The sequence below is a fragment of the Dufourea novaeangliae genome, unplaced genomic scaffold, assembly GCF_001272555.1.
Source record: "Dufourea novaeangliae isolate 0120121106 unplaced genomic scaffold, ASM127255v1 scaffold54, whole genome shotgun sequence".
NCBI lineage: Eukaryota > Metazoa > Arthropoda > Insecta > Hymenoptera > Halictidae > Dufourea > Dufourea novaeangliae.
The window spans coordinates 133,530-205,618 of NW_015373944.1; the positions used below are offsets into that span (position 1 = coordinate 133,530).

The following is a 72,089-nucleotide window of genomic DNA, read 5'->3' on the forward strand; positions in this document are numbered from 1 at the left end:
ATGATCTTCATTATCCGATAATGTCGTCGTCTCAGCCAAAAATGTTGCCAATTCCCGTGCACTTTCGTTCGCGAGTAACGCAAAAATCCCCTTCGTTATCGTAACTACAGACATATCGATTCGGAATACATCTCTATCCGGTTCTCGCGCGTCTTGTCCACCAGATGCTGTTCGAGCATATGGCGTTCTACTTTCCAGAAATCCTGTTGAACCGCTATGCAACGCGTCCTCCAACGACGTCATCGACCTCCAACGTGAATCGTTATGTCCTGTTTGTTCCCCGGTATAGTCTCCGACCTTCGCTTTGTCTATTTGAACAATTAAGGAGAGTTTGTCGACGATTCCTCTGCACCTTGACCCTGCAGTATACGCTATACGTGTCTTTGTCTTCCGTGTAGATCATTATTAGACTGTGGATGCTTATGTATTTATAGCGATCCCTGACATGCAAAACGTAGGAAAGTTAACATTCCAGTAAAATTTAATATTATTCGTGCATTATTATTAACAAATTAATCCGCTAACTTCATTTGACCACTAGAGTACCTACTTTATCATTGAAGTGACAATATTCGGAACATTTCTTTGAAATTTTATTTTTTTCTATATTAGTGTCAATAATTGTAAATTTGCATAGACATGGACATAATCGTTATGTACAGATGTAAGGAAACATATTTTCCATTTTATTTCCCATAAGTACATGTGGTTGCTCGAAACTTCCTGAGGTTCATTCTTTCTTAATACTCTTGCTGCTTCGAGATCATCTTAATCATTTTGTGAAATTTAACGAAGTACATATCCTTTATCGATGAACGTGGCGAAAGGGATGCACGCGTATATATTCGTCGTTTCAGGAGTGAAATATCTATTTTCCGTATATCTTCGCAACGTTCGCGACGACGACGATAATATCGCGATTGAGTGATCTTGTTGTTCAGAATTGAATGGTAATATCAAAGAAAATAGAGGGACGTGTTCGATATAGGAAACACGCTGCGAAGAAAAATGTCGAGCACACAACGGAGCACCGTTAGAAGATTATTATGTATTAATATTAATGATGTCAGCGATACGTTCGAGCATTGCGATACAAGGTTCCCCCCCCCCTTTCTGTAATCTATTCATCGGCGGTGTCCGTTTCTCAGAAAAACGAGCAACCACGTATCGGCATGCGAGCAATAATGCAATGCAATTGATCGTTGCGAAACGTCGCTCGGCGGCCCGCCGATACTGTTCCTAAGCGCGATCGACGCGAAATCTCAGTTGTAACGATCGCCCGTTAGATCTGGAATTTGTATTCCGAACGCGGGTCGTAACTTATGTTTTTGCCACTCCCTTTAATAAACACTAATAACACAATAACAGTGGCCAGAATCGGACAGTAAAAGGGTCTAATGATACGGTGTAAATTGTGAAATTGGAAACTCTGAGCTCCGACTAGAATTACCCTGTTATAAAGTAAAATTTTCTACTGGAAATCAGTGTCTACAACTGACATCCGTGGAATAAGCTAATTAGAGATTGTTATCGATAATCTTGCACAGAATACAATTCTCTTTTTGTGAATAGACAGAGAAGTGCGGATTAAGATCGGATAAGTTTATATATCACACTCATTTGTTAAGTGTAATAAATAAACTAAGTAATGTTATTGTTTGATAATTAGACTGTGAATTTTATGCAGTCTGTAGCGAACCGAAGCACGTGAAACACAGTAAAGTGCACAAACGAATTTTAATAAATTCTTTTATTTCACTTTACAACGTTAAAAGTCCTTAAGAGAGAGAGGCGAAAGAATTTTTTATTTTCACCCCTGCCTTTGGAAATTACATCGTAACACGAGATTTTACATACAAATCCACAGGTTAGAGATAATATTCTGGGATATTCAGGGGCAGCGTACGCAACGTGGTGGGAGAGCGAATTTGTGTGCTCGAAAATACATGTGAAGGGAAAGTGCCTCGTGTGGCAATATGTTGAGTGGCAATATAATTAGAGTCCATTGAATTTTTTTTCGATACCGAGTATATATCGCAGCCGAAAGTATCGATACTAAAAATACTCGGTATCGAAACGAAAGTATCGATTATTTACTTGTATTTACTTGGATTGGTTTATCCCTATGTGTGTGTGTGTGTGTGTGTGTGTGTGTACCTGTGCGTGCCCGCATTCGGAACCCTGCGAACGCTTTCACGTGCCCCTACCTGGCGTCGGCTAATTACTCTGGAACGCGAGAAATATTGATGGCAGTGTTTAAACGAGAAATTGTTACGTGATCGTCATTGTCCCCCAACTCCGTAATTGTTGTTCGCGGAATGATTATTGACTCGCGCACCGCGCGGCGTTGATTACACCGGCGATACCTACGTTCATTGTGCCTCCCTCCTCTCCCCACTCCCTCCCCTCTCCCTTTCGTCCGGCCTATTAATACGTTTCTTTGCACCGTCGTTGACGGGGGTCAGGGATTGAAGAGAAATGCCGTCGGCCCGTCTATCCTATGAGATCCTCGTCGCGAATTATGCCTCATTGTGCGACGTACACTCTTGTTCATAAGTACGAGGACACGTATCGAATATGCAGTAAATGTTAGAAGACGTTATGAAATTGCTGAAAGTCTGAAATAGATCATTCTTTAGGGGATATTAAAGCTTGATAGTCAACGATTAGAGTAAATTAATTTACCACCGAAAAGACAGTAGACTGGACCAATTGCTGCTCATGCTAGAAATGGTTCCATGAGTCTTGCACAATATATGAGCTACAATGGAAGAACTGTGGGAGAGAAAATATAAGAGAAAGAAATAGATATCAGAAAGAGAAATTAGTGTATGTAACATTTCACCTCATGAGTGTGGCATCTCTAATACAAAATTTCTGAGAGTCGTCACATTGCCGACCTGTCATTTAAAAAAAATTTTGTCGATTTTGCATAAGAAAAGTTTAAGAAATATTCATATTGACCCCTTGCCACACGATTTTTTTTACGACTACACACTCAAGAATTACTTTATCGTTAATATTTCCCTAGATACAAAAGGAATTCTACTCTTATGGCAAGTGTTTTATTTACTCCAAACCTTAAATGTTAATATACATGTTCACTAAATTCAGTTTGAAATCGTTATCACGTGTCTGACTCGATGTTGTAAGGCAAATGGTTAATTAGTACAAATTCGAAAAAGTTATTGGCTCTCAACCGAAAAGGGTAGCGTCTTTCCTAAATTTACTCTACGCTACTATAAAGTATTAAAAATGGCGCAAAATGTGCCATAATTTTCACGAGACATCATATTTTCCGCGTACAAATCAGATATCCGAATATTATGAGTAAACTGCGGAAGATTATGTAAATTTACAGTATCAGATACAAACGTCTGAAAATTAAAATGATGCAGAATTTTGAATTTTGTATCAGAGACGTTACTACGTTAATAATAATACATAAATGGTGTGAAAGTATTTTAAAACCTTTACTTTATTGCATTTTCGAAGTTAAGAGATGCTATAAATGCATAAACATCCGCAGTCTACTTATGAGAGATAGTGTACGCGCCGGCGCGCATTGTGCCCGAGGTACACGCGGACCGCGATTGTTTGACTATGAATCGAGTCACACCCCGAAGGAATTCTTTCTTTTCTAACGAGCGAACGCGTTGCGAAAATATACCGTTTCTCTTGGGTGTCTATGTACATAGTATTATTTCCCGACGTACGTTCAGCCAGTTCCTCGCGTGATTGCCGTTTATTCTCTTGATTGATTAATTGCCACGCGACGCACGGGAGAATCTCGCGAGGTACCTGTATCGACTGGGTGGCTCGCGAGTGAATAAGCGGAATTCTATTGGTAACGAAACGATTGATTTCCCCATGGTAATCTTGATGCATTTTGGAAAGTGAGTTGAGCAGCGTCTACCCTATATAACAGAACAGTGTTATGTAACAAATTGTTGTATAACCTTGCTGTACAACATATTTTTCTAACATGTCACAAGATTATACTTTTTGGACAAATCTATAACAAATTTGTATAACACTTTGCAATCTCTTTATTAATAACGACGTCACATTTGATGGATACCATATAACTTGCTATATAACACGAATAATGTTATCTAACATCATGTTGCATAACCCCAACAGTCTTAAGATGTAGATAAAAGTCAAAGTTTTTCACTTCCAAACCCTTTAATAAAAGCGTTGGACTTCCTTTTAACTTTTACTTTTTAAAGTGTTAAGTACATTCTATCCATTTCTAATGAAAAATTATCTAAAAACGATTAATTGACGTTAGCTCAGGTATAACCGTAATAATAAAACATGAAATCAGTTTAATTGAATGATTGTTTACGTTCATAAAGACGAAGTTAATGAGACTGTGATTAAGTACTCTTGTGAAAAGCTCGTTGAAGATTTTTCACCAGCACGCTCGTTTCGTACCGTAAAATTATTAATTAAGTATGGTCAGGTATTCGCGGCTGGAATGGTATGTAAATTGGAAATTTTTCAGGCTGGAAAAACGTAACGTTACGCGATGAGATTAATCAAATACCGCAACGCTCATGCAATCGGTGTATCAGATGAAACGTATTGAGATTATTAAAACGTATACCTCGTTCGTTTCAAACCCAAGGAATTTATGCGAGCTATATAGACACTACGTAGCTCTCCCGGTTTCATCGTGAAACACGAAATTACGATGTAATAAGCTATGTTAATTATATAGACAGGTTATATAATACGTGATTTGTTAATTAGACCGCGAACGTAGCAGTTAAATATCGTGGTATGTATCTGGTTTCGGTTAGATAAACAAGGCGGTACATATTTCATATTTAATATACCTTAAACGGATAATGAATCTTGTATAACTATTCGATACGAAAAATTCTTGAATATGCGGATTTACATACATATGTATCGTACTTTAGTTTCAAGAAATATTAAAAATATAGGGATACACTGACGACTTGTTTGCAAGGCGTGGATATTTTTTTACAGTCAGTTTATTTATTATTTATTCAATTTATAAATTATAGTACACTCCAGAACAATTTTTATTTATTAGAACGGCCATATACTCGACACACATTCTGCGCCAGTAGAAAAAGAATTCAATGTACGAACTTTTTGTCCACGCCACGTTGTCGTGGAATACGCTTCGACAAAACATATATGACTTACAAAAGAAATGTTACATATTGCGCAGAATACATGGTTTTTCTATACAACAGTAGGATTGTTCGATTCCGATTCGATTCTTTTGGTTAAAAAGTTGATCTTTTGAATTGATTCGCTGCTGGTCCATTTCTTCTGAAAATCGATTCTTTACCCGGAGAATCGGTTGTTCTTTTTTCAATTTTTTGTTCGTTAGTAAGGAAGGTTTCTCAACGCAACTATGTGTATTCGATTAAGCGTCGAAAAGATGAGGGCTGTTTGATTGGTCCATCTATTTAAGGATTAATTCCTTAAGAACCAATCAAACGATTATTTATAATCAATAAAACCTTCTTTGTTAATACGTTTATTGTTTCTTATTAATTTCCGAATTTTTAAGCATTACAGATCGGAACAATAAATTCGTAGCTTTTAGGGAAAATGAATCGAACATAGCGATGTCTAACTAGGGAGCTGGCAGTGGAAAATCGACGGCAGAACGGTCGGCAAAAGTTCACCGACGGGAAAATCTCGCGCGGAACCGGAAGCAGCGTTTCCCGGTGAAAAAGAAGAATCCCCTCCCTCCCACCCTCGGTTCTCTTCGCTCCCCTCCGCCCGGAAGTCGAATAGAAAGGGAGTGGATAAAGAAAAGGCCAGGTCGATGAGGGAATCCTCGCGTGCCCCTGAGTCTGCGCGATACAGTAGTCCGAAGCGTCGGGGCCTCCGCTCCACGTCGCGCGCTCGAGGACTTGGGATCGATCGATCGATCGATCGATCGACGGATTGCCACGTCGTTAACCGGTGGGATAGATAGTCTGATCCACGGGCTGATCGATCGATACACCGTGGGCACTGTCTGGTCCCGACTCCGGGGGACACACCTTTCGGGGGCTCGGGGGGGTGGGGGAGGTTCCGATCCTCTTCGACAGTGAAAGTTTCTCGACGAAAGCCTTCGATCGCGCCATGGTTACCGCGAGTTCGGTGCTGGTGAAACGGGTTGCGTGTTTCTCACAGATTCGGCGGATCTCGTGGATGATTCTTCTTCGTCGTTTTCGTCACGAGTACAGGAGAGAGGATCAGTGAGAAAGGTGGGTGCTAGGAGAGTGCGCGCAGGTGTGTGTGTACGAGTATATTGTATAGCTGGGACGATGAGTAATAACGTCCCGCGATCTATTGGGTTACATGATTCGTAGAAGGAGAGAGGGAGCGAGGGACAGGCTGTGATGATCTGGACACATGTTTTTTAACTCTCGGGAAGAGGGGGTGTTATAAGTTTGACGGCTATGTTTGTATGCGTGTCTGTTTGTCTGTGGCTCTGTAGCTTATCGACGAGTAATCCTGCTGTAAAGGGTATATTACTGGGAAGGTTAATAGCCATGTTTGGTCAAAATCGGTTCAATAGTTTTTGGTCTACAATGTTCCAATGATTCTAACGAATCTGAAAGAGAAGATTTCAAATTCCTTCCTTTATATTAGACTTTTTGTTATTTTCCATTAATATAATTTGCTACTGTGATTAAACTGTTTAATAATAGTTTCTTGACTGTTGATCGTTGGATCTACGGAACCTATAACAGTAAATCCTCGATGAGTGCTCGAAGGCTCCTCAACACTGCCAAGGAGATTTCCCCAGTTGTAATGCTGATGTTGTACTGCGGTTTAGCACAGTGAAACAGTTTGGAATTCTGAACCCAAATGATATTTGTTTCAACCGTATATGGCCATTAGTTTATGAAATATTTAATGTTCAGTGCCGAGGAGCTTTCGAACACTCATCGAGGATTTACTGTAAATAGCCACCGATAGACAATGTGTTGATATTTATCTTCGAGACACAATCGCTTAGGGGTATTTTAAGTATCGTTCGTGTCGTTTCTAAGTGTGTTACGGATAAACGGTTCGGAGAGCGATCTTCACATTGTATTCCCGCACGAACGGACCGGTAAACGAGTTCTCCGAGCGTTGGCGAAGTATCCGCGTTAGATTTAAAGAGTTCGCTGGAAACGTGGGTTGCACACACGTCGCAACCGGAGGAAATGTATAGATGATCCCTCTGAGTCGAGGTGCAACGGGGAAACTACTTATTGCTATCATGGGATGGTAGAGAGGAGCCTTCGTTCTCGTTCGAATGTTACGTCGTTACTATTGTATCGTGACAATTGTCCGTGTCGCGACAATAAGAATATTTCGAGTACAGTAGCATCGTGTCACGACGAAAACCATTGTTCCGAGGGAAACACGTCGACACACCTCGGTTCATACGGGTCATGTTGTTCGTGATCGGAGCAACACGTTGAGATCGACAGAAATTACATTCGAATTCGTGATGGTTAATAATGGATCACTCGAGTCGCTTTATTGGATTCATTTATTTATTTATTTATTAAACGAGTATGAACCCAGTATACATACATAACAATTTAATTGAAATAAAATTGGAAACAGTTGCAGGAACATAGTCCATGAGAATTTTGAATTAATCATTAATTTAATTTATACATTTCTTAGTGTCCTATGTAAGGATTTCTTAAAGTAATCAATAGAACCACTGAAACAGTCAATCATATCCATAAATTTATTGGCTGATTTCAGCATTCGATAAATTGGATCACTTGAAACATATTTAATTTTTATGGCAGTATGATAAAATATATGAGTGCTTCTAATACCTTGAGGGAGCAACAAAATGAACAAGCTGCAACAATTGAGGACATGATATCTGCTCATTTATAAGCTTGATCAAAAAAGAAAGATCGTTGGCAACTCTGCGATCAGCCAAAGAAGTCAAATTGTGTTCAAAAACCGTTTTAAATGTCAATTGTTATTCGAGCCGATCCTTTCGGGCACAACAAGGAAAAATTGCATTTTCCTGAATTCGCGTGTAAATCAACGATTCTAAAATAGTTACGACATATAAAAGTGAAGAAAATTCAGTAGTTTCCACCTCGATTTGAATTCGCCTACAGGTATGGATTGGATGTTATATGGTTAGAGTGATAGATCGAACGTAAGGAAATTATACATATTTGTTGAATCGAAGTAACTCGCAGTCTATTCGCGGCTGAAACCGATTTCCAGACGGTGATTGTACCGATTCACGGTGGGGCACAAAGTGAATACACGGGCTAAGCAGGAAAATTGGAGCGACCCTCGCGGTTGTTTACATAAGGTTCTGTACGAGCCAAGTTTCGCGAGGGATTCGAGGTTGAGGGAATTATCTGGTGCAAGTAGCTGTTGAAGACAGGTCTCCTGATGGCCACCCATGGGACCGCAGACAAAATTGGTGCAGCTCCCGACTGAAAAGGAAATTGGTGGTGATGCTTCGTGGTTGGGCTGGGATTCCTGCGGCTTTTTCGAAAAACCGCGGCAATTCCGTGGTCACGGAGAACTTAGTGATTCATTGTTCGTAGAGAGAGAGAAAGAGAAAAAAAGAATTCGTTTCAAGGTTTCGAAAGGAACGGGACGAATAGTGATTCTAGATGTGGCTACTGGAAATTGGAGAAAGAATTAAATTGCATGTATAACAGGACATAATAGAAGATTATTAGTACGAGTCGGTGATAGTAGTTGTTAAAAGACATTTATTATGGTGCGCTGAAAAATTAGCAACTCTCGCTGGTTGAAGAAAGGTAAATAAGTAGCTGCATGTACATATGTGTGTTCATGGCACACACACGCAGTAAAAATGTTGTAGGACGGCTTTTGAATTCTCAACCGGGTAGACGGAGTGGACTCGTCCTTTACGACAAACCGCTTTTACAGTCAGGCGTTTGCACTTTTATGAGGATAACACTTTATCAGAGCCGGTTGACGAGTTTATTTGGAATTTTCTGGACTCGTGGAGCGAGGTCGAGATGGTCTGGAAAAATACCTGGTGTTAGGTTGGAAAAAAAACAGTATCCGCCAGGGATATTTCGCTTTTTCTTTGGGCACGAGTGTGCAAATTACGGGATTGTTTATTGTATATCAGCGTTATTTTACGTTGGATCATGGGCGTAGCCAGGTTATCAAAGGATTAACACATGGTAAAATATTAACACATCGACTGCCACAGTGAAAAAGGCTGTACGTAGCCAGACACACTTTATTTTGTTTTTAAAAATCACTAAAAAAAGGTGCTTTCCCTTAATTTCTTTAATTGGACCAGTGTCATTTTATTTTTTAAGGTAAATAATTTTTTGTGGTTTCTGCGATAGCAATACTCGTGATAATGAAGAATCTTCTTGAATTTTCTGTTTCACATGAATCTGAGCTGAGAAATTACCTGCGCCACGGTGACATTTTTTTTTTGAAATGTCACTTTTATGCTGAGAAAACACTTGCAAAAATTACTACTTTCAACTTACTTGTCTTTAGAGGATTGGAATTTACAAGTTTTCCAGGTATATTTTCTAATAATAAATAAATATTATCTGAAAAGTATATGACTTGTTTCCATGTCAATACTTTGAATTTTAATTTAAATAAAATAATTTCTCTACGCAGAAACTTTTATTTTAGAATATTCTTCTTAATCCAAAATGATATACACTTACTTTTTAATTGATAAATCTATAGGATCTTCCTCTTCATATTATGAACATCGATGCTTTTTTAATATACATATATAGATAAGCATTATCGATATTGGGACCAATATCGCACATCTCTAGCGAGCCGCGGTCGACTAAATGTCGATCCGATTTATTGAAGATCGTGCAAAATCGCGGACGGCGCGGCGGCTTCGTTCTCACGGAACTCCGTTGCGAAACATCAAACGCATCGCAATCATAAATTCAGATAGGGCCGGCCGGCTTTAAAACGGAACGTACCGTTTTCTTTCGCCAGGCCCCCGCCACTCGTTAATTACAATCGCGACCCGCGCAAGAAAGTAAGACACCGAGCGTTACCCTGCCCCGCTTTAATTAAATCCCCCGCTCGGTCTGTGCGTTCCGCGCGTGTGTACTCCCGCGAGACGCTGTTCCGCGTCAAATTACGTCAGGGGACGCGCGCGCACGCGGCGGGAATACCGTCACGCGGAAAGCATCGACCATTTCCAGGTCTCTCGTGTGCGCTGGTAACGGGCAAATTGCTAAATCCGAAACTTTCACTCGTCTCTCGACGTTATATCGCGTGTACCAGCTGCGAAAAAGCTTCGTTCTCTCTCTCTCTTTCTCTCTCCCTGTGCGTGTGTGTGTCTCCTTTCGTCGCTCGATAGGGTTAGTCTAGAAGAGATGGACCGGAATTATATTTCTCTAACTACAGTAATGTCTCGATGAGTGCGGCGTACTTGGGTCTACTTTGGAGCATTCGTGGCAAGGCGGAAAGATTTTCAGCCCCTCATAAATTTCTTTTTTTACACGAAGTCCTGGCTCTGCTTAGCTTCCGTTTAATCTGTTTTGATTGATTCCGCAAGGGGACTCCCCCAGTGGTGGGAATAACGCCGTCGCTCGTGTCGCTTTCATCGAGGAATCACTGTATACGTCAAAGACGCCACCTGTTAATATTGTTTTGTTTTAATGGAAGTTATTTAGGACGTCCGTAAACCTGGTATCGAAGTTTCAGCAAATTTGGAAGAAATTTATCATTTTAATTTGTGGTAGGGGCAAGAATTTCCTTACCTAGTCATAAACAATAGAATCACTTTGTTGTATGAGCAGATGGTTGCGCAATCTTCATGAACTAAGTTACAATGACATGTAGGTTTAATTTTAACCTTAAACAATGGGGTTAAAAACAACCACAATGGCGTAAATACAGACGCCTCTCGATTATCGTCTGGCTTGTTCTACACGATTATTGTCCACGCGTTATCCCCACTACTGGAAGGGGGGTGCGTGGAACCTGTAAAGTGCATACTTTGTTGACCCTCCGTTTTTGTTGCCGAGGCTCTGGTTTCGAGAAAAAAAAACGAATTTTCAAGGGTCTGAAGAATTTCTCCCCTATATGATTATTGTCCTGGCGCGGACCCGAGTTCGGGACGATAATCGAGAGGAGTCTGTGCATAGTCTATCTATACCATACGTCCCGGGACAGATGGACCACATACAGGGTGTCTCAGCTAACTTGATCACCTCGAATAATAACTTAACGGTACACTTTATGAAAATTAAGCGTACTTAAGCGTTCATTCATTCTTAGCCCGTTTACACTAGGCTCCTTCCTTAAACCTCCGTTCTTCCAGTGATAATGTCACGAAAATCGCTTCGAGCGGTATGTACACATTCCAACCACCCGCCATTTGGATCGACGATTCTTCGAGTATGTCCGAACGTACAATTATAATTTCAAAATGTTCGCTTACTGGTAGCGCGGTTGCCATTTTTCCGACCTTTAACAGATGGAAAAGCACGCTCCGCATCACAATCGTGGTCGGTTGGGGTGCGTTTAATTGGTCCGTGGAACGTGACGTCCTCGTGGTAATTAATTTCTTTCGCGCTCGATGGCAATTTCGCCCCGGCGATTACGCGTGTTACAGATGACAGACGCCGCGCGCCGCGCTGTACCGATTACACACACCGGTCCCAGCGATACCAAAAAAGGGAACGTGCTGGAAAGTGAAATGGCTCGCGGGCCCGATTTCGCGAGAACGAAAGCGTTTCGAAAGTTTCGCCGATCGGACACGCTAGCTGCTCCCCCCTCTCCTTCCGCTGTAGAAAAGATCCCCCTTGTGAACAATAAATTTTGAGAAACACGCAGCGAACGTGCGCTCGTGTTTATGAAATATTCGCCCATGATTTTCGACTGTTTTTATGGAACGATGAACGGAAAGGCAATAGATTGTACCAATTCGACATAAAATGGTAATTATTAAATGATATGTATTCCTCGATAATATTCATGAATACGTAATTGGCATTTGAGGACCGTTCCTGGGTTGTTGGCCGCTCGAGAGTAAAAACAGTGTCGCCGCCCTTATTAATTTAATATTGTTTAATTAAGAATTTGACGTGGAGTGTTTACTTTTATATCTATATATACACGCAGTTTTTTAAAACATTTATCATGTGAAAGGGATATCTTTTAATTTTTATTTCATATAATGAAATTTATGTCATTTACACATTTATTTTGGGTAATCACGAACACCAAGGGTATCGTTTTCTGACTAAAAAGTTGATTTTTATAATAATTTTTCCACAATTGGATAATATAGTTTGTAGATGAACAGTTTAAGTATGATTATAAGTAATAAGCAAATTCGAGTCTGTTTTTTTTTGCTTAGGTATTCGTAATTACTCCACTCTCCCCTACTTACTTTTTATACAGTAGATATATTTCTGTTCGTTTCGATGAATTTAAAATCCGAAATTAAAAAAAAATAGTAGTACCTAATTGAACACGCGTGCTCTAATTCTCGTTCGGGGAACAAACGTCGAAGCGGAGAAGATCCCGTAGACGAATAAACGCTCTCCCATATAGCAGGGTCGCAGTTTCCGAAACAAAGGATCGTGTATGCGAGGACAGAAGCCTAACCCGAGGTCCCCGTGACAGAATACAAAACGTTTGAGCGAACCCAATCGGCATACCGAATCACGCGACACGGTACGAACAAAGAGTCCAACGCGGAGACTCGCGGTAAGTTCAAATGACGCGTCCGTCCACCTGTACGATTCTTGTCTCTGTTTTTAAACGATAGCAAAATTTTCCAGCAACATTTGTTCTTATCTATGCTAACTCCATTTTTCAAAAGAATCTAATTAATCAGTCTACGTTCGTCTCATTGGCCCAACGAAGACAAATTCACCATAAAATAAAGAAAATTCAACCGAGAACACAAGAAATATTCTTTCAAGTCCTAACTTCGAAACTTTGAAAGCTTTTTTTCTTAATGATTGTATCTCCAAATACTAACAACAGTTAACAATGTAACCGCGTTAGCTCGTGAGTGTATACACACTTTACATATACACTTTCTGTCTAAAAAAATTGGGGTCACCCAATAATTTTCTAAACTTTTTCGCGGCAATCGTAGAATTAGTATTGTCAATTTTGCAAGAAAAAAAAAGAATCCACGAACATTTAAAATTAGATATAGGACCGTGGTAGAACAGGTTCCCCTACTGTCCGCCCTAGAAGTTATGGATCAGTTTTTTCGTATCACCCTGTATACATATTTGCGGCCACCGTGGCGGCGGCTGCAGGACAATTAAACGGTCGTTACGCGGCGATTACACGAGTTCTTCCCGGGCGAAATGATCGAGGGGATTCGAAGACTGGCGAGGCTTTACCTCGTCAGTTCCACGGGGGAAAGGAGGAAAGAATAAAACAAAAAAAAAAAGAAACACAAAAACTGGTGGCCGTGTACCCATGCGTATTCATGACCGGAACCGTGGATAATGCCCTCGAGTCTCCGCACATCATATCTTACACAGCTGGAATATTAATTTCTGTCATTCGTATGCGTTGCGAGGCCGATGTTGCAGGCGGACGGGAGCCGCTGAGGAATGGTACAGGTGGCAAGTCACCTGGGGAGAACTGCACAGTCGTCTGGCTGCGGTTCTCGCGGGGCCGTTACGTACGAATGTGGATTATTAGAATTCAATTTGGATCGATTAGATGACGACGGACCCGAGTCGTGACTCGGTGAAATCCGTGGTTGATGGTTTGGAATCCTTTGTGAAGTCGTCGGGGTGTGTGATGTTGAAGTTGGGTCGAGTCGCCGCGGAAGAACTTCTTTTTTGGTTGATTCTCCGGGTGAACAGGTGTGAAACGGGTAATTTCATCCGGCTGCTGCAGAAGGATTAAGTATTAAGTCACATACGCGATCTTCATATTGTGCTTTTGTCGATTCATCGTTTTTCTGTCACTGTCGTCATTCTTGTATTGTACAATTCGAGTTTATACGTAAACGTGTTATAGCCACCCTGTGATTAATGAGTGGACAATGATTTCTGAAAAAAAAGGAAAAGGAAAGGTGTCACGCGGAATTTTTGAAAATGCAAATTTACGAATTCAAGTAACTTCCAAGAGGAATTACAAAATAGTCAGTGTACTTTGACAGATTTTAGGTACAACATATGGCACTCTTCTTGTTTCTATTCTCACGGTTTCGGTCTTGCTTGTACCGTTAACCGTCTATTTTTGTCACATAAACACTGTTGAAAAGTCTCAGAGAGACTTTGTTTGAATAATTTTACTCTTTGTTGCATATTCTTAGAGACGTTTATGAAGGTGGTGTCTAAAATCACTAAAAGTTGTCTTCATGATGCAATATGTATATTGTAAAACATGGTTGAGTGGAAAAATGGAAGATATAGGTGCTTGAATTTTTTTTATTTTATGAGGTCTTCAACAAAATATCGACATTGTTCAAGGAGTTTGACGTGGAGTCTCGCAGACTGCCAAATTCACCAAAAACCACTTATAAGATACCAGTTAACTTTAACAGTTTTAAGTCTGCTATGAGCGTGAACGTTCTTTTCCTTCACTTTATTCGACGAATTTCCCAAACTTTTTCTTAAAAATCCCCCAAAAAATTAAATTTCTTTTACAACCGGGAACAGAAATTTTTCTTCTCTTTTCCACTTATTTGTAAATGTTCTTTCCATTTCAGTGCTTTGAAGTAATTTAAAATATTAATCATTCAAATGAAATTGGTAAAATTGATAAAAAGCATAAAGCGCCATATGGAGCCCCAGTTAGATACGACACCAAACGCTTGAGCTACCTTAACGCAAAACTATCTTGTTTCGCGTAGATCGGTACACCTTCGGTCGTTTTTGGGATCGATTCTCGGGGCGGTTCCGTATATCAGTTAGTCCTGATTTACGATAGGTGTGTGCCGTCGTCGCGTGTCAACCACCGTGTTCCCAAGAACAATCCTTAACCGACCGCGGAACCAGACTCATTCCATCGCTTCGTGGCCGTTTCTTTACTTCTTCCTTTTTTTTCCCGCGCGCGCGCGCAGGGCCGCCTCCTCGTCTGAAAGACAAACACCGGTGGCGACACAGCGGTACGCCACGGGAGATAATCATCGTCATAAATTCATCATCATCACCATCATCGTCAAGCCGCTCTATGGAGTATAATCACTCGTTAACGGAGAGGCGCAGACTATGCCGCCGCCGGCGAATCACTGTCAAGGCTGCCACGCTTCGCGGAATAACGAATTCCTGCCGCAGAAAAGGGCCGCCCGACAATTCCACACCTCCCCCCCCACCCTTCGTCTCTGATACCATTTCGGCCTGTGGACCGATATTTCTTTTTATCGAGTGGGAATGAATTCACTGTTAACCGTTTACAGTAAATCCTCGATGAGTGTTCGAAGGCTTCTCGGCATTGAACATTAAATATTTCATAAACTAAGGGCCATATGCGGCTGAAACAGATATCATTGTCTTCGGAATTCCTAGCTCTATCACTGTGCTAAATCTCATTCAAAAAAAAGCGTTACACCTGAGAACCTTTCCTTGTCAATTCCAAGGAGCCTTGGAATACTCATCGAGGATTTACTGCAACGTTCAGCGTGGCGTATTCGCGACATCTAGAAAATCATATTTTCAGGGGTATTGTCGTGGAAATACAGATGTGGCGCACGTGTCGGGAGCATATTTGAGCTAACTAATCGCAAGAAATCATTATTTTTCCCAGGAGAGGGGTAAACAACTTTCGTTACCCACGCAAATGTTTATCAGAACAATGTTCCTGGATTTCTGGAATATCAAGTTTGGTAGAATATCGAAAAATGAGGTGTTTCCTTCATAAGTATTATAAAATGTTACGATGTCCTTGATACAATTTATATATTCGCCTAAATGTAAAGTAAAACAGAATTACCTCCACGTTTAACGTGTCCAACGTGTGTGTTGTAGATTAAATGTAACTAACCCCGTTCTTTCCTCTGTTTCAGGCACGGAACCTATACAACCGGGCCGGTGTAACGCGTGAAAATCTCGTCCATCCTCGTTGTTCGTCGTCGAAGTCCGCGACAAATCCAGGGTGTCTATATGAGACCGTGAAAAGGCTCCTAGACGAGACGGCGGTCTTGCGACGATGTCGTCGAGTGGTGAATTCTCGACGTTGTCGAGCGGTGAGGTGACCGGTACAGGGGATGATTCGTTGCCGAGTTCCCGCGAGGCGACCGCGGAGGCGGCGAGCTCTGGGGGCGGTTTCATGCCACTGCGTGAGTTCCTGGACAGATTCTCGTTGCCCAGGGTGGTCAGGGTGGAAGGAGCCGGTGGACGACCGATACTGTTGTACAAGCAACAGCAACGATCGCTCAGAGTCACGGCCACCCTGCTGATGCACCGTTATCGTCACGACGTTAAAGTTGGACCGGAGATCGTGATCCCGGAAGGGTACCCCGGTGAGTTCCTCTGTCTGTTCGCAATTTCGAATTTTCGTCGCCTAGAACGGTAAAAAGATGTGTTTTCGCGTTTCAGGCAGATTCGATTGATCGATTTGTTTGTTTCTTGCATAGACATAGAAATATAGACTGCAGGTTTCTTTCATAGACATAGAAATATATATTGCGCATCTCTCTGAAATGGGCATCAACAGTTTAGAAAGAGGTAGATATCTTTCGGGGGATTGGGCATCTCTTTTTAAATCTAAGTAGTGGGGGGTGAGGTTTTGGGGGTCTGGGTTTTTATTGGTTGACTCAGCTATGTTAGAAGAAGATAGCATGTCCTTTTAAAGTAATCCATCTACTTTTAAAGTTGGAACGCTGCGCCGACCCACCATTACGCGCAGTCTATATTTCTGTCTATGGTATCTTGCTAAAAAAAAAGAAACGAGAGCGATCTTAACCGTTAAAACGCCGACAGCGATCGGTTATGGATCTTCGAAATTTGTTTCATTCAATTATACAAATAGAAAACAGTTTTTGATCACAGACCATGGTTTCTTCGTGTATATACCACCGGACGTGGTTATTGCTTTTGAAAAAGGTCTTTCGTTTTTGGTACACGAGGATACCGTGCTGGCAAAAATTTCACGCGTATTTAAACGAATGTCACGTACTCTTTTTAAAGAAAGGATATTTTTCCTTGAATTAGTACAAAAGAGTGCAGATCGACGAAGGACACCGGCGTCTTTTGGTTCTCGCTTACGATAATAAGTGTTTTGTGCCACCAGAAGAACGGTGTTCGCCTGTGTATATGCCGTCGCGCTTGTCATTCACGAGTCCAGCTCTTGCTCCCAGCATTGAAGTCTCTCCGGACCGACTTGGAGACTTCAACGCTTGGAGGAGTAGCGAACGGATGCTTCATGAATGAAACCAAGTTTAAAATGTTCGACTCTATACACATCTTGGTGCCAGCAGCAATTACTCCTGAGCTATTATTACACAAAACAGTTTCGATTTTATTTAAATAATTTTAATCGTATTGATAGTATCTTATATTATCGGAGACTGTTTCCTTTCTGGATACAGTTGGAACGGAATATCTGTGCAGGCTGTATAATCAACTATTTTCTTATTCTGTTTTTATTCTATTTTTATTCTATATTTATGCAAGTAATTTCAATTACATAGATAGTGTCTTACTTTATGGGATACTGCTTCCTTTCTGGACTTCCTTTCTGACTATTTTCTTATTCTATTGCAAAAGGTGCCTCCGCACCGGATAGGCCAAACCCACATACATATACCTCCTTTTCTGTTACAATAAAGAAAATCGTTAAATACTTAATAATTGAAGAGAAAACAATTTTTAATTAGAAAACATGACAACTATCCTCGGTCTTCCGTAATGAAATTACGGATTTCAGATTTTTTATTTTACAATTACTAAAATTCTACAGACATTTCCGTCGGAATTTATGTTAACTTAATTGCTTATGTACTTTATATTACACTGTACTAAGCTATATTGTATTATATATTACACGTATTAATATAATTACACAATTTAACTTAGCATACATTCAACGCTGGTAGTTCTAGTTTTAAGATCGCCCAGAACGGGGATTACAAAATTCATTCGCGTCAATTTCCGTGGGCCTCGTAATCTCAATCGTCTATCGACAACGAAAGACTTCTCGTTATCCGCGCGGGATCTGTAAACAGAGAGAAAGAGCCGATACGAGATTTCTATCGTTCGCGAATCGCAATGTCGTTCAGTTATTCGGGACAGCTGGAACGTTTCCCTTCCCGCCGGGGCCGATAAATCAAGTCAAGGAGAACCGTCAAAACCAGGCCTGGGTAGAGAAAAAGCGAAAGCCAATAGCCATGCGGCGCGGTCCAGAAATTCATTAAATCGCGGCGCGGCGAGCCGGTGGCGCTTAATGGACCGCGAGGTATCCATAACTGCATAGAATTGACCGTGCCTTGGCGTGTGTATGTGTGTGTATGCAGTGTCGATATATCGATCACGTCGACGGCGATGATCGATCGAGCGCGCGCGCGTAATCCTATCGGGAATTCGATCTTGGATTAAAGGGAACTCTGCAGCTGCTGGCACAAGATCGCGGCCACGAAAGCCGGCCGATTAATAAACTGTTCCTTTGATCGATGAAAAGGTTCGGGGTTTCCATCCTTTTACATTTTTTGTTTGTTCTTTATCTTTCGACTGGTCGGCGGGCTTCGTTTTTTTTTTTTTGGGTATATTTGACGGTGACTACGAGAGATAGTTTTGCACGAGTGTTATTCTTTCGTTCACTTTGTTACCGATCGCGATAAGGAAGGATAGTTTAAATAACCGATAATTTCAATTGTTCAAGTAGTTCACTGGTGTGTTACGTTCGTATGATTTTGTCGACACTGCGTATGTGGTTAACCCTTTTCACTCTAAGACTGTTTTATTGTGAATTACTCCAGTCGAAATCTTAAGGTATGTACCTAGGTTTAAACTCAAATTCCTAAGTGTACTTTTGAGTTAAACGTAGTATTAACAGTAATTTTTATTTATTTTTTGGATTTAGCGAACAAATTAATCAAATTTCCATAAAAATCTAGTCGATGATTGGATAACGAACATTTTATTAGAACGGATTATGTTCGTTAACCGATCACTCACTGCACAGGGTATTAATTAAATTTTGGAACACTTTCACATGGGTGGATTCTATGTGCCGACCCTAAGATGGAAATAAAAAAATTGTACCAAATGAATTGTTAAATTGTAGAAAAATTCTTTTAACACTTTGACTGCACGTCACCCAAATGTGGGTGATACGTACATTGCAAAGAATCTGGATTATCTAAATATTGTTATAAAAATGTTGCGTAAAATTAAGATCGCAGTATAATTTAAAACAAGACCAACAGCATCTATTAACTATACGCATATATTTTCGATGATTTACGACTTAAAAATCGAGATAAAGTGTGTCTGGCTACGTACGACCATTTCCACTGTGGCAGTCAATGTGTTAATGTTAGAGGTGACAGTTACAGGGACATTAGGATCGCTCGCAGATTCTAATTAATCATCAAGTACTTCGTCATATTTAATTTAAAGAACTATTTTTTTTTTAAGGAAGGAGAATGTTAAATAGTATTATGCTCCAAACTCTGATGATTGTTACGTTAAACAACACGTAAATTCATTAAACGAGGTTCCGCTACAATCTTTAGGTAATAGTAATTGGGACATTTATCCTCCCCCCGTTTTACTAACAGATACAGCAATTCCTCGATGAATGCGTCACGAACAACAGCGTTATTCCTACCACTGGGAGGATCCCCTTCTGGAATCAATCAGAGCAGAATAATCAGAAGCTAAACCAAGCCTCTGCCTAGCTTTTGTTTATTCTGTTTTGATTGGATTCAGAAGGGAACTTTTCTACCCCAGTGGTGGGAATAACGCCGTAGTTCGTGTCGCACTCATCGAGGAATCACTGTAGTTGATCCTTCCCGAATACACGACCAACGAACAGCGACAAGAAGGCCGTCTATTATTCAGTTGAAGGTGCCGGTCGGCGGAGGTGGTCAGTGACATACGGCCAGCCGAGTAACGGCCCCCGTGCCTATCGTATTAGCATAACGCCCGGCGATACTTCTATTTTTCTTCTTTTCAATGAAAACGGTATGAATTACGTATTGCGCGAGGCCGGGTGCGCAGCGTGGGCTGAAATTACGCTGATGCCGTAACTCCGTTTGGAACGGTGCAACATTTTTGCCAGAGAACCCGAAGGGGGGGGGGAGACGACGACCAGTCTTCCTCGATCTATCTCTCTTCCGTCCCGACTTCCTTCTTAAGAAACTATTATGTACTCACAGATATGAACAAACACATGAGATATTACCATTTTATTTCGTAATTTTAAATATCCAGCTGTATGGCGACAGTAGGAACGAAAGGGTTAACGGGTTAATTCCGTCGAATAAACATTCGTCAGGTAGTTTGTCACACACTGGCCCTTGGCACGTGAATAATCGGAACCGGTTGACAGTATCGAACATTCTCGCAACCCATAGTCTCTTCATTTCCTTCTATCTGGCCGTCAATTCTGTCCTCCTTTTAATCTGCTTCTATCTGCCCTGGTCCGCTTCTACCTGGCTGTCTACCGCTTTCTTTATCCACTTCTTCATCCCCGACCCCCATACTCCCACCTAGAACTTATGCAAAGTGGACGCATAATGATCACATCTGTTCACAATGGGTCGCTAACGAAGTCCCGACTGTCTCCAATCTGGCCACAAAGATCAGCCCGCAGTGTAACAATCGCCAAGAGCGACTGGGGACCCAGACCGTCTTGCGTATAACTTCGCGAGATGGTGCACACGACTTGTTCGTTCGCCTCCACGGTCTCTGTTCCGATTCCGTGTCAAGCCGAGGCGATCGATACACCTTGAGGATTTAATTACACAAGTCGAAAGGGAGGGCTGGACGGGGAACGTCCTTAGAAAAATTGCAGATCGTCGTCGTGTTCGCCGGTGACGTACACCGAGGCGCGCAACAACCCTTAAGCGGTCAATTATGCCGGTCGGTGCGCGCGGGCATAAATCTCTTGCCGCCGCCCATTACATCCTCGTCGACAGAATAATCTTTCTGGTAATGTTAATTGATGACGAGCGGCCCCATCGACGCCCCAAAGATCGCGTTGAACAGAGTTTCAAGGGCTGCCTGGGGGTCCAGACTCAGTGAACATATCCGGGTCATTCCACGCCGAGCAGATCACTTTTGTACAGGATGTCTGGGTTCTTGCTGAAATCGAAATGTGTTAGGCTTGATCTGAAAATAGCGCGGGGTTAAGTCATCATTTTGCTGGTTTCGAGATTGTTTGCAAAATACAGTAATTACGTATTTGACGAAAACTACCATCACAACAGAACTTTTATGTCTGTAGATGTTAAAGATACGAACTTGATTCTGTTTCTATTTTGATCGTAAAGGATCGTTCCTTGGAACTGATGTTTTGTTTTTATGTGAAGTTATTTTAACGATGGAAAAATATATTGAAAATATCTTTGTGGAATACACATTTGTATAGAAATAAGTTTTTAAAAATAGTTTATCGAAATTTCGATTTTCGTTGTTTCGAAGTGTTGCTTTCCAAAGAATTTCATTTCTATCGATAAGAATTTTTAAAAACGCGTGTACTGAAAAATGATCGGTCAGTTAAATTACAGTGGATAAGGTATACGAATACTTCTGTGACTCGGTGTGAGTACTTTCTACCACCAAATAATATTCTGAGTTGTATACATGAATTCCCAAGAAAATAGTGATTCCCGTTGAGTATACGCATACTCTCATGGGGGGCACTAAAAGGATCTCCGCGTCCAAACTGCCCATAACTATCGGCCATAAATCCGAATAAAATATCGCGTAAGGAACCAGGAACCGAAAGTTGTTCACACGCCGCAATCGAATAATAAAAGCTACACTTGTAATCTCGCCGTAGAGAATTATTTATACGAATAAACGAGGGTTTCCGTTTAAAGTCATACAATCTCGGGTTTTCGCTAGGAATGGGATCAAGTTCAATATCTAGACCACAATGCCAGAGTGTATTATGACCAGTTTAACAAAAAATGACATTTTACATGTTTCCTGCATCAAATATTTCGCTCTTTCCGATGGTAAAAATTATTTCGTTCCAAGTCTAACTAAGTTTGTAATATAAGTACATAATCGTCTGAAAACAATATTAATTAAGTTCACATTTTTAAAACAGTGTAAGGTTCATCACACAGGGGGATCAATGCAATGTTCAAAATTTCTACATGTACTCAATAGTTCAAAGGTAGCGATTGTTTATAAAAATAACTCATAACTAGACTGCGAATTTTATGCATTTATAGTCTACAGGGCTCTGTGAAATACAATAAAAAACAACACTGTCATCGGATGCAACGAGCTTTCTATTTTATTCTGAACTCAATAAGATACTTAAGAGGGAAAATACATTTCTACGATTGCTCCTGTCTTTATAAAATACTTTAGAAACTTTTATTTTGCATAAAAATCCGCAGTCCTCATACTCATAACCCATTGGTTCCATCTATAATGTTTTCATGAATTATATAGCATTTTAAGGAACGCATTGGATGGATACAGATTGATTTTCTTATATCATATTATTTTTCGAAATATCAAGGTAACCTTAAGTTTTTTCAAGGTCAATGCATGATTTTTTCGTCCTTCCATCGACAATAACGTGGTACTAAAAAAAAAACAGATGCATTAACCTTGAAAAAACACAAGGTCTCCTTGATATCTAAAAAAGAAAAAAACAAAAATATATTGAACCGAGATGCGTCCCTTAAAATGATACATAATTTATTAAAACGTTTTTTGATACAACCAATAAGTAACGAGTTATTTTAGATAGTAGTTCTTATCGACTCACCCTGTATGTATCGTCAAGCGTAGCTCGTTGTCGGGCGGAAGTGCGCCCTCGCTACCATCCCAGCCGACATAACCCGTTGATTTACAACCAGAAGTACACCGAGTCGTCGTCGTCGTCGTTGCACACGGGGATTTTCCAATGCGGCTCCTTGGTCGGCAGCGAGCGTGTTCGGATTTGCATAAATCACGGAAACGCGGGGGAGCTGCGAAATCGAAAGTTTCAAGCATCGCTGTTGGCCGATAGGTATTAAGGGGGTGTATATTCCCGTACACTTGTATATGTATACTGTTTACGATCGAAAAAGTCGAGGCTGGTGGAGCAGGGGAAGAGTTTCTTGGTTCCTCAGAGACCATCGAACGCAGCGGCGGCGAACCGGCGATTTATGGTGGACCAACCGGTGGAATTTCTTGTTTTATTTATGGCTACAATGCTCGGCCAGAGGATCGTCAGGAAAATATTTTTATTCCCGCCCGCCTTGGTTCTTCACACCTGGTCCATCTCTACCGTGGAATCAAATCCTCGCCTTCAGGGGTTGATCCGCGCGAACCTTGCGTTCGATGGTGTTCTTCGATTAAGATGTAGATTGATTAACTAAATTTTTTTGGAAAATGGAGTTAGGACTGTTAGGAACTCGGTCGACGAACTGGTAGGAGGCTCTTCCCCTACGCCGTAATGTCGTTCTTGCGTGGGTTGAATTTTGCGGTTCAATACATCGTATCATCGATGTTTAAAAACTTGATCAAGGTAAAATATGTTATATCTGTTTTCTGAGTTCGATAGTTTTATTATTGTAAAGGGTAAAGTAGAATACTCTTTGGCGTGCAGCTAATGGAATAAAATGGCAGCAGTACACTTTGTGAGGTTTTACGAGATTGGGAACTATTCTTCGGCATTCTGGCAATGAATAGTAACTATTCTGTTTTACTGGCTTTAAATATTCCGTGAGATTAGAAGCAGAGAAAGTGGCAGTATCTCTCGAAGAAAAATTTTACAGATACTGCCAGGTCCATTAAGATCTACTTAACGCCCTCAGTTTATAAGGTTCCTAACACAGAAAAGGATCGGAGAGTAGACCTTATAATCGTTCAGGATCGCGTTAATTGCTGTTTACTTACGATTCGCATTAGTTGCTTTCCCGACTATCTGTGAGACCCTAAGTACGTTTGCGTTTCTTCGATTTCCGTGCAGGGGAATGGAAGGATAGACGTGGAAGAGGAGGAGAGGCTTAATGCCATGAGGTATGAAGCTTTCAGGGACTATCTGAACTCTCGATAGGTTTGAATTATGATACAGTCGATTTCTTTCGCATCCACGCATTAGAACATTGCTTTGCAATCATCGCCTATTATTTAATGTTTTTTTTTCCATAATATCGAAATTCCAATCCCTCGACCAATTAATTTCCATTCATTTAACTCTCGAACAGACAATACATAGTGGGAATAATACATATAATTCACAAAGCAGTAATATTCTCTAAATCCAGGATTCTCTGCTCCTATATTCTTGCGAAACGTGATCAAGGTATTTTTATACAAATTGTATGCACCAGAAAGATGTCATATATCACCAGAATCTGTTCTTACCTAATCAGTGAATGTTTAAAAAAATGTTGCACTTCTACGGGCCAAGTTTCAAGGTTAACGATTAAATAAACATTTATTTTCTTCCATAACTGCTTGAAACGATTGAAGACAAGAGGGTCTTTATTAAAATTCTTACTTTACCGTCTTTACCATGCTATACCGATGAACTCACGGAGTTCTCCAACGTTCGAAGCTATTTCTGGCTCTTCCAGAAGTGGTATTTCGTATTTTTTTCTTTCAAGATTCCAATCGCCATCTACCAACACGGTAGCTTAACCGTCGTTGAACGCGTAATAGGGAGGAACGTGGGCCGTGAAAAAAAAAATCCCGAACACCACACATAATCCACGAGCGAAATACGGGGCGAGAGATCGAGAGTTGTATAGCGATTACAGTCCAAGTGTACCCCACGTGCATATTCCGTGTTTTCCAAATCAGCCGTTTCCGCGCTGGATCCGTCTCGAGAGGGTAGCAATTTGGAGGTTAACAGGATACCTGGCTGGGATTCCTGGTTCCGCCACGGGAAGAAAATCGCCTCCGATTCTTTACTCGGCGGAACACGTGATATTAGATCGGTAGCGAGCGGCTCTCGCGTCCCTGGCAGCCGGTGCTTAATCGCTCGAGGAGACCGTTTGGCGAATTCATTTCTGCAACGAGCAAGCAAATTTCCTATTACGCGAAGGATGCCTGTTATTACCAGACTGGCAGGCGTCTATGCGTCTACGCGGAAATATCTCGACTCTACGAATTCAGTCAAAAATTCGATTTTCCATACTGGAAGTCTGAGATTTTTTTATCATTGTCTTGTCTACATTGTGCCACGCTTCAATAATTGCGTACTCTAGTTCTACAAGTTTCTGATACTTTTGATATTTTTAATAAATCCGTCGAATTAATACACCCCACATATTTTCGAGGGCATTTACGTCAGTAGACCGTGCAGGCCACTCCAAAAGAGGACTTATACACGGGTGCATTATCATGCATAAAAACTATAATAATTCCTGAACACTGTTTTCGGCCCAAAGGGTGTCAAATAATTTTCTAACATGTTAGTGAATGAATGCTGTTGATTTTGCTTGAAACGAAGGCAATTGAACTTTTGCAATTGACGTTTTTTTTACAGAGCTAGAATTTTATACTTGTTTTTCGTTGAAACCACGGTTTTTCACAGGGAAACTATTTACGCAATCAGTTGCGTTAGTGCGAAAGCAGTCGAATTACTGTCACTCCGGATAGATCGGTTGTTGCATTGTACACGACTTTCCTTGATATTCTGTTCTTCGTTGTAGTCTCGAGTACCTATACTTAATACGAAGACACGATCAGAGTCTTTATCCGTAATAGAACCGCGTGTTTCCGTCGAAAGCACTCTTTCTTGGAAAGTGAAACTGCGGCCGCGGAATGTCACATGGCGGAAACACTCGGTTGATCTTTTGAAGGGAACACTACCACTCTGATTCGTAAGTTATATATTTTTTCTCAGAAAGAATGTTTTACAAAGTAGGGTAAGGAGTCCAAATTTCGTCATTCAGAACATCATTCTATAGCACGTTAATGAATTCGTCTTTTGACACTTTTTCATGTGACATAAACAACTATACAGGATTCTGTGCAACAAATTAATGGTCACATTCGTTTCTCGAGAAACATACAAAATTAATATACGATACTATGTTGGTCATAGAAAGCTGTAAAATCGTTTCTTGTTTCATTTTTCTATAACACTTACTATTTGCGACAAAACAGTGGCTAGTGATAGTGTGAATACCCTGTGTATGTATTGTAAAAATGGCGGCTGTGTCTAGTTTGAAAGAAGGCCTTTGTGACCGTTCAAGGTTGCACGGATAAAGGAACACAGAGGGCTCGCTGACGATCCGTCGGTCTCTTCGACGATATTCTTGTAATTAGTACCTTTGCTCGCATCCAGCTGCGCAGAATGGGGTCCATTCACGTAGTACATACATATGTATATCTATACAGAGTGTCCCAAAATAGTTGTAAGTCCTTGAAAGGGATGATTCCTGGGGTGATTTAAAGCAACTTTTTACTTAGCGAAAAAATTCTCCGAGGGTTTGTTAATGAGATATTAACGAAATACCCCAACCAATCAGAGCGCGAGTCTTCCGACTGAGTTTTCTCGCGCTCTGATTGGTCGGGGTTTTCCGTTAATATTTCGTTAACAAAGCCTCGGAGAATTTTTTCGCTAAGGAAAAAGTTGTTTCAAATCACCTCACGAATCACTCCTTTCAAGGAGTTACACCTATTTTGGGACACCTTGTATATAATTTCCATTCGCATGAATTCCGTCGATCGTCATATTTGCACGTGTATAATAGCATATGGGGACGAGTTTCCCCTCTCGGAACATTGAGTTCCTTGTAACGAAAAACGGTCTTGGGGTAATGACGGACCATTTAAAAAAATTTTTTTTTTCTTTAACAGGCTATCGAAGGTACTTTAACAAATCCCACGGCGTTAAGGGGGGATTAAGGAGGGGGGGTAGAGCGACGGCGTCATTTGCGACTATAGAGGAATTAAAATAAAGTCCGCGGCGAAGAAATTTAAATTGAAAATTTAATGCAAGATCGTGCCGCGGCTGGTTGGTTTATGGGGGTAAAAATAAAACAGACTGGTTTTGTGGAATCCTAAGTGTCTTCGACGGTATCCTGTAATTAACTCGTGATGGATGCTTTGCATGCAGAAAGAACCCATCGCTGGATCTGATTTGCATAAGTATGAATTTTAATCTTTATTAAGGGTTGGCATTTAAATGGGAACACACGCGTCTGTAGGTCTCTGTCTCTCTCTATTTTTTTTGTTCTCCATGAACGTTTCACGACAACGTGGTTTTACCTGTGTAATTAAAAACCGATCGAATGTGTAGCCGTTTCGTAGTATCGTGACATCATGAATGGTGATTATTTTTGTAATAATTCAACGAATCAGGGAAATGCGCCTCGATAATTGTCACCGACACGATTGCTTCGTGGAAGTCGTTAACCCTCGAATAGTAAGGTGGGTTTTAAGGTCGTATGTACTTGTTAAGGTGGGGTCGAATCCGAATCGAGCTCTTTTTTGGTATTCTCAGACGGATAAAGAAAAGTTATTATCTTGATCTTCTGTTTTTGTTTATTTATATACTAAGGAATAATAATTGAGGGCATTGAGACGACCATATAATTAAGGGTGTTCCTTTCACGCCGCTCTTCAACTTTCACTTGTATCAAACTCGTATAAGTCCATGGGTTTCCTCAGACGTTGTACGCCGAAAATCCTTTGCACTCGGAATTTTCCAATTTTCCATTATTTTGTCCCTTCAAAGGGGACAGTATTACTGCATTTAAAATCACGAAGTCGTATAAACTATCTCTCTCTCTTCATCTCTGTCTCTATCGAGCATGCGAAATGTTGACTGAAACAGCCAGTAGAAGTGTCTGCTAATTTGAAAATCTTGGGTGGAATCGGACAACCGTCGTGACGTGGTTTCGCCGAGGGGCTTTGAGGCAGCTCCAAGGTTTTCACTCTCGACAGACATTAATGCGTGTGTATTTATCAGCAAGCCATTTAGAATAATTAGTCGTAGTTGCGGCCTGTTATATTGCGCTTGTCATGTCTACGAAGATTTACGCCTCATTATATGCGTCGTGGGGAGAGGGGGAGGGGGAGGAGGGAGAGATAATCTGTCAGTTTATCGATATACATGATACACATTCGATTAATGAAACTGATGTCTGAGTTCAAGGTCGCGACGTTGTACTCTCGGCCCCCTCCCTCCCCCGAAGCCTGCTTTAAATCACTCGATTGAAATCAGTTTCACTAAATGAACGACGAAGTGTAGGTTTCACGTAGTTACGAAGTTCATTCATAAGAAATATTAAGGGGCTGACAATTCTGGTGTGCATACTTTACGTGTATTTCTGCTTCAATAGTGTGATTTATGGAGTCAGTCTGACACTGGTATAGAATAATTTCATCTTACCGTTTCAAGAAACCATACGGCAAGAGTAGACACCCCAAGAATCCAACCGAATCCCAATAATCAGCGAGATCCTGCCGGATCACAGTTGATCCAGGCGAGGACACCGGCCCAGTACAGAGCAGGACACGGCCAGGGGCCTAAGTAATCCCCGAGATAATTCCTCGACGTCCCTCATTACGTCCATGGTATTCGCTACAGATGTAAATACCCGTGGGCCTATAGAGGCCTGGCGGCTATTAAATATACGCATCACCCCCTTTTCCCTCGTACCTCTGGACAAATTGCTCGCATGAACCAGAATAATTAGCATCGGCCGGCCCTCCGGTGTGGTGGCTTCTCTGGCCTGGAACAACGACTCCCGAGGCGGTCTCGAAATGGTCAGTCCAGAGAAAGAGAGAAGTGATTGCCCCAGGTGAGTCGCGAGCCGGTGTGGTTCTCATGTCCGATTCCCCTTTCGCTCTATCTCACCGTTTTCCAACCCCCCAGCCCGTTTGTCCCTTCGCGGTGGAAACCCCTTCTGCTCAGCTCGGTTGCGTTTAATCAGGGCCCCAGCTGACCGTGATACCGGGGCTCTCTGGTACGCGGTCGGCTGCTGCTGCTGCTTAAGAATGTAATTTAATATGCAACGTTACCGCGGGCCCCGGCGTGTCATATTTATAGGTACTTATGCATCAGCTTCGTGAGCACGTTTACGCCGAGCCGGTGTGCCCAGGGATCATTGAAATTACCCACGAACAGAGAGAGAAAAAGAGAGGGAGTTAGAGACCCGGGCGCGCGTTACGTGGGAGGAATTTATCGTTGTTTATCACACTCGTTAGTCGCACCTACGAGATTCGATACATATACAGTTATTAGTGTTGAGGGTTTTCGGGTATAAAGGTCGATTCACATCATCCGCACAGACATGGAACGTATTCGATCAGATAAGTATTCTTCAATGCATTTGAATAGAGGTTTTTGTACGTTCCATATCTCATCCGGACAGACACGTACCGGCATAACACAATGGAAAATGTTTGTAATTAAAGTGTGGCGTCATTGCCTACTGTATTTGCCACTAGAGGTCTGCCGAGTTAATACCTTTCCCCCGAGAGTTCGTATCTGTTGTCGTTGGTATTAGTTTGATATGAGAAATTTTGGGAGCTGTGGTAGCCAAAGGGAGCAATCAGTTTTAACCCCTTGCCCTATAACATCGAGTCAGACTCGATACAGTTAAGTATTCGATCAGTGGTATATATAGGTTCGTTTTATTGTAACTTTTTGTACCGGTGTTTTTGCCTTTGGTGATTCTATTAATTAGTTCCTAGGAATAGCAGGCGCGACACGCAAGTCTACCTCTTTTTGTATGAAATGAATATTAATCGCAAAAAAAACTGGATATTTTCAGCGAAATTCCTTTTAGACGCCGACCATCGGATGACACGCAATCTACCTTCTCAGGTATAAATATTCATTATACCAATGAATGCTACAAGGTATTCTTGTTCGTTTCTTTGACTGTTCCGTGACGTATGGCTGATTTTTTTGTCTGACCCCTTAACTTTAATATTAAGTTTTTTCTTACACAGAATAGGATTGCAAATTAGATTTACAATTCCTTTGCAACCTTGATCGTTGTTCAGACACAACTTATGAGACATGAAAAACGCTTTTAATTCGGTGTTATTAGATTGTAGAGACATTTCATGCGATGTTCACTCTGCTGTAAATTAATCTCGACGAACAAGAACTGTGGATAAGAATTAATTTATTGAAATAAATTTCATCGAATGTCCGCTTGCTCTTTCAGCATTTATGGGACGAATTCGAGAACGAAACGATTGAAATTCCTTTGTATTTTAAAGAACGATCCCGATGGATCATCCTGTCCACTTAAAGGTTCGAGGGAAGTGTATTTGGCACACAGTGCTCACATAAATTCTCCCGTACGCCATCGGTGGTCCTCTGCCAGTGGTATTCGGTATTCACGGTGTGGCGTGTATCGACAGCGCGTGCCCCGTCACGCTGACATCGATCACAAAGGTGGATACCGATTAATCGAGGAGCTGAATTATACGATACTCGGTGTATGTATGTTATATGTGCCTCGGTCACGCCCTTCCCGTCCCGGAAAAGGGAGTGGTTGTGTGCGCTTTGCGATCCTCTTCGTGCTGTTACCTTCGATTCACTGTACCACAATAAAGAAATAAAAATATATACCGTTTGGGACCCAGTTCCTGATCAGAACCCAATTCCTGATCAGTTTAGTCTACAGATACCGTATAATAAGTTTATTATAAAAACGTTATTTTCTAAAAAAAAATGCTAAACAATTACTAACTATTTTGGAATTTATTCGTGAAATTTGATACAGATAAGATACAGATATATGATTTAGGTGATCAGAAATTGATCCCCTCGCACTTCTTACTTTAAAAGTTAAATAATAATGTAATTGTATTACTATTTTTGCACTTTTGTTAATATCAAATTAAAGATAAAACACAGACTTATTTGAATAATAATAATTCTCTTGGATTTACATGGAAGACATCAAATTGTGTATCATCGGTTGAAATCTGTGGTGACTTTCAGTCGAACCAGCTGCAAGTTGTGATTGTCAAGCATATTTTGTTGCAAAATAATACAAATAAAATAGGGGAAACCTGATCCATTGGTATATGTTTTGCGTACTGTAACGTCTCCCATTGGCTGATATGGGGCGGGAGGGGGGCGGGGGCAAGAAGACGTAGCGAGAAGAGATGAAACGCAAAGTCCGCGTCCGATGGGGCACGTTCAATACGAGATCGAGATCACGGAGTCTTGAGGTGTGACCGTAATTCACAATTGATGATCAGAGCCGGGGATCTGGATCTCTCTATCAAAGAATAAAAAAAAGTTGCTTGTCGAGAATATTAAGATGCGGCGGCGGAACGATAACTTCATATTACTGCAGGCGAGGCGTTCCCCGTTTGACGCCATTTTGCCGCGTTGCTTTGCAGTGGTAAAGCTTGTACCCTGGATGGATGATTGAAATGGATAGGGCTTTATTAATTAAAATTAATTTCAATGGGACAAGAATGGACGAATTAGTAACTGGCTAACGTTCGAGTTTGTTAAACGGTTACCCTTTATTTAGTTCAATTTATACACACAGTGGGTAAAAAAAAGTATGTATTCGCACACTTATAAAAAAGAACAATTTTTTTCAAATTCGATCACCTAACTTTAGTTGTTTTTTTGTTGTGAAGTTAGAGAGATTAGCTTAGTAAATGATATCTAAAAAAAAAAATTTCGAGAACCAGTCTCTCCCTCTCTGTTCCCCTCCGTTCCCGTGGGACTTCGGAAAAAAAAGAACGAAGACAAAACGGGGGGAGGAGAAATATACGTGTATATAAACGTTGGGTTCGGCTCTCTCGAAACTTATTTCCGTGCGTCTGTATGGAAATGAAACCAGTTTGCAACGTTTTGCGGGGCATTTTTATCCGAACCGTGACACGCCTCTCTCTGCCGCCGCGTATCCATACATTCGGACTGTTGTAAGATAGGCGGGACCCCCGTTCCAAGAAATGACATATCTTTCGAAATTGTTGCTCGCGCGTATACGTAACTTCGTCTCGTCATTTGTGCGACCGGCTTGTTGCACACGGCGACGGCTCCCGCCGCGCGCGTGTGTATGTATATACAGGGTGTCCCAAAAAAATGGGACAATCCGCAACATGGATATTCTTCATGCAAATACACAACGAAAAGTGCTTTACAGTTTTGTAATCTGAAGCTCCACTTCCGAGATATTAGCAGTTAAACAAACTCGACTTAGCAGTTAACGATCAGCTGACCGGTGGGTTCACGTACCCACAGACGCAGTCAAGAAGCGGACGACCCAAGTCATTGGTCTTTGCTCCTTGACTGCGCCTGCGTGTACGTGTGACCCACCGCTCAGCTGATTGGAATTCATTTAACTGCTAATATCTCGGAAATGGAGCTTCAGACTGCAAAACGGTAAAGAACTTTTCGATTTGTATTTTCATAAGGAATATCCATGTTACGGATTGCCCCATCTTTTTGGGCCCCATCCATTTAAATCAACCGGCTCGAATTATTCAGACGAAAGTTAAATGGTATCAGGGGACACACTTTCTGCTGTAACTTCTTTCTAGATAAACACGTAGAGATCCTATGATGGGCAAATTTTTTTTTAAATGGAATCTTATATTTTTGAATGCACTAATTCGCCGCAAGTAATTTAGTACTTTATGTAGGGAATAACGAGAATATGAACTAATGCATTAAAAAATATACGATTCCATTAAAAGAAAACAAAGTTGACCTTCATATGACCTCTTACGCGTCCACCTAAAAACGAGTTACTTAGAACAGAAAGTGTGCCACCTTATACCATTTAACTTTTGTCTGAAACATTTTTTAATATCGTCAACAGTCTCGGCGAATAAATTTAATGCAACGAAGATACAAAAAGTGAAATCTGCATAATTCTTTCGAATATAAGTTACGGAGCTTCGGCTAAATTTACCTACCACACGACAGAATAACACAATTTTTCTTAGGTAAAAAATATCGTCAAATTGACACAAAAGACGAATGAGGGTTAAAACTAAAGGAGAAACTTCGTAGATGGGAGGCCGACACCAAACAGTCCCCCACTCTGAGTTACGTCTACGAATCGGAACGACGAGCAACATCGTCGTCTTCCTCTTACGAGGCTTCCCTTGGTTACCCGTTCTCTGTTGTCTAGGAAGGGGGGGATAGAGCATCGCGGAATTTCTACAGGTCGGCGCGAAGGTATGAATTATTTATAAATATTCGACCGTGAATTATTACGATTCCGCCGCAGCATGTTCCGTGGTCATTATAATAGAAACCTAGTCACACGAGGGTGGGTTATTTACGATCAAGAGATAGTTCGACTGGGGCCCGGAAGAGTGAGGGGGGACTACTGTTGCTGCCTGATGGGCATTATGGGACGTGCACGTGTCCTGGCGCACAGTGGTAAGTCATGACATATTTTCTTTAAATCAGTCTACAAATCGTGATTTTTTAGTAAACTTGACTCTTTCTTTTAAATTCTTCGTAATTAAATTCTCAGATTTTCAAAGTTCAAAATGAGTCCAATATTGCGAAGCGAAATTTCAGAAAATGGGCTTATTTGGAAAATACTTCGTGCGTATAGATTTTCAGGAACCAAAAAATTGTTCATAATTTTGAAAATATTAATTTTTCCACTCATGTGGTTTTGGACTCTTTTTTTCATCACTTGGGGAGTAGTGTCTACCCTAGAAATTGTGAATCCTTTTGTGTATCATCCTGTATATAGAAACCACGTTATAGCTTATCGATAGGTTTAATTGTACGGCACTTTTAAACGAACGTGGATTTTGTAAATGCATAAAAATCCGTAACAACGTTAAGATGATGATAGACGAAGCGACGAGCACGCGGGCCGACGATTTACTGACCGAAAGATCCTCCTCGAATGCAACTCGATGGAAAACGGGTCAGGAGCGTAGCCGTGTAACTGCACTCCCGTTGCACTTGGCATCCTGTAATTTCGCAGTCATCACCGATTCCTTTTCTGGAACGCCAATGTCGGTTCACCTCCGCGAGGACTTGGCCACTTAGGCCACGCGATCCTCTCGGAGGGAGAAAGGAAGCCGCGCGCAACGGCCCACGGTTGAGATTACATCAGATGAGTCTAATCGTCCGGGCGTGTATGTACTTGGAGAATGTAGCACTTCAGCGCGCTGTGGGTGTTCGTTGAAGTGGTATTAATTTGCGTAAGAAGTTCAACTTCTCGGCGAATCGCTGGTAACACTGAGAGAACCTTAACACATTCAGGACGGGTCGTAATTGTTTTTCCAACCCCATGGCTTGGAGAAATGATCTTTTCTTTTTTTATGTTTCCAGTATCAATATGTCATTACAACTATTTCACAAGACACTTAATAATATGAAAATGTTTTTTTATCACATTTTTTAATCGGAGTCACGTTGTTTAGGTAAATCGTTATAATATTTGAAATCGTGGGCGACTACAGTAAATACTTGATGAGTGTTCGGAGGATCCTTGGCACGCAACATTAAATATTTCATAAACTAATGGCCATGTGCGGCTTAAACAAATATCGCGGGCTTCAGAATTCCAAGCTTTATCACTGTTCTAAACATCATTAAAAAGTCAGCGTTAAACTTGGGGACCTCTCCTTGGCTGTGCCGAGGAATGTGTACACATACATCGAATAATGTGGTGTTGAATTTAACAGGTGGTTAATTGATTATCCCAGGTTTGATCAAGGTTAAACCTACGTAGGTGGATACATATTTCAAATATTTGATACTTCTAGTAATTATATTGTTGTATAACAAACGTCAATTTTAGACCGTTGGAGATTCAACGATTACGTCTTCTTTACAAAAAAAAAAGACTTTTAATCGAAGCTAAGATCCCTCCGAGTTAACTTTCACCAATAATTTACAAGCTTCCCGATCCCACGTTAAACCATCCCAAGATGGCCGAAACATTAAAAGGTGCTGGGAAACCACCTTCTCCATACAACCAGACAGTAGATGAATATTTAGCAAGCTCGAGGAACTTTCTAAACTATCGATGTAAACAGCGAGTCGTTGCTCGAACATCGAACCCTCGGCTACCGGTCGAGCGAGTCGAACCTTTAACGTTGTAGTTTGTACTGTCCGTTTAGACACGGAATCGTTACGGGATGGTTCCGTTCAGACAAAGACACTTAGGGTTTATGGCTATCGGTTTATGTCCGACAGACGTCAGGTATAAATAGGAATATTTCTCCGCCTCGTATAGTGCCGATCGTTCAATAACGTTTTCACATTTATCTCTGAAAGATCTAGCTTGCATAGCAGTATTATTACATGCAGAGATAATAAGAAACGAAAGTAATTGCTATCCTGTTCAAAAAATGCTAAAACAGAGAAAGACTCATGGGGAGTTATTGGACACTGTTTAAAGAAACCAGTGGACAACGAAGAAAAGTTTCGTCAGTATTTCAGTATTTCCTTAAATATCTCAAAGCATGAATAAATGGATTTATACCACAAAAAAAAAAGACGACATAAATAAACCTTAAACCGCTGATACGAGTCATCACATTTGATCTCCAGGATGCGCAAGCCTAGGGACCAGCGTATGTACCCTGACGAGCAAACTCAGCTTCCGCTAGTGGAAAAAGTGGTGTAGAGGAAAGGCCTCCTATCACTTGGTATCGGGAATTATTGAAACTTATGCCAAAATAACATTCGATTTAACATTTATTTCAGTACTTGAAATAAATATATCAAGTGTTAGGAGGCCATTCTCCTACGCCATCTTTCCCCTAAGGGAAAAAGTGATGTAAGGGAAAGACATCTTCTATCACTTTATCGCGGGGTTTAACATTTATTTCAGTACTTGAAATAAATTTATCAAGTGTTAGGAGGCCATTCTCCTACGCCATCTTTCCCCTAGGGAAAAAAGTGATGTAAGGGAAAGACATTTTCTATCACTTTATCGCGGGGTTACTGAAATTGATGCCACATTAACATTCGGTTTAACATTTATTTCAGTACTTGAAATAAATTCATCAAGCGGTAGGGTGCCCTTACCCCTACATTCCTTGCTCCCCTAGAGGAAGCCGAGTTTGCTCGTCAGTGTACACGTGATCACCGGTAGCACACGTACACGATCCCCGACACACTGCATTTAGCTCTCGGTCCGTACGGGTCCGCCTTCGATCCACGTAATCAGACTGATCGCTTCCGGTTCTCTAGCCGAGCTTCCAGTATTATGGCCACGCGAGCTTGAATACCGTGGGTCGATGATGCGGCCGTTCGCGTGATCCGTCGCGAGCACCGGAGGTTAAACGCGTCGTTTAACCCTTGGATCACGGAGGGTCAAGGGGGAGGGGGGAGTAGGGATGAGCTAGTAGCATCCGGGGTGCATCAATCGTGATGTCTAGAGTGAGGGGGGGAGGCCGATGACTCGCGAGAAAAAGCCACGAGGTCCGTAGCGAAGAGGCACGATGAAACGAATCGAGGGGGTTTTGGAATTTACCGGCCACGATTCACCGATGAGGAACGGTCTAGTTGCAATCGACGATAGGCCGGAAAATTAGTAACATAAATCCCCGGTGATAATGGAATTCCCGTTCCTGGATCGGTTGGAGCTCGTCGATGGGAAATTACGATTCTCGATGCTCTTGTCGGTTGGGATGTTTCTTGCTTGATGATGGGGCCGGAGGGTTATCCGGGATTTTCGCTGAATGTATCCCTTTGGGAACTGATTTATTTAAAAAACAATTTTGCACATGGAACAGATTTAATTTTTTTGGTACGTGCAGACATCCCATGCAATTTTTAAATTTAAATGAACTAATGGTTTCTCGACGTGAATAGGTTAATAATTTTTTACGGGGAATGGCGAGCTGCCATCGATCGATGCATTACAAAATATGTCGTTTTATATAAAAAAATAAAGCTGACCTTCATATGTCCTCTACGCCATCACCTAGGAAAAAAACGCTCTTGATATCAAATTATGTCCCCTCGATACCATTCAACTTTTGGTTAAAACACTTTCCGGTATCACAAATAATTTCAGACATATTTGAGGGGGTCGAATTAAATGGGACACCCTGTATACATACACACACACATAGACTTCTCGATCCTATGGAGCTGAATGAAAAAAAAGCCAAGGCATACCCCGGGCGTGTAACAGTGAGAGCGCGGCGGGGACGAATGGCTTCTTCACGCGATCGTGACTTGCAGTATCGCGTCATCGATCAGCTTCCTGGATCTTGCGCGGGTCTTTATACTCCTAAGGGGGGTTGGGAGAGGTTCGATCGATAGTAGCGTGCGCGGCGAGACCTTGACCCGCGGGTAAAGGAAACAGAGGCGATGGGTAGAGGAAGTAATAGCGGTCTAGCCGGTGGCTGAACGATAATGCTGGGGCCCGGCGAGCCTTACCTAGGCCCCGTGCGCGCGTTAATTATAGGTTGTCTGGTTGTTTGTTACGTGGCCTTTTTGAATTCCCTCCGCGAATCCCTGTCCCGCTGTGGCTGATCGTCTTTTTAGAGGGATCCGTTGGCTACCCGCTGATCAGCAAAACCGTTCCATCGCTGAGCAAACGCGTCGCCGGCGATACACCTCTGTGTGCTCCTACTGGGGACTCATTAAGAACTAACCGGCAATTAAATATGTACAGGTAGATCGCCTTGTTTAGGTATCCCGGGCTTTTCCATGCAGATATAGTGTCTGGCTGACGACGGGGGCTCATTGGTCTCTGGGGTTATTACGCATCGAGCTTTTGCTTTTGCTTCGGTCGGTATGTGCGTCGGCTGGTTCGGTAACGTACGATACTAACACTTAGGTTTGTGATCAGATCGTTCGATAAATATTACATGCCCCCCCCCCCCCCATACCAGTACCGTGAATCTGAAAATCTTCACTTTTTTGTTTAGTAAATGTGTGCGTTGAATGTCCTTTTTCGTTCTTAATTCTTTTGTATGGTGACAAATGCAGTAAATTCTCGGTAAGTATTCGAAGACTCGGCATTGACAAGGAGAGGTCTCTAGGTATAACGCTGACTTTTTAATGAGATTTAACAGAGTGATAGAGGTTGGAATTCTGAAGCGAATGCTATTTGTTTCAGCCGCATATGGCCACTAGTTTATGAAATATTTAATGTTCAGTGCCGAGACGTCTTCTAACACTCATCGAGGATTTACTATAGTCGCCCACGGTTTCAAATATTATAACCATTTAACGACCAATCCCACAATCGACTGGAGGCTGTAGTTCCCATTAAAAAATGTGATAAAACAACATTTTCTATTATCCCAACGTTATTGATTGGTCGGGATTTTTCGTTAATATCTCATTAACAAAGTCTCGGATAAGATTTTTCCTAAGGAAAAACTTGTTGCAAATCACCTCACGAGTGACCCATTTCAGGGACCTACAACACTTTTGTTACACCCTGTATTCTATGCAATAGCAATGCTCTCTTTCTCTCTCCTTCATTCTTTCTGAAGAACAATCGTTTCCGGTGAAGCTGGCGGTGGGCAATCGTTACCAGCCACGGCTAATAGAACGTCTGGTATGTCCAGGCGGGTATTGTTACTGCCTAACCGGCGCACTTTGTTCCCTTTCGAAGGAATGCACAGTCCGCGCGCGCGCGTGTTGCACCCTTCTTGACGTTGCAACACGATGCAACTCTCCGCCTGGGTCCTCGTGACCGGTTTGCTCGAAAGGATCGTGTGGCGTATTCTCCTGGTTTACCGACATAACCTTGCGATCACCCGGCGAACAGAGAGCGAACTCGCGAGAATGGCCGGGGTTACGATTTCAAGGCTGGGGGAATGCTTGCCGCGCTCCAGGCGGGGCAGGGGAGCGAGGGAACCTCAGGGATTGTCGAGGATTCTACGAAAACGAATGTTCTGTTCAGGGGGGTGGGGGCATCGTTTCTTCTTTTAAAGAAACGAGAATATTTTTAGTATTCGGTACACCTGGGTCTTTTTTAAGGTGGTTCCCGCAAATTTTTAATAATTATAAATTTAGTTGAAAATTTAACAGTACATTCTTAAAGGTTCAACTTTCGATTACAACTTAAAAAGCAAAGTATCAAAAGTTAAAAGATCAAAGTATGTACACTTAGGTTTCAATGCGTTTGGTAGTATTTACTACGAATGTCTGCAATGAGCGTCAACGTCGCTTGTTTTCCTTAGGTTTGTTCGACGAACTTTCCAAGTTTTCCTTAAAAATTAAAAGCAATTGAATTTTTTTAGAACACTGAAAAAAATTTTGTTTTTTCCACTGATTTGTAATTGTTCTTCCATTTAACTATTTTGAAGTAGTTTAAACTATTAATCATTCAAATTAAATTGGTAACATTGATACAAAGTATAAAGCGCCAAATGGAGCCCCAGTTAAATACGACATCAAACATGGAAGCTGCCTTAAACGATCAGGAAATAACGTGAGTAGTAAATGGCATTTACTGTTAAATAAAAATATCACAGGTCGTGAATTCTTCAACGGGAATTTCTTTTAAATACCAGTCCTGGGAACGATACTGCTTAATAGGTTAAATGCAGCAAATAAGTAAGACGGTGATGCCATTTTGTTACTTTTACGTTCGCGAACGTAAGATTATGCATTTCATTAAAACAGCCTATTACGGTCTATTTACGCGAATGCATCGGGACAGAAACAAGGAAAAATTACAAAGATCGGTCGAAGAAGGACATAGTCGTGCGCTCTGTTATCTGCTCTCTTCTATTACATGGCTGTTGGACATCGAAAAAGAACGGCGATCGGACTTCAAAAGGGAAATTGGCGCGCGGCCATTACCCAGCGATCTATGCATTCGAGCGATCACGCAGAACGAATCACCCTGTCAGAATGTCAGAGGATCAACCGGTCCGGAACACTGCGAATCCGTCGAAGAGTTGCATAACATCGATGAAATATCACACAGTAAATCGGTGACTGCATAAAAGAGAGATAGAGAGAGAAAGCACAGTAATGAAAAATGGTAAATTCTGGTCGTCCGTTAGGGAAAAAGAAATTTTATTAAATATGAGACTGCTGCGGTTAATAAATGGTTATCGACTCTGCTATAATTGCGGCGAGTGTGGTAATTTCGTGAATTATTTTTATAGCGTAATAAAAATTGGACTTTGTAGGTTTAACGTGAACTGTAGTCGTTAGAATTTTAGTATCCATATCTAAACTATACAGTGAGTCATAGTATTGGTATCCTTGCAATTCTTGAATTCGAATGACTAATAATTCGTTAATTATATATAGTCTGAAATGTTTATCAATAGGGATATTTAGTGCAATAACTAAGCTTTCGAATGATGCGTTGTTTATTGAAAAATAACAATTCATAGTAATATAAATGAAGCTCACAGAAGTATTCGTACTCATACCAGTTTTATCCTTGTGGAATAGAAATATTTGTAAATATTTATAAACTTCCTGTGGCCCCTTAAATTGTACGAATTGGAATACTTTTATGAGATTAAATTTTCGATGATTTGCTTAAGTTTCTACATATCTTGCCGATATCGATTTATCCCTAGATATCGATACTTTTTTTCAATACAATTTATGAGTAAAAGTATCGATACCTTGCCGGTATCGGTTTATTCCAACGTGTGGGATGGTGAGAATACGCGGTTCGGAGATTAGTCACTAGACATCGCTGTCTGGCCAGGCCCCGGAAGAAATCGAGAGTGGCTCGACAGGAAAGCTGGGACAAGGTCGTAATCCCGAGGTTGGAAAGGGGAGAAAGCATTTAATTGAATCCCGCTGAGACGACGGTCCTCACCCAGAGTTCGCGAAAGTGTCTGAGGCCAGGGGTCGGGGTTACATAAGCGAAACGGTCCCGATTACCTCCAGGGACTATACGGGCCGAGGATCGATTTGATTTTTTTTTATTGTTTTATTTTCAAGCGGTGCGGGCCACTTTTTTTACGGCTTACGATCGGATTTACGAGCATCGTGAAGTACACCCGGGATAGAGGCTGGCGCGCGCAACGATCTCGAAGATAGAAAGTCGCGATTACAGCCCACGATCCGTGATATATAATTCGATGTTTATTAGAACAAGCCGATCGTGAGCTTGATTAATGGACCTCAGCCGAATAAAATCAGCTCTGGCGGCCGGGAGGGCGCGTCCGTTGTTACCGGTGCCACGTGTGTTGCGAAATCGGTTATCGATCGAGAAATGATTTAGATGGCGATTTACGGCGCACAGTGGTACATAATGACTTACTTCTTTTTTTGTCAAATCAGTCTACAGGTCATAATCTTTGAGTAAATTCGAAGACCTTCTTTCTTCTTTTCAGTCAGTTGTAGTAGAAATATAATAAATAGCTTAAAGAAATATAGAAAAAAAAGAAAAAATTTAATAAGTAATACAAAATTAAAAAAGAAACCTGTACATTTAAAGGAAAAAAAAATTAATTTTCCAGAATTCACACCATCGATGCAGATCGATAGAGAATTTCATTACGAAGAATTTACAAAAAAAGTGCTTCGAATTTACTAAAAAATTACGACTTATAAAGTGATTTGAAAAAGAACAAGTCATCCCCGTTGACACGGATCCCAAGGACACGTTGACGCGTACTTTTTTTTTCTTGTAAATGACGGTGATAGGCGGGCAATTAATCAATGAACGTGTGTTAGGTGACGGTTAGGTACTAGACTGAATAGAGAATGTCAAGTATAGAATTTTCGGCAGATTACAAATGTTTCTCGGTGTTCTTGTGGATCATTGTTCCTATGTTCAGTGAACGGACCCACGACCAACAGGAACTTGACAAAATAGATTGTGTCGATTCATTTGCAAATTCATCAAGCCTACAGCGTGCCGGTGAATTCTAGCGTTAAATAGAGAGGTGTGAATGACCGTGGCACGTAGATTGCGTGGGATTAACAAACATACTGGGTGAACTGTGTTTCTGTGAATGAATACGTGTACCGTGATCTATGCGCCAGGCAGATTATACAGGGTGTTCCGCTTAAAACAGGCCACCTAATATCTTCTCTATCTGTTATCATACAAGAAATATTTTTTACGTGATTTAAATGGTTTCCAGAGACGAATCGTGAGACACACATATATAGAGACGACACACAGAGACGATGGTGGAGAAAATTATATAAGTGAATTGAACATTTTTAGAGGAAATGTTTTATAAGTAAATTTAACATTTTTAGAGTTTATGGTCTTTCAAGGTTATACTATTATACATGGATAAATGCATAATAATGTTAGCTATAACATACAACAGAAAAAATGATGTTCATATACGTAAAATAACATGGGTGAGCTTGAAAAAACCATTAAAAAATGACACTTGTATAGATTTTGATAAAAATTTTATTTTTCGCCTTTTTACATTTGTGTGGTGTATACTCAGAAGAACGTTCCACGTGAAATGAATGAAATCTAACCACATGTGGAATAATGCAAGTTTGGAGCGCATCGTGATCGTTGCCTTGAAACTATCACAAGTGTCGTAGGTACCCATCGCTAATAGGAACTCGTTTCACGTTGAACGGTGTCTTCCGTGTGCATAACCGTTGCGGTGGAACCAGCGTGTTATGGTTGAAAAACGAGTCAGCTATTTCAGCCTGTAATTATGACGTGGAACTATTCAAGCGGGAGTTCGAGAATGACGGAAAACCAATGACGGAGATATACGTGCACACCGAGTGAACGGAATTGCGGATTGCAACGAAATTGCGCATGAACTGCGGCGGCTGTAGCCGAACTAGTGGCCTTCGGATTGATTGATTCGCTTTTAATTAGAGAGAGACTCGGAACCGTTAACGGGGCGGCTACTTCGGGAGAAATAGAAATCACTGTAATGGTCGATTTTGTACAGTTACGACACGACAAATATAGAAAACGGTATATTGGATTTGCTTTTCGAGAAACTCTTTACACGTAGACACGCCATCACTCACTCGCAATCTAAGTATGTACAGGGTGAGTCAATAAGAATCACTATATAAAGTGACGCTTACCTCTTGATTGTATCAGAAAACGTTTTAATAAATTATGTAACATTTGAAGGGACTCATCAGATGGATACAATTTAATTTTTTTTCAGATATCACGGTTACCTTGAGTTTTTTCAAGGTCAATACATGTTTGTTTAATACCACGTTGTTGCCAATATAAGGACGAATTCAACGACCTATAGCATGATTGTATTAAACAAGAGATGCATTGACCTTGACAAAACTCAAGGTCACCTTGATATCTAAAAGAAAAGAAATTGATGTATCGTTTAAAAAATTCAAAGACAACAAAAATTCATCTACACTCTCCAAACAGTGTTGATCGATTATTCGAAACATGAGTTGATCTCATATGTGAGTACACAGACGAATTGGTAATATTTCCAGCATATTTCTTTAACCATTTTATTACGTAATCCATAACCCGCAAATGACGTAATTACGAAATGGAAGGTGAAAACTCTACCGAGTAAGCAAGAGCGAACCGAAAGAAATTGCAAAAAAGTTAATTAGTATGATCGTCCCTCGTTATAATCGGCTGCTACCTCGAAACTCCTGGGCTCGTTACGTATATACCTTGCAAAACAATAATTCCACCTCCCTCCCAACCTCCACCTCCTCTCCCCAAACACGGTAATCCGTTCCAAATCCGCAGTCAGACGCCACAATAAAAGTGCGTTGCTTTATCGCGCGGTTGCGATCCAAGAAAACTGTTTCTCCGTCATGGTTCGTGGACCAGAAACGAGAAGTCCGGTTACTACCTCGTGGAGAGCAACGAATACTTTTCCGGCCGAACAGCTGTCATCGAGCCCGGAGTATCGTTGGAACGCCCACGCGCCGATTGCCAACCGCACAATGGCGCGCGAGTCCAATATAAATAGTTCAATCTGCTTTGCGCGCTCGGGGGGAAACGGAAAGAAGGTTTATGTACTCGCCCCGTGTTTTAGTTCAGCGAAATTTTTCCAACCGGATAATGGCGAAACCAACCGGTTCGGATACCTATACACACGGATGAAAAAGGGGAAATAACTCTCTGCTGGGACAAAGGGTGCGGTGGTATCTAATTGTTTATTTACTGTGCGTGCACAACTGGTCCGTGAAGACGGTTATAAATTTGTTCACGGGAGAAGGTAACGTTGTTAGAGTCAACGTTTTATCGAATTCAAATTTCGTCATCGGTCACACTATCTTTTGATTTATGTTCAGTCAGCAAGTGACATTCGCTGGACTGTGTAGTAATCAAGCGGATTTAATATAATATGATAGCAATTCGTACAGAGAAGAGCAAATCTAGGAATTACTATCTTTTCTTAAGTATTGTATTGGGCTCAGAATAAACTAGGAAACTCGTTGGATCTGATGAAATTTCTGTCTTTTATTGTATTTTACAGACTCCTATAGGCTATAAATGCATAAAATCCGCAGTCTAATGATAATTTAAGTGATTTTGTGACTATTAAACTCGAAATTTAAGTGATAATATTGATAAATATTTATCACAAGAAGATTTTTTTATATCTGTACCTTTTTACAACGTATAGATTGCAGTTTGAAAAATTGGAAAAATGTGATTGATTACATTAGAAAGAAAAAATGCAGATTTATTATTGAATGAACAGTACTTGAAAAAAAAACACTATTTAATCGTTTGCTTATTTTATTAACTTAATTTACTCATTTTTGTGTACGTATAGTATTCATTTACTGGTGCATCCACCCAACTCTTTAACGCCCAAACCTTCAATATCGTTATGTCAAGAAATTGTTGTCAGAAAAAAAACGCTGCATGTTACACATGTTTTCATACTCTCGAAATATTGTCGGTTAAAAATCGAAACACCCATTCGTCTTATTAGCAATGCTTCCTTGTTTTTTTTTTTACGATGTGAGTATATATTTCTTTTACTTTGCATATAATATTTTTCTGCACAAGCCGTTAAACGGGTAAATATAATATAATAGACTGCCGTTTTGTATAACGTTTAATAAATAATCGTTGCAATTCTTAATTTCCCAACGTCTGCGCACGCAACACCATGATATTGTTTACGTAACTCCGGGGCCGCGCGTAATAAATTTCTAAAACGCGCATGGAGCTTATGTTGCTACGACTAACTGGCATTAGAAACCGCGCTGTATAGCAAACGTGAATGTCAGCGATTATGAGAAGCGGGCGCGCGAACCAAATAAAAGTAATGTTTGTTTTTTTTTTTATTAATCGACCATGGTAACTTGGTCCCGTTGCCCGATACCCGGCGCGGGTAAAATTAGAGAAAACTTTATCACCGTAAAATCTGCAATCCAATTTTTTTTGTTCTTTCACGTTCGCCGGTTAATGCATAATAGGAAGTAATAGGAGTTTCTACTTTGGAAAGTGGGACACCGAGTTTAGAATGTTTTCAGCGTGGTTCGCACCGGGGCCATGCTTTTCTGGTATTTTCCTTCCGAATTTTCCGTTGCGGACAATCCTTTCGTATCGTGTATCGTTAAACAAGTTTGCGTGTGATATAACAATTGAGATGTTTTTTTCTGCAGTAGGGTGGATGCACCAGTAAATATACATTGTACGTAAAAACGAGTAAATTAAGTTATTAAAATAAGCAAATGTATAAATTTTGATTTTTTCTCAATTCCTTGTTTCATATTCAAATAATTTTCACTCCATTAGTTATAAATGTTTTTTTATTTAATACAGTTCATTCACTGGTGAAATATTTTTAATTTAATTGATTATACTTTTCCAATTTTTCAAATTGAAATCTGTATGGTATAAAATAGTATAGATATTAGAACATCTAATTTTCGTGCGTCAAATATTTATTAATGTTAGTATCGTTTAAAATCTGTTAAGTGTTCGTTCATTGGTCCGTTTACCCTACCTTGTGGCAACATTTTACATGACCTAGGATATATTGATGTGATTATGTTTGAAATTCATAAGTGCATTGCGAATTTTACGCATTTATAGAACATCGAGCATTGTGAAATACAATTAAAGACAAAAATTAGGAAAGAATTGTCTACGTTTCTTACTATTTCGTTGAATATTACTTCGAGAAATAACATCTTCCATAAAAATCCCTGGTCTAACCGTAAGCATCAGATTTTATTAATTTTCGAGTTCCACTATCGATTTCCCTCGCGAGCGTCAAAACAATTTCGCGGCGCGTCACTTTCGAGATACGAAAGGATAGGGGATAAAAGTCCCATCGTCTCGCCGGCAACATTAATGAACAGACCAGAATCAAGCGAGTCGTTTCCGGCAGACCGTAGGATTTACAACCAGTTTTAGAAAGCCGTGAGCTTACTCTAAAACCACGTTTCAGCAAGTTATCGTTTGAGCCGCGGTAATCGGAGCGTGAAATTCAAGGGGTAAAAAATCGACATTTCATGTCCGTAATAATATAATAAATACAATGGAGTAACGAAACCGCGTCGATCTACATATACCGGTAGGCTCATTTGGCTCGACGTGAAAACTTCTACGGTACAACCGAAACATGCAATTTGATTCTGCACATTGAGGCAAACTGAAAATCTAGCTTTTACATGCAACCCAATGAACCTTTCAGTTTCCGTGAATTTATCCCTATAACTTCTGCGGAAAATAGTTACAGTTACGAACAACAGAGAAACGTTCAATGTTCGATACGTACGTATCGTATTACCTATTTTGAAAAAAAATTATAGTTGATAAATGAAATTTAATGTAAATCTTACATTTAATGGAAGTGTTGTAATATAGACCACCATTGAAGTTCAATCGTATGACTAAACCATACCTCTATAACTAACATATTACATTTGTCAGTTAGCATGCGAAAAAAACTAATTAATCCCACCATGAAAAACTTTTTATAAGAACAAAAACAGCTACTTTTACTTTTTAGCTAAAGTAAACATGACAATCACACCAGTTCTACCTTGTGGTGTTAGAGGACAATAATTTTTGTGTTTATTTTTTCCTCACTAAGGTTTTTTTACTCAGTACAGTGTAGCCTATGTAGCATATAAATATTGAATGGTTTTTTTTAAACACCCAGTCTATTATTAAAAAAAAAAATTGTATTCAATCCCTTGACAACCACGCCTCTCTCTAGTCCGCGCCAACAAATCCGTCCAGACTTCCTGGTCCCACAGTTATTGTGAAGAAAAAAATATAGAAAAGAAAAATCGCCTTTCACGCTGGCGATGTTACGTCGTTACGCGACGATACTCATTCCGGGCGGCAGGAGTTTGGGAAAGAAGGGAATGGTGGGTAACCGTCTTTACAATACCGTTCGAAACGCTCCTCGCTGGAATATGTGTATGTGTAGTTGTAGTCGCGGAAGTTTCCTCCATAGCGTAATGCATTTATCCCGTGGCAACACCGGTTGATTATACACACCAAAGCCTGAGAACGAGCCTAGGCAAAGGAAGTGTGTATCTTATGAAAAGTTACAACGCACACACACAGAAACACATACATATACGCCTGGAAAGTTCTCGTCACGTGGAAATACTTGCACGGTGATCATTCTTTCGATAGGTAATTGAAACACACGGAGCGGAAGACATCTCGGCTGCGTTCCATCCGCTGATAGAACTGAACTTTCTACCGTAATATTCTAATAATACGAGACAGCGGTGATTTAGATTGTTCTCAGACGCGCAGTCTTATCGGCGCGATAAAGATTGCCGTTGAAAACGACGAGGCGGGGTTCTTCTAAACGCGGGGACTGCGCTCTGAGTGTTCGAAATACAGTGAATCCTCGATGAGCGTTCGAAGGGACTGTACACTGGACATTAAATATTTCGTAAACTAATGGACATATGTGGCTGAAACAAATATCATTGGTTTCAGAATTTCGAAGTCTATCACTGTGCTAAACTTCATTGAAAAGTCAAGGTTACACCTGAGGACCTCTCCTTGTCAGCGTCCGAAGAGCCTTCAAACACGAAATTATTAAATTTTTGTTAGTTCTAATAATAATTAAAGTAGATGAAAAGGTAAAATGAATTTTGTTTATGGTTGGTATATATATATATAGGGTGTCTCATTTAAATCGACAATATTAAAAAATGTTTTTAAAAAAAGTTAAATAGTATCAGGAGGCACACTTTCTAATGCAACATTTTTTCTATATGGATGCGTAGGGGTCATATGAAGATGAAATTTAATTTTCTAAATGAAATCGTACATTTTTTTATACATAAATCCGCCATAAGAGACTGAATACTTTATGGTGAGAATAACGATTACTATCAAGTAGTGCATTCAAAAATATAGATTCCATTAAAAAAAAGCAAAGTTTACCTTCATACGATCTCTGCGTCCACATAGAAAAAAGGTACATCAGAAAGTGTGCCCTCCTGATGTCGTTTAACTTTTATCCGAAACATTTTTTAATATCGTCAATATTTTCGGAATTATTCACGTGGGTCGATTGAAATAGGACGTTCTGTATATGAAACACTGATCGAACAGACTTTTCGTTATTTCACCTACTAATCGCAATAAATTATAATTTGCTAACGGTTCTTCAATGTGTATTTTGCACCCCATTCATCTAGTAGTGAAAAATACTATTGCGGTGTCATTTATTTCCGTAAGGTCAGGATATGGAAATTTTAAAGGATTGGTATATTTATTGACAGGCACTGTAGTGTACCACTTTGGTACAGAAGGGTTAAAGGGCGTTCTCCACTCGTCAAAAATACGCTGCGCAGGAGGGCTCGAGACGAAAGTAGCGGGACAAGGTTTTCCCCCGACACTTTCTCAATGCCGGCTACCGCGAAATTGCACGGTTCTTTATGGTCCTCCCCCACCACCACCCCGATTTGCAAAAACCATTAATTCTCAAGGATCCACGCGGATACATGTAACAAGCAAGCGGCGCGTCTTAAAAGCGAGAAAAGAAGAAGGCGAGGGCCGTTCTTTTCAAGGGGCCATGGCTATATGCCCGGCGGTGATGATCGTTATTTATTGTGATCCCCGGTTATGGGACGAAAAGGAGAATGGGATTTGCATTCGAGATTGCGGGGGTCTTTGTGAATTGGGGACCGGTCATATCGAACGAAGGCTGGACTTACGTAACCTGAAACGTCGAAACGGTGGTCAGGGATCGGTAATCTCCGTTGACGCTTTCCATTTTTATGTCTGGACACCAAAGCCAGAGTGTATTAACATTAGAACTACCAGACCCGTTAAAGTGACGGAATTTACATCTGTTATTTTACAATTACTAAAATTAGTAAGGTGCCTGCGTGGGTTTCATATTATATGTATATTTTACATTACATAGCACAATGCTATACTGTATTATATACTATAAATATTGACGGATTCTGCAATTTAATTTAGCATACATTCATAAAATCCGCAGTCTAATAATATCGTTTTGTAGTGCCCGTTTTGAGAAACAAAAACAAATACTTCACCGTTAGCTAATAAAACAAGGTGCAAATTTTAAGAAAATATACTTTCCGTATTTTTATACGCTCTCCCAGAAAACACGCGTCATTTGGAAACATAACAAGTTATATATTTATTAAGAAGAAAATATTGAAGATTCTTAAATTTATTTTTATCACTAATTTAAATAACAAATCATTTTATTTCATCCGTTACTTAGAACATACAATATGAATACATACTTAGGATAGTTTAGAAATTTCGTTCCCCAAATGGGCAATTGAAATATCATCCGACTGTGAAAGCACGTCAGTTTCGATTTCTAACTACACTTCCTGCTCTTTTCTTTTTTTAACACGACTGTCCAAAGTAGCATCCAATTCACGGTTATGCGCATAGTAAATGCGTGCGTTAACGCGAGGGCGCACACACCCTGGGCCGCTTGTTACGCAGCGTGAAAGTTGCCGAGCGGAATTCATTCTTGCTCCAAGCCTGCCCTGACCTCCGAGATAATGAGTGTGATCTGAATAGCCTGGATCGGTTGTGTATTTGGCAACGTGTTCACCTAATGAGTATCGGTATATATACCTATATATATATATACCCCCAATTTCTTTTCGTTTCGCGCTCAGCGACCGATTAGCATACGACTCCACGTGCTCCTCTCTTGCGTAATTCTGGCCAGAGTGTAATTGGTTACCATCTGTGCGTGTGTGTATGTGTGTATGCATGTGAAAGGTTAGCGATACCATCGCGTCGACGAAGTTCCACATGGACTGCCATTGTGCTGAATATTCTACATTGAGAAAGAAACTGTGAACTTTTTTTGCTTAGAGGGCATCGTTGTTTTAATTAACAGAGGGTGTAGCGAAAATCTTGATAGAAAGGGAGGTGATTCTGTTGGATGTACTAACAGGTAGTCCGCTATCTTCACTTCATCGTCACTACAATACTGCCCCAGTTACATGCTGCCAATAGTGTGATTATTTTAAATAATGTGTAGAGAAATGCCTCCTACTACTTCGTAAATTTATTTCAAGTACCGAAATAAATGTTAAATCGAATGTTAATTTGGCATAAATTTCAATAATTCCTGAGACCAAGTGATCGAAGGCTCTTCTCTGACATTGCTTTTTCCCCCAGCGGAAGCCGAGTTTGCTCGTGAGGGTATATCTTTGCTTTTAACCATTTTTAGTTCGGAACATGTATTCTGCTCTGCTAATGGTAATTGACGAGTTGTACATATTTGTACATATTTCGGATTATGAGCAATTCGGATATTAAATATTATTTTTTAACTTATTCCTAAAGCAAAAAGAATTATTTGAAATCATCAGAAAATAAAATAACATGTTATTTGAAATAATATTTCAAATAATATCATTTCAAAAGTGCCCAAGTCTGGGTGCAACGACGATCATTCTCGCTCCATTTCTACACGATCACGGCTTCGATTTCCATACAGCCGTGTATCTCTTCTTGGTTAGCATTCGGTCGACTCGTGATTCGGAGTAGTTCCGTATGCTGGAGGTAAACGTTGGACGGTTGCTCTACGTTCGACCAGAAGCCGAAACACAAGGGAGACGTGCCTGTTCACTGTGCATTGTTCTCCGCGTTCACAGGGCGCAGGTTAATCGAATATTAATGGCGAAACAGTATACCAAGGTAGCTGTAATAGAACAGACGATGCATTAATGTATTACATAGTACAGGGGCTACTTTTACTATCTGGACATGGATGCTGCAGCCAGCTGGTTCTCTTGGTGAAGTGTCTATGGAACATTCACGACTTCTGATCATGTATGTATTAGGTTGGTCAAAAGAATAATGTCGATTTTCTGCAGTAGATGATACTTTTTTTCATTATTTTTCTATACAAAGCACCGCTCCTAACCAATATTATTTTTGTGGGCCAACCAAATACGAAGTTCGTTTCTTCGAGGATTCAAAGTTCATTTCGACGGATAGAGTCTTAAAGACGTAAATTCTGTAAAAGTTGTTCTATCGAAGCTATAAGATCGAATACCTCGAAACTTTAAGTGTATCAACAATTCCAAGACACACCATATCAGAATATATTATTTGACTTTTCAAGAAAGTGTATAATGAAATCGAATAATAATATTTAAAGATTTATTTAACATAATGGTGAATAATCATTAATGAAATAGTAAAGGATGGTATTTCAGTTTATTATTATAATTGACGTATTTTTTACCTACACAACAAATACAAATCAATAAGACAGAACAATCATTTTATTTCTAGTCCAGAGGGTTCGAACAATCGACGATTTCATTTCGGGAATAACGAATAATACCACAAACATTCAGAACAGTTCCATATCAGAGTTTTCTTGTGTTCTCTGCCAAAGTGTCGCGAGAATTAACTGGCCTATCGTACAGAAACGACAAGGAAAGCTCGCCAAACTGCGGTTAACGTAAGTACGATCCACCGCAACCGGTCGCTCAGGGGGGCGGTGACTCGAAGCCACCTCTTTGTCTTGGAAAACGAGATTGTAATTTAATCTAGCCGTGCTGGACGGGGTCAATCGGCGATAAATTCAGCGATTCTCATAAAAGCAGGCGGTGCCGGGGTCCGCGATAAAACACACCCACGTTTAACACATTCGCGGAAAGGACGTTTCGCGGAAAGGCGCGATGGAACGATCATTGACACTCGGGCGCATTAGCACCGGTCGTAAATCAATTCAAGATGGCGGTCGATACGATGTAAACCGCTTGCAAATCGATTCACCGATTTATACGCGACGCTGTGTCGCAATGTACGTTACGTGACGCCCGAGAGGACGAGGCTTGTAAATAGGGTTGAAACGATTCAAGTAAATAATTGATATGCTTTCGTTTCGATACCGTGTATTTTCAGTATCGATACTTTCTTTTCGATACCGAGTATTTTCAATATCTGTACTTTCCTTTCGGTGCCGAGTATTTTTAGTATCGATACTTTTGTTTCCATATACATATACTCGGTATCGGATAGAAGTACTCGTATCGAATGGAGTGAGTAGTCGATATGAAAGCTAATGAATGTGATGGTGGTTGTTCTCCAGTCATATTATACATTTTTTTTTCTCTGTTTCACGAATTCATAAATAAATTATGTCGAATACATTTCCGTGTCAGTGTTATTAAATGAATCCGTACGAAACAGCGTGACAGTGAACATGCTAACGATCGTTTCCTTTCCTGCGTGTTCTACTTTCTATGCACTCAGTGATCATATCTAATACGATAATTTAAGTTATTGTTGCAACAGTTATCTGCAAGGAACTGCCTAAATTATTGTGTTTTATTCGAATTGTTCCAAATAGTACATTTATTCCTGAAAAGGCGAAAAGCTTGGAACAGGTGCCTATGTTTGATTACAATCTTGTCCCAATAATGAAAACGTTGGCAGTTGTCGTGTCGACACATTGGCAACCTCATTTTCAGTGGCGTGCATTAGTATGTATTTATTAGTTCCTGAATAACGGCACTTTTTTTTAGCAGATGTGCCAACAGGTAATCCACTATATTTTACCAAATTCAATTCTTCCTGGAAACCAGAAGCCTAGGGCTGTTCCACTGATATTTGTTTTCGTTCTTCACTGTTCGCCTCCATTTTTAAATAGGAAGAGGGTGGAAAGACGTGTTAAATTTAAACTTTATTATTAGTTTTCTTGAGAAGAACCAGTGGGTCACTTATCATCTAATACAGTCCAATTGTTAAAACATCCAGACTGTGTCTGGCTCTGTTTGGACCCAGAATTTCGAGAAGCTTCACGCACCATTTCGGTCTACAAAAATTAATTGAAGCATACAATTGTTTATATTAGTATTTTATCAAAAACTTATTTGAATTTTGAAATAATTCGTACCAAGACACATCAAAAAGACAAGTGAGTGGGAGTCTTATCTGGACCCAACTACCGCCGTCTATTTGATCAACAAAAACGTCCACCTTTCGAGGGTTAAGGGGGGTCTTCCAGTGTAGACGCCTATTTTCAACCATTCATAATCTCCTTATTCAACAAAGATTATTTATATAGTATAGTATAGTCTCAAAATATTATATAATGTCAAAAATGTTAATTTATGTAACAAACGATAATTACTTTTCTCGCGTGATGAGTATACTCGTCATTACATAACAAAAATGGCCATTTCTTCATGATAAGTATACACCGTCATAACGTGTAACATTGGGCGCTGCACCGTTCACGTTTCGTTCAGAAATTCGTAACATGGTGTCGCGATCATGTTAGCAAACTGGGTCGAATTGACATTGCGATCATGGTGGTAAGAAACGTATCGGCCTGGCGAAGGGCTGGTTTAATAAGGGCCGTGCGCGCGCTCGCTGGTACGTGAGTTTATGAAAGGGGACTTGTTTTTCGTCCGTATAGCCGGACCGGGACCGTTTCCACGAGGGCCAACGGTAACGTTTGTCACGTTCGAATATCAGAATGAACACCGGGTGGTGCATAGCACGTTAACGAACCGGCCCCGCGAGAACCGAGACGTGGAATGACGCCGGGGGCCTGACACAGATGCCATCGGTTGCGTGTCCTTCCACGAGAAAGCGAAAATTACGGTGCTGATCGAAACCGGGGATAACTGTATCTTTTTCGGTGGAAGCCCCCTCCACCACCTCCTCCCAGGTCCGAGCCGCTTTTATATTAGGTTGTCTCGCGAGTCATTGCGTTTTTGCGACACCGGCTGACGTTTCGTTCAATGGACGGTACATGCTGGTATGCCAGGGGCATAGTGATCGTCCACTGAACGATCTGGGTTGTGTGTGTTTGGAAACATTTACCGTTTATTGTTGTGCTATATCTAATGTTTTAATGGGTCATTTTATATTAGTCTTTAGATTACCATGTTACGAATCGATTTTTCTTTATTGATCTTGTGTGCGTCGACTCGGATTGGTCATTGGCGGGAAATTTTTGACTGTTTTCGACGAAGTTGTTACGGATATTTTACAGTGAATCCTCGATGAATGTTCGAAGGCTCTTCGGTACTGAAGATTAAATAGTTCATAAACTGTGGTAAACCTCATTAAAAAGTCAATGTTACACCTGGGGACCTCTGCTTGTCAGAGCCTTTGAGCACTCATCGAGGAATTACTGTATTGTGCGTGCGATCATAGGTAGCGAGATTGTAAATCGATGAAGTTATTGCATTGCATTCGGCTAAAGCTAACGATCGTCGGAAATTTTGTTGCAGGCTGGTTCTCTGTTGTCTCGAACAACAGTGGTACCGGAAGTGCCAGGGTGTACAGAAGAGTGGGAGCTCTGGTCCGAGCCGGTGTCCCGGCGTTTCTGCTCGCGAAACCGCTCAGAGCTTACACGCTGACGCATTCCAAAATGGGTAAGTCCAGTGGATTCTTCTTTTCCCCTTCTATTGGTCCTTGGTATTTAGTCGATTACAACAGAAACCCACTATCGAGTACTCGTACAGAGATTAATAAAAACAGAACTTAGTATTTACTTTCCTTCGATACAAGTAGGTATCGATACTTTTCATGCGATACTACGTAGATATACATTTTTCTTTCGATACAAGTTATGAGTAAACGTATCGATACCCTGACGGTATCGGTTTATCCCTAGTCCATCTGTTCCGTGGATGAGATATTCAACAGTGTGTGATGTCCGTTTGTTACGACTCTACACACGTGTAGAATTGTGGCGAATACAGCATTGTCGCGATGCACGCACACGTCACTCGTCCAAGACATGGCGATGCGTGTTGCGTTAGAAGAGGCGCGTGCACTCACGCACTGGCCCCGCGGTTCGGATTATTCCCTCGGGTAGAGCGACTGGCCGTGACACGAATGTCAATGTGTCTGTTAACGCGGGCTTCGCACAACCGAACACACCGCGGCAGCGGCGACTATTCGTGCGTGTTTAGACGTAGGCGACGTGGGGGCACGTAACGTAATAGGCACGCGGGGCCCGGGTGAAAGCCGTCGGCGCTATTACGATACACACACGGGCGTTATGCCCATTATATGCGCTGCAACGATTACGCTCGGGCGTGAAAGGGGATTTCCATGGACGTTCTGCAGCCGGAGTACTGTGTCCCTCTTGGCGGTGTCGCGTAATTTCGATGGCTCTGATATATCGTCCGATTGTACCGTTAATTTTGGGAATGAGTCTCGAGTATTGCATGCGAGTTCCCCGAAACATCATCGTATAGTGGTTCTCTCCGATCTATGTCATACGGTAAATTATTGATGAGTGTTCAGACGTCATCTCCATCACTGGGGGGGGGGGGGTAAAAAATTAATTTTCGAGGATCTGAAGCATTTCTCCCTATAAGATTATTGTCCTGGCCCGGACTCGAGTTCGGGACGATAATCTAGAGGAGTCTGTATTCTGTTTGTTGTAATTCAGAGTCCTGTGACATTCTGTTACAGAGAACGGAAACCTAAGGGCTCATTACACGAAAACAACGGTCCGGGCGGGTGAGGTTCTGCGGCTCGCCGCGGTCTTCCAGGACACACGAAGGACCCCGGTCTCCAGTGGGATTTCCGGTGTTGTGAGCGCGGTCCCGGAAGGTAAGAGTTCAAGGTCGTCGGAACGGGATCAGTACGCGCAGTGCTTGGACTCCCACGGGCACGAGCTATTCGCGCCGCTTTCCGCGAGGGGAGAGTTCTACGCGACCTGCCAGAGCGGAAGCCTCGACACCGGAAGCGACGCGGTATTGTACAGAGTTCATCAGCTCGCCAGAAGGGATCTTCCTCTGAGGGTAAGCTTGGACCGAATTATTAGTTTGTGCAATACTTTTGTCGGGAAAGAATTTGCGGTAATTATTCAGAATAACGGAGCCATCTCCGATTTCAGTGACCTTGAAATATGTTGTCAAGGTCATCATTCTGAACAACTTTTTCCTGTACATATAATAGTCGGTGTCTTCGGTTTTCGAGATATTCGCAAGAATGTGTTTACCACTATGTGCATCGTATGCGAAGTATTTGTTAAGATTTCCTCTTAAATTAAAAAATAAATAAATTTATCGAAGTTGATGGACATCACTTTAAGCATTCATTAAAATTAATTTTCTGCAAATCAAGAAGAAGTCAAATACTAAATGTGTTCGCGTTGGATGGAACACCCTGTGTTAATCATGGTGATAGTCTTGATTAGTAGAATAATAGTTCATCTTTTAAAAAGCACTGTGAATAATGAAGTAAGTCCGTATCATACCCTAACGAAAGCCTCAAGCGACCTATTTTCAGTTTCGAAACACTAACCAGACAAAGTGGAATCCGATTGGCAGGTACGATTAGTCGCTGGACCCTTGCCGATACCATTACCACGGGATTACAGCGGGCTGATGCAACTGGAGGGCGCAACCAGGGGGCCCATAGTGTTGGGATGTGCGGTACCATTGTTGCCCGAGCGACCTTTACCGAATTCCACCGTCCCGGAACTTCTTGAATTAGTCGCGACAGGACCGACAGCGCCTCGGGTGAAGAGGGCGCGGTTGGGCTGTCCTTCTGAAGCACGGTTGCTAGCGTCGCCGAAGATGCAGCGGTTACTTTCAGCTTGCAGGTAAAAAAGAAAAAGCTTTACCAGACCATTAGTCACGAATAGAAAGTTCTTAGAAAGAAATAGAATCGCGGAGACTTACGTTTTCTGCTAAAATAACACTAACACCTCACCCACATATTTTATCGCTATACCAAGCAAGCACAGCAACCAAAAACCTCCAATCCGTCGCATTTCCAAATGGCAATCCCAACGTTTCATTCTTGTAAGTTTTAATTCTTAACACTTCCATGACGGATCATCGTTTCCACGGTTTCGCTAATCGACCATCCGTGTTCCCATTTCGATCGCAGAAGAGCTTTGGACCAAAGGGCAACGGAACCTCGTGTGGCGCCCCCGAAGCCGCCGGTCAACAACGGTCAGCTGAAGGAGCTCCATCTGAAAGAGATCAAGTCGAAGACCGAGGCGAAACCGATTTTGCAGAGTCTGAAAGAGGGTTTGGAGCACATCAAGAGAACGACAATCCGGGATCGGAGTAACAGCCGAACCGGAGGCAACAATCACAGCTTCCTCGATCGGATTTCGAGGATAGCCCAGGGTGGCAGAAGTAGGAATCCAGCGAAGAAGTCCGCTTCGTTCACGTTCGCGGTTCGCCCGGAGATCGGCATGAGGACCGAGAGATACGCCAGCCTGGAGTCGGAGACGAATCTGTTGCAGGCGACGCAATCGCCTAGGCAACAGGTGCAACGATCGGTGTCCACCAGCGTTTTAGAAGTTCAGACCCAGCAGGACCTGGACCCGCCGTACTCGAAGGTCAGGGACAGCCTGACACCGTTGCCGTCGACCCCGCCGTCGAAGACGGAGGAGATCTACGCGGAGATCTGCGAGACCACGATGATCGTCAATCCTCCCGAGGAAAAACCTCCGCCCGTCGCCAAGAATGGGACCAGGGAGAGGGACAGGGGATACGTCAAGCTGGCGCCGTCCCACTCGGAGATCATCGACGCGAACGGGGACGAGGAGGGGATTTATAACACCGTCTGCTGATCGTCTTTACTCCTGGGATATAGGAAGGCTCGCTGTGTTTGCCGAAAAAGGGACTGGCATTGGGGGAGGACGAAGAAACTTTGTGGATCACAATGATGGTTGGACAGCAATGATTCAACGTGTCTTAGATTTTGGATTTTGTTCAGTGCCGAGGAATTTATGTTCATTTGGACTGAAGACAGACCTCGTAACAGAAACTAAAATGTGACGGACCATTTTAGTTTCCTTGGTGTACCATAGATCCAGATTGAAGCGTAATTGTGACCTAGACTATTCGACGCCTAAACACACGATGAAAAACAAAACCAATCCTTTATTAACACTTACTGTGAATCCTTTTTATTTCGTTAATCCTTTATATCCTTTATTTTTCATTCGCATCCAATCGGCTGAAAATCATAGACAAAATCATCCGGCGACCATTTCATAAACGTAAAACACCGATTTTATGGAGTTACAAAAATGTACACCCAAACTGTCGAGTGGAATGTTTCCTTCAATTCCACCTGGCTTGAAAACCTGCCGCGAATCTACAATACAATCTCCCAACCGTTTCACGGAGGATACGATTTATTTTATCGAACCAACCACGATAAATTCAATCGATTCGTGGTGATCAAACATTCTCTTAGCTTGATCCTCAACGTTTTCGAACCGCGTAAATCGCTGTCTCCGCCGATACCAACTCCAAACAACCCCCACCCCAACCATTTAACGCTGATTCCCCTCCATTAATAATACGACGGCCAATACCGCGAGGCGGATCGAGTCCCTGGAGTCCATTGATGGAGATAACACGCGACTTCCTGGGTCGAACCGGGGGAAGAACCGTTCCTGGGCAGAAACGGCGCTGGCGCGCGATCCACCAACGGAATTTACAACGCCATTCCGCCGAAGAAATTATCCCTCCGGTGGGTGTCTTTTTCTACCCTTTTTCTCCTCCCCCCCACCCCCTTCCCCCCGTTCGTACGGACGAGCGGCGTCGTCCTTCACGGGGAGAGAGAGAGAACCGGGCGGAAGATTTACAAGGCTGTTGACCGGGGGGAAAATGATCGCGTAATTACGGTCCCGTGCGTGTACAGAGGATGTAGCGGGGCCTCGCGTCGGGACGATGCGCGCGACTTCCGGTACCGGGGGAATCCGTGCTCTGCGGGCTGATCGATATTATTAGAACCGGGGCCCCGATCGATCCACCCCGGAGAGCCCCCCTTCGTGCCACACGGACACAGCCGATATGTAAACTGCGAGACGCGTACACACGAGGTATTATCGAAAAGAGAATCGGACAGGGTTTAGCAAAATTTTTATTAAAGGGGTAGTCCTATTTGGAGGAGTTAAAAAATCCATTTTCTTAAAATTGTAGTTTCTTTTATTATAAAACCTTGAATATGAGGTTTCCAAAGTGACATGCTTCGATTATTTGAAATAACGAAGTTGTAACGATTTTAGGAAAACGGTGTACCGCTGCAGGAGTAAACGCGTTTCTCTGAAAACCACGTTTTCCAAATAGGCTGCCACGATATCTCAATAATGAGATAAACAATCTATTTGAGCTTCGACGTACATACAGGGTGTAGCAAAAGTGTCGTAGGTTTCTGAAATGGGTCACTAGTGAGGTGATTTGGAACCATGATTTTAAATTTTTTTCGTTGATTGATAGTTGATAATTTATAGTTAATGAAAAAGAATAACAATAGACGTCCCTGTTTTGTCGTCTAGCGGGAAATTCGTAATGGATTCCTAGATCCAGCCCCGGAACCAGAAGGTTAAAAATTAATCTGACGCTGATACCGAGAAATTTAATTTCGATAGCACCTCGTACGTAGAACAGTGCCCATCGTTTTTTTTGTACATTTGTTAATAATCTGCGTGCCCGATTGTGAACGTTCGCAACATGAGATCTGTAATTTTTTCTTACTGTATAGTTACTATCTGAAAATACACTGATTTGCCAAGCAGTTGCGATATCAACACGTAACCTTCCAGTTCGTGTCACGTGGAATAAGAAAAATTACGGTCTAAATGAAACAACGAGGAACCCGTTGGTTACCAATTGTTTTTCCATCCATTCGATATTGACTATCGATTTGTCAGGGAGTAAAAGACAAATCGAAAATTTCCATATGTTTCGTGTCGTTTAATTTACATTTTACAGGATATATTTCATCGGTGCTATAGAAGTACTGGATGTATGTCGATATTGTCGACATTTCTGTCTAGACTTGATGTTATAAGGTAAGGGGTTAAAACGTCTTGACGATACACACCTGTGGACCTTTCTCGCGGCACACCGGTTGAAAAATCACTGTTCTTAGCACGTTAGATTTCTCCCAGTGGAGAACGTGTCCCGGGACAAAACGGAGGTAAACAGTGCTGTGGAGAATTATTCTACCGCGAAGCCCTGTTCGAACGAATTCCACGGGGCATCCACCGTGAAACAACTGCTTTTCGATGCACGTAGATCGCTAGAGAAAATCACCGGCGGAATGTAAATGAGCATGAACAGTCCGACGGGACCGGAAGTTATCCCCGTCCTTCGAAGGTTTCACGAGTCGTCGAAATCGCTCGGATCGAAGAACGATCTAGCGATCGACGATACAGTATCCATAAATCGGAATATCGATACTTTATATCGTATATCATTTGGATGTAACTAGATTTTCTCAAGTTGAAACAATTGTACATCAGGTAGTGTTAATCGAAAATAACAATTGACGCCACACTGGTGCTATCGACAATTTTATAGCCATTTATTTAAGCTTTCCATATTTTTTTTAGTACAGATTATAGATATCTAATGAGTTACAAGTATCGATAACCGATACTGATGATATCAATACTTCGATACGAAATATCGATACAGTTGACATGTATCGTCCATCATCAGTAGGGGAATCGTGAATGGATGTTTCGCGATCGTTGCGTGCGATCGTCGGCCGAACGTGCAATCACGCGCGTCGAAACGATTCGGAGAAACCTGGAAATGCGCGTCACGAATGTCACAATGCGACCCGGGGATCATGGGAGACGAGAAAAAAAGGGGACGGGAATTAGAATCGCGGACGGTTCAGGGAGACCAGAATCATCCTGTCACGCTCGAAAATTCCCTGAAAGGACGTAATTGTTTTCGATGTTATTGCTGTATTTCTCGAAAAATTCGTACGATCGGGAATTTGCTGGATTTTTCGCGTGGACATCGAATGTGCAGTTGTTCCATGGATGGGAATACACTGCGTGGCGTAACCTATAAAATCACCCTAAAATTTTCAATCTTATGCGTTGTAGTTCAAATGAAAAATGAAACCAAGTATGGTTTGTTTCTATTTTAACCACCACACATTAGGATTGAAAATTTCATGGTGGTTTTATAGTTATGCCAACGTAGTGTATTACGCGATTGCAAAAATATGTAATATAGTGTGATGTAATTGTTACGGTGCTTGTTTCGTACGACTGAAAGAGTGAATTTTTGGTTTAAGGAATGAACGGTAATTGAAACAGTCGGATCGTGGTGCTGATTGAACTTGTGCTACCGGTTATTCGACGGCCTAAACGAATCACTTTTCGTCAATTGTAATTCAAAACTTACGTGGACTACGATTAATTGAATAATGGATTAAAATTACAGTTCATTTTACGATGAAAATGACAAAAAAAATTAATAATTGTGAAAATGAAAATTCCTTTGTGAAGGTAATTCTTCTAATAATCGGTGAACATTGCTAACTTTAAGGCCCTGTATTTTTTAAACAATATCAAAACACACAGACTATAACGTATTCCAAGTCGTGCAAAATCCCAGACATTGTGTACGAAAGTGATCCGCTTGGCGAGGAATGACCTGTGTCGAAGACGGTGAACCGAACAATGACATTCAGTATATCGTTACCCCTCGCTGTGGACAGACGTGTGAGAGGATCCTCCGCATCAATGCAGGTAAGATTCCTCGACAATATAATATAGTGTAATCGAATATAACTCAACAATATAATAACGAAAAAAACATTAAAAAATGACATAACAAATTTTAACCACCATCCGATTCGTCCCATAAAACCATCTGAATTATGTAAAGAATATTTCTCGTATGATCACCGATAGAGAAGATATTTAGCTGCCTGTTTTAAGTGAAACACCCTGTATATAGATATGAATGTAAACAGTGTACATCAAATTCTTAATTAAATAATATTAATTTAATAACGGCGGCGATACTGTTTTTGCACTCGAACGGCCAACAATCCAGGAACGGTCCTAATTCTTCACCACTAGCTGTCACGTTTGACTGTGACCGGTGCACGTGATCGGTTTAAAATTTTTAAATAACGTAGGGTGTCGTTTTTCGAAAAAGCAATCAATCGGTCAACGACCAAAATCATTACGCTCTGGTTCGCGAATCTGATCCGATAGTGGTGTACCATTCGTGGGTACGTCCCTGCGATCGAGAAAATTGAAAACACCCAGATAAACACGCCGACTGACGGTCAGTTTGAGGAATAATAACACCAGACGATCGTCAATGGCTATAGGTCATTAATGGTTTACGAGCACGTAGTACGCACAGCTGCGTCTATTCAATTATAGCCACGAGTCCGTCTCTCGCGGTTTCTCTCTGTCTTGCTGTCGAACAACGTCGGCGCAGCGATACACGTTATACGTCCATTAATATTACGTCTATTAATATTAACAGCTTGAAATAACGATAATAACAGAGAACCCAAAGGGGTTGCAGAGGTGTGCTCTCTCCTCAACCACATCGATGGCGTGCCCCTCTCTGGGCGCAAAAATTGCTTTTGGGTGGGTGCAAACGAATTTTTGTTTGCTTTTGGTTACCTACAAATTATTCGATAAAAATGAATATTTGTTGTGTGTTCGTTATCACTATATTCATGAAACTGTAATTCCAGGTATGGATCGAATGTACACCCGCGAGCAAACTCAGCTTCCACTAGGGGAAAAGTGGCAAAGGAGAAAGGCCTCCCACCACTTGATAAATTTATTTCAACTACTGAAATCAATGTTAAACCGAATGTTAATTTGGCATAAATTTCAATAATTCCCAATACCAAGTGGTAGGAGGCCCTTTCAAGTTATTTGTCGTTATTTTGTTTGTTTTTATTTTCTAGGGATCGAATGAAACTGGTAATTTTTATAAATGAAAGTAATTTACTGGATTTTTAACATTTTAAAATTCCTTCTTTTCGATTTTATCTTAACTTTGCACTTTGACATGTTTAACTCTCTTATAAAAAGTCAGCTGTAACAGTTATTTCGTTGTCCGTTGTAAAAGTTCTGTCTTCTCTAAACTTAATAGATAAGGGCATATTAATCAAATAAAGATCACTCGGTCAGCAGACTCGCGCTCTGATTGATCGGGGTTTCTCGGATAACATTTCCACTAAGGAAAAACTTGTTCGAAATCACATCACTAGTGATCCATTTCAGGGACCTGCAACACTTTTGTTACACCCTGTATATGATTTTTTACGATTTTGATATCAATTCTATGGTTTCGATTCTTTGAATTAAATCGAATATCCTTAACCCTACTCTACAGGGAGGAAATCGGTTGGCCGATAAACTCGAGCTTCTCTTTGCCATCATTCCACCCTGACCAGTAGTGTTTCGTCTCACTTGCAGCAGTCACGATCGCCATGGATATCTGTGCAAATAGTGAATCGCGAGAACGACGACGACGTGCAGGATATACCGATCGAAACAACGGGGCGTTATCGGGGTCCGGTAATCTTGAAGGAGGGGGAGACCCCATGAGCGCATATTTCAAGATCGGCATGCGTGAACGATTTCATGGCCGTCGGGTTGCCTTGCGGTCGTGTAACTCACCTTTTACAACGTTAATGCGACGGCCGCGGAGCGGGACCCGGGCTATATCATATTTCGCGGCGGCCCTGTGCCTCGCCTGATCGACTAGGCGTGTTTTAATATGCAAATTAAAATGCAGATAATCCACCCTGTACTACCTCTTCTCCGTCCCTGTAACGTTTTCACCCTTGTTTTCCGCGAGATCTAATCGCAGATTAACACTAAACTACCGAACTCGTCAAAATGACGGATTACAGATTTTTTATTTTGTAATTTATGAAATCGGAGAAACACTTTCATCAGAATTTATGTTCACCTCTAATTTCTTAAGAATTTTAAATCTTGAAGAGAATGAACACGTACATAAAAACGATTAAATTTAGTTATTAAAACAAGCAAATGATTAAATATTGATTTTTTTCTATTCCTTGCTTGATTTTCAAACAACTTTCGCGCCACTGGTTAGAAATGTTCATTCACTTAATATTAATCATCTTATCGTTCATTGGTGAAATCTGTATTTTTTTCTTTTCTTTTTACTTAATTACACTTTTTAAATCAATATCACTACATGTACTGTATCGATTACTTACTTGTATTTACATGGATCGGTTGATCCCTACCCATGATTCTCGTGATCACCCGTACATGTATAGGTAGCGAGCGTGGATCCTCAAGCGATCGGGAACACGCGTAATGTCTTCAGCGAAAACGGCCTCCTATCATAATCTCGGGCGTGATGTACGAGCTCTCTTTATGCCGGGGACCGCGAAATGGGACGAGATTAAACGGGAACGGGTCATTAATAGCGTCGATGAGCGAACTGGATCCTGAGGGGAGGGGGGCAGAACGGTGGAAGACGGAAAATTGAAACGACTCAATTAGCCGCTTTCCGAGAGCGCACAATTCTGTCACGAGCAGGCGAAACTCTAATTATTCCGTTTTGGAGGGGTGGTAAAAGAGAAGTTTTTCTTGATTGTATTTTTTTCACCCTTTCGTTCCCACTCTAGGTATGTGGTAATACGTAGGTATTCTAAATTACGAAAGAAAATATTCGCCTATCATGAATTTTTTCATATATCTCTGAGTACATAACAGTTTCTTCTAGTCTTGTACAGATGGTATGGCACAAATTTGCATGTGCCTTTAAGCAGCTTATAACAGTAAAATGAGCAATTATTTTGTCCTTTATCTCTTGCATTGGATGAAATCCAAGCGGTGAGTATTGTCAGAAATACAATTGAAACTTTCAACTATTCGAATTTCTTTCAAATATTCCAAGGGGGTTTACTGATCAAAGGTAAGAAAAATGAGGATTTATTGTGTATAATAACACTATTATGGGAATTATTGTACAATAACTGTGATAAAAGTAAAGAAGTCGTGAAATTGCAAAAATGAAAAAATAGCATTACATGGTTCTAATTCAAGTTCTTGTGAATCATTTGTATGTCACGCAGTATACTCCAGTATATTCCTTTAGTCATTTTTAAATAACTTTGGAATGAAAGGGTTAAACTATAAGATTTTCGTTATTCGAAATTCTTTATCTAGATAATGAATTGCGCCCATCTCTGATTTTAACGAAGATATATTTTATTAATGAACCAATTATTAACCATAAATTTTGTCATCGAATATTCATTAACAATGTAATGTAACTTGACGACAACCACCTTCACGTTCATTAGCTTTCATATCGATTGCTCATTCCATTCTATACGAGTACTTTTTTCTAAAAATACTCTGTAACGAAACGAAAATATAGATTCTAAAAATACTTTGTAACAAAACGAAAGTATCGATTCTAAAAATACACGGTATCGAAACGAAAGTATCGATTATTTACTTGTATTCACTTGGATCGGTTCATCCCTATCCACGGGACAGTGCCGGTGGAAGGAGCAGAAGAAGGTGGCCGGGGCCCGAGGAAAAGAAGAAGGAGAAGAAAGAGAAGGTTGATGAGGAGGTGGAGGGAGGAAGAGAAGGTGGAGGAGGAGGGCACGTTGGCGTCGCCTGGAATGCCCGCGGACCACGAACGCTGCCGGTACGACGGGTTTACCTTTTACAGCCTACCTACCGGTCGTTTCACTGCGACTGCACCTTCCACATCTCTGCCCGTATGTCTCTCTCTCTCTCTTTCCCCCCTCTATTTTCTCGACGAATTTCACCGGGGGGAGATTCAACGCGACCACCCTTCTTTTATTCCACCATCCCATATTCAAGCTCATATTCATGGTAATTAATCTTCGCGATACGTTCGATTTTCATGGAATTTCGTTACTACTCAGTCAGATGTAGCATTCCAAACAATCCACCGAGTTTCGTGAAATTCGAGGGTGACAAATCAATTTACCAGGAGCGTGAGTCGGGTGAGAAATAATCGAACGTGTGCGTCGTTAAGTTTAAAATTTATTTCGTAGGTGTTCGAAAGCTTTCATTTTGTTTCAATTTAATAGCGTAGTTCTGTTCCTTTCGCCATTTACAAAAGAAAAGAGGAAAACAGCTTGAAAATGTTGTCAATTGTATGAAGGGGCAGTACTGAATGTAGACAGAACACAGTTAATTCGCGATGAGTGTTCGAAGGCTTCTCGGCACTGAACATTAAATATTTCATAAATTAATGACCATACACGGTTGAAAGAAATATCATTGACTTCAGAATTCCGAGCTCTATCACTGTGCTAAATCTCATTAAAAAGTCAACGTTACACCTCGGTACCTCTCCTTGGCAGTACCGAGGAGCTTTCGAACATTTATTGAAAATTTACTGTATAACGTAATTGCACGGTTCGCGATACGACTCAAACAGGAGTTTTCGTGCAATGCCTGAAAATTGGCAATTCCACGGCGGAGTATATTGACGAAGGGACATTCACGTTCACGCCGTCGAAACACGGTAGAAATTCTCCGAAGTTCGTGGTGACTCTTGACAGAAAAACGGCTATTACCCCTCCTCCCTCCGCTGTACACTTAATATTATGACATCACCGTCAGCAACCAAACTGTAAAATTCCTCTTTCTAACGGCAACAAGATACATCCACGACGTCTTCCACGTCGTTCGAATCGCAGCTGGTCCGTCTGTTAGTCCCCCTAGAAGCACAAAAGGGTAATTGTTTCTCGCTGCCTGCGGTCGTACCGGGTTCATCGGTTAATTATTGACACCACGCGTCGAATTAATTAGCCTGGCTCGATGCATTTTAAAGAGGCGGGGGTGGGAGGGGAACGAAAGAAGAGGAAACAGGAGAAGGGGCTCGTAAAGTAGGATAAGAGGAGAGACCCAGGCAGGGATGAGGTAACCGCCAGGAATCGTCGTCGGGGATGTCACAATTTCCACGATAATGTTTATTCATGATCACGATTAGCCACTTACCACGCGGCGGCGACGGCCCCATCTCGCCTGTGTGCACCCGTGGCTCGTGAATTTTCATGGGCCCATTACTTTCTCGTTCTTGAGAATCGATCCAATCTTGATGCACGAAACTCCTAGGCCTTAGCCCCCCTGGACTGGAAACAGTGAAATGGTAGACCTTTGGAGACTGGGAGCTATTCTAGAATCGAGTGGTAGGGGGGAACCATCCGCGAATGAGTCTCTACGTGTTGCTTGGTACATATAACTGCGAGGAGAAGAGGATAGCTGATTCGAAGCGACGACCTTGGGATTCGATGGCAGCTACACGGGATGCACGTTTAATAGGGTAAATTCTGGAGAGACGCCACACTTGTAATACCTTCCGATTGGAGAAAGATAATTGCATATGTGGCGTCTTTCTATAAACCCACTTGTGTGCCTAAGTGAACAAGTTAGTGTCTGCTCGGCTGTCGCTGCACGTGTCGTAGCCAGGGAACATTAAAGGAAAAACTGAGCGAGATATTTCGTCAGACTTTCGTGTATGCGAGACATTAAAGACAATTAACTGGATCGATTACTTTTAGTGCGTGTAATATCTCATCCCATGAATATGGCATCTCTTAAAAGATTTGGGAGATTCGTCACTTTACCGATCTATCATTTTTTTAAATTTTCGTTGAAATTGCATGAAACTAGTCTAGAATTGTTTCTGCATGTTCGCAGTGTATGAGCGTGTTAATGTAATGAAAAAAATGATCGTATTAATGCAAGAGCAAAAAAGTTATTGGCTCTCATCCAAAAAGGGTGGCATCTCTCCTCAATTTATCCTAGCCACGAGGAGGAACACGGATACAAGCGGGATCAAAACCGAGGGATCGATAAAATATATTTTAGAAATAGAGTGGGGGGGAGAACTTGTTGTATAAGGTTGACCAAGCTTCACCACCCTGTATACCCAGCGGTACTGTACGGAGGTCCTGTCGATTGCACCGTCAAACAACAACTTCTGTTATTTCGGTTTGACCAAGATTGACCACCCTGTATACCTAGCGGTATTGTACGGGCGCGACGTTGTTCGGTATTGTTCGTTAACGTTACCTGTCGCCCACACGCGAGTCGGTCATTAGCGACATGGCTCAATCCGGACCCATTAGCAGAATCGTATAACGCCAGTAACGGAACCACAAGCGAGTCCCTTCAGACCGGAAAACAGCCGTCTGCCCGGGATTCAGAATGCTCGTCGCGTGCCGTGGTCATCGCCTCGGCTTGGGATCGATTCCGTGTGCACGGAAAATCGACGACAGAACAGGACATAACGATGGGATCGGTATCGATACGGTTGGTGATATTGAATCGATAGTATACCAAAGTGCACAATCGGAAGTATTGAAATTTTGGGTACTTTTTATTGAATTATTGGTACCGATTCTTTTTTAATAGATACCAAAACTAATACGGTACCGAAACCGTTTGATTCCTCCCCAAAGGTGTCGGTAGGGATAAAAAGGACCAATACCGTCAAGGTATCGATATTTTTACTGATAACTTATATTGAAAAAAAAAGTATTGATATGTACTTAGTATCGGATCAAAAGTATCAATACCCATTTGTATCGAAGGAAAAATGAATACACAGTTCTTTTCTATTAATATAATATATTTTAACCAGAGTGAAGCAGAATTTCATTCCAATAATACATAGTGAAAAGCTGCAGTGTCTAAGGTCGTCATTCTGAGTTTTAAACGGTTAATGAGATTAAATAATTGTTTGCCAAATTGTCGACTCATTTAGGAAAAAATATTATTTTGTTATAAAAATTGGAATTTCCACGTTTAAACGATTACAATGACGAAGTATTTTTTCATCTTTTATTCTTTATTCGAAACTGTTTATCTAGATTGTGAATTTGCCCATCTCTGATTTTAACGAGGACATATTTCGTTAATGATTATTAGTTACCGAAGACATATTTTATTAACGAACATTTATTAACAAAGCAATATAACTGGACAACAACCTCCTTCGCATTCTTTAGCTTTCATGTCGATTACTTCGATATGAGTTCTTTTTTCGATACCGAGCATGTATCGCAACCGAAAGCCTCTATTCACCACGAAACCACGCAATACAAACCGCGTTCTTCGACGATTAAACGGATGCTTAATGCATGAGATTCGCAACGACGAAGCGACGCGACGTTCTTTTGCGAAACGAGGCACGCCAACACTGACACAGTTCTTTCGCGAGATGGAGCGAGGGCGTGAGTGGAATATTCTGTGCCCGTTCTCGGCGCATTGAAGGGCGTACCACATACACACCACCTTGTAGGCCTAAGGAAATAAATGAATTAAGGGATTATTCTAGTGTAGCTGATTAACAAAATCGGTTTCTTTTCTTGCATTTTTTTATAATTTAGGATCTTGAAAATGTGTTCCTTAAGCATTATGACGAAATTCATGAAATTCTCGAACATATAGAAGAATAAGTATTGCAGATCTTCATGCAAATATCAATCTTTACAGATTTACTTTCGAAAACGGGAATTAAACAGATATTTCGTTACAGCACCAAAAGTCTCCACGAGGTTTCATATAAAATAGAAACCATACTAATATTTACCAAACATCTCGATATAAGTACATAAAATTTCAAACAATCTACTACGCCATAAATCCACAAAATCCGCAGTCCAATTATAACCAACAGGTAACACACACTTCGGTATATAATTTTAATGTTCCCGTCAGCCTAACCGCAAGAACGATCGCAATTCTGTAATTTCCGTAAAAATCGACTGAGAAATCATTCACAAATAACAAATCGTTCCCGACAAACACAGAAGATCCCGCTATGGATTTAATCGCATCACCCACCTCCCATGTTTTACATTCCCCGCACAATTAAAGGGGTTAACAGGTTCACGGTCTTCGTTCAAACGGGAATCACCAATTGCATATATATATTCCAACGATCGTTTCGCAGTTAGTCAGTCAGCTATCACGGAATGAAAACCGTGCAGCAGGTAGCCCAGGAGCGGATCAAAGACGCGAATGCGAACGAGCGAACCGTCACGAACACAGACCGTTGGCGAAAGAGGATCGTCGGGACAGGTCCGGTTTGTCCGACGTGGGCGCGTTTGCCTTCTTACCGCGACGATCCCCGCAAGGATCGTCCGAGATCCTGGTACCCTTGTCATCGACTCCGCGCGCAGGTCCCCCTTTAAGGATTTCGGATCAAAGGTTCGCAGAGCGGCCGCGCGCGCGCGGGTGAACGCACCCTGAACGCCAGGACGTTGTCCCCCTGCGCGAACGCAAGCACGCACGCACGCCCACGTAGTTTCGTCTGGCAGAGGAGCGTCGCTCAGCGGCTAAACCCGCCGGGGCGAGGAGGACCCGATGAATTTCTAAGAAAGGCTATGCAATTTCGCGAGTCCTGTTCCATCTCTTTCTCTCTTTCTCTCTGTTTCTCTGTCCGATGGAGCAGCGGCCTTGTTAGCCGACACGCGAAAATTTATCACCCCGTCGTCGTTACAAGCGGCTAACTATCTCGTACTCCTTTCCAGGTGACGGGAGGAGTATATGTGGGGATGAACCGATCCAGGTAAATACTAGTAAATAACCGATACTTTCGTTTCGATACCGAGTATATTTAGTATCGATACTTTCGGTCGTGTATACTCTGTATCGAAATATGTACTTGTATCGAACGGGGCGAAGAATCGACATGAAAGCCAATGAATTTGAAGGTGGTTGTCGTTCAGGTATACTACTTTGTAAACAAATGGTCGTTAATAAGATACGTCTTCGTTGATTAATGTTCATTGATAAAATACGTAATGAATAATTTGGGCGTAAAAAAATTATAGGTCTGTCTGTAAAAAACTGAAGGTGACCTTGAGAACTCTGGAAAAAGACTGTTGACAAAAGATTTCATTCAAATATTTTAAAGCTCTCCTCGAATCATGTTATATTAGGCAAAAAAGATTTTCGGTCCAACAGCTAGGAGTAGAATAATCTTAAGCTGATCCCTTTTCATGGTCGATCCTGTAGAACATGTGTACGTCCTAATACTTACAAGCGATAATGTAAGAATCAGGGTTGTGGAATAGCTACTTGCGAAAGGAAAAGGGTATGCGATCACGTTCATTACCATTTTTCACTACTTCTACCTGCCTTTTTTTTCTCTTTACTATTCATTACCTGGCTAAGTACCTAAGTAATTACCCAAGCAATTAAAGGAAACGGTAATAAACAGTGAAAAAGAAAACAAGACTTCGGCAGAAATAGCGAAAAATGATAATATATCAGTGTGCACCAACGAGCACAAGATCGAACGGTCCAGTGACAGCCCATCGGGTTCCACCCAAGAATTATGATCGATGCGGTTCCCCCACACGTTTCAATAAAATCAATCTGACTCGAAATCGCGATTCTTGTGTTTAGCTAATTCTCTGTGTACGTGTCTGTATGCGAACTACGGTTATTAAATATTCAAATCCTTCTTAACCGATCGAGCGAACCAGAACACGCTTTGGATTAGCCCTTCTATTTCCCTCCGACTACACGAGATCGGATCGTCGGGCTCCGAGGAGTTGTTAACGGATCGCAAGATCGCCGCGCCAAATACGGTTACTCACCCCTGGGGCGAAGTTTGTCGCAGCGACCAAAGGTGGACAACACCAGATATGGGGCGAAGAAGGGAGGGGGGGCATACGTGATTTCTTCGAGAGATTTTCGGGCACGTCTTTTATCTTAATCGGCGGATCTAAAAGATCCTCGACACGACGAAAAGAAGGGGGTTGTGGACGGTGGAGCGAGGGGAGTTCGTTCACCGGATGGATCGAATTAGGTAGACGTGCGCAACAAAACACACGATGAGGAATTCGAGCGGACCGACGACCCCTCAGCCGATTTACCATGCATCTTCGTTCACGTCAGTTCGATCGGCGGAATGAAAGAGAAACGGCAAAACCGTTG

At 41.3% G+C, this 72,089-nt stretch overlaps 1 protein-coding gene across 1 annotated transcript; it reads left to right on the forward strand.

The window, feature by feature from the left end:
- Positions 1-16,131: 16,131 nt before the first annotated feature.
- Positions 16,132-57,935, forward strand: LOC107185995. The gene is made up of 5 exons (XM_015573782.1): positions 16,132-16,444; positions 54,619-54,762; positions 55,814-56,145; positions 56,677-56,951; positions 57,242-57,935. The coding sequence occupies exons 1-5, from the start codon at positions 16,132-16,134 to the stop codon at positions 57,933-57,935; spliced, it is 1,758 nt and encodes a 585-aa protein (XP_015429268.1).
- Positions 57,936-72,089: the final 14,154 nt, after the last annotated feature.

What these genes read in the sequence shown, in the direction of transcription:
- LOC107185995 (XM_015573782.1), top strand. Translation starts at nt 16,132, where the DNA reads ATGTCGTCGAGTGGTGAATTCTCGACGTTGTCGAGCGGTGAGGTGACC. An exon ending in GATCCCGGAAGGGTACCCCG is followed by an intron (nt 16,445 to 54,618) that starts GTGAGTTCCTCT and finishes ATTTTGTTGCAG; the next exon opens with GCTGGTTCTCTGTTGTCTCG. An exon ending in GCTGACGCATTCCAAAATGG is followed by an intron (nt 54,763 to 55,813) that starts GTAAGTCCAGTG and finishes ATTCTGTTACAG; the next exon opens with AGAACGGAAACCTAAGGGCT.